At 41.5% G+C, this 71,831-nt stretch overlaps 4 protein-coding genes across 7 annotated transcripts in view; 2 read left to right on the plus strand and 2 right to left on the minus strand.

Moving 5' to 3' along the window:
- Positions 1-14,912: 14,912 nt before the first annotated feature.
- si:ch211-218c6.8 (apoptosis facilitator Bcl-2-like protein 14) lies at positions 14,913-18,147 on the plus strand. Its single transcript, XM_060923792.1, has 6 exons — positions 14,913-15,130; positions 15,350-15,572; positions 15,663-15,746; positions 15,848-15,912; positions 16,024-16,305; positions 17,713-18,147. The coding sequence occupies exons 2-6, from the start codon at positions 15,377-15,379 to the stop codon at positions 17,752-17,754; spliced, it is 669 nt and encodes a 222-aa protein (XP_060779775.1). The 5' UTR covers positions 14,913-15,130; positions 15,350-15,376; the 3' UTR covers positions 17,755-18,147.
- Positions 18,148-19,569: 1,422 nt separating this feature from the next.
- Positions 19,570-24,850, minus strand: tph2 (tryptophan hydroxylase 2 (tryptophan 5-monooxygenase)). Of its 2 annotated transcripts, none has more exons than XM_060923794.1 (11): positions 24,560-24,850; positions 23,638-23,772; positions 23,321-23,504; positions 23,006-23,106; positions 22,837-22,904; positions 22,555-22,751; positions 20,811-20,946; positions 20,553-20,679; positions 20,055-20,150; positions 19,845-19,978; positions 19,570-19,744 (listed from the first exon to the last, which is right to left on the minus strand). In XM_060923794.1, the coding sequence occupies exons 1-11, from the start codon at positions 24,848-24,850 to the stop codon at positions 19,570-19,572; spliced, it is 1,644 nt and encodes a 547-aa protein (XP_060779777.1). The 2 variants fall into 2 exon arrangements, with proteins under 2 accessions (XP_060779777.1, XP_060779776.1); XM_060923793.1 differs by having other exon boundaries at positions 23,006-23,145.
- Positions 24,851-26,050: 1,200 nt separating this feature from the next.
- Positions 26,051-56,400, minus strand: tbc1d15 (TBC1 domain family, member 15). 3 transcript variants are annotated; one of them, XM_060923790.1, is made up of 17 exons: positions 56,316-56,400; positions 53,491-53,589; positions 53,036-53,110; positions 51,182-51,311; positions 42,261-42,465; positions 41,147-41,249; positions 40,838-41,035; positions 37,861-37,989; positions 37,331-37,434; positions 36,264-36,358; positions 35,738-35,854; positions 35,401-35,501; positions 35,096-35,195; positions 29,807-29,904; positions 29,306-29,422; positions 28,802-28,888; positions 26,051-28,594 (listed from the first exon to the last, which is right to left on the minus strand). In XM_060923790.1, exons 1-17 carry the CDS (start codon positions 56,337-56,339, stop codon positions 28,391-28,393), a joined length of 1,986 nt encoding a protein of 661 aa, XP_060779773.1. In that variant the 5' UTR covers positions 56,340-56,400; the 3' UTR covers positions 26,051-28,390. The 3 variants fall into 3 exon arrangements, with proteins under 3 accessions (XP_060779773.1, XP_060779774.1, XP_060779772.1); XM_060923791.1 differs by having other exon boundaries at positions 56,266-56,349; XM_060923789.1 differs by having other exon boundaries at positions 40,838-41,249.
- Positions 56,401-61,591: 5,191 nt separating this feature from the next.
- The window catches only part of chtf8 (CTF8, chromosome transmission fidelity factor 8 homolog (S. cerevisiae)), a 13,497-nt gene continuing 3,257 nt past the window's right edge, over positions 61,592-71,831 (plus strand). Inside the window, exons 1-2 of the mRNA XM_060922945.1 lie at positions 61,592-61,804; positions 70,026-70,143. Coding sequence (XP_060778928.1) covers positions 61,782-61,804; positions 70,026-70,143 — 141 coding nt within the window. The 5' untranslated portion in view covers positions 61,592-61,781. The remainder of the gene's footprint in view (positions 61,805-70,025; positions 70,144-71,831) is intronic.

Consider the following 71,831-nt stretch of genomic DNA (forward strand, 5'->3'; position numbering starts at 1 on the left):
TGTGAGGTGACAGTGCTAACCACTACACCACCGTGCCGCCCTCCATCTGTAGTCACATTTTCAAAAACAACTTTATTCATCACATGCTTGTGAAATTCCTCTCTGCATTTAACCTATCTGAAGCAGTGAACACGTGTGCGCACACACGTGAGCAATGAGCACACATACCCAGAGCAGTGGACAACCATGCTAACAGCACCCAGGGAGCAGTTAGGTGCCTCGCTCAAGGGTACCTCAGCCCAAGGCCGTCCCATATTAACCTAACCGCATGTCTTTTGAACTGTGGGGGAAACCGGAGCACCTGGAGGAAACCCATGCAAACTCCACACAGAAAGGCCCATGCTGGGCTTGAACCCAGAACCTTCTTGATGTGAGGCAACCATGCTAACCACTTACACCACCATGTCACCCAAAACCCACCACAATTAGCATAACATCCCTTTGTTTTGGACCATACCATTAACCCAATTCATGTTTTCACAGAATCTGCAAAGTTTCTAAAATGCTTACATTTTCTTTAAATGCAAGCTTAACTAGTACTAAAATAATGGATCTTGTCTTATTTACAAATGCTTGCATACAGCATGCCAGAAATTAAAAGCTAATTTTCAAACCCTATTTATATCATATAAAGCCTCTATTTATGCAACAAGTGCAGCTCCTATCGAATCAGCTATACTGAAAGGGCTGAGAAGCATTTTTGAATGAACAGATCATTGAAACATTAAGAAGCAGCTGATTTACAGTAAGTTGTGTAAAATAGCTAGACCAACAGCTGATATCAATCTCAATTGGATGCATAGCCAGGTGTTGAAATTCTTTTAAATAGACATAATTAAAAATGGGAACATTTGGGATTTTGTTCAATGAGGATACAGAGCTACAGAGAGGGAGGGGGGGATGTCTGGACAAGGGAGGGGAAGAGAACCAGGCAGAGGAGTAGCTGTCCCAGGACAAGGGAGGAGGCGAGGCAGGGGAAGAGAAATAAGAATGCATGGTGTTCAAAGGAGTAAGAGCTGTCGTCATTGAAGATGTGTTGAACAGGCCTGTGCATGGGTTTGGTTTTTTAACCCCCCACCTCCCCACCCCCTTCTATTTGGTTCTTTTTTCTGTATATATCTTATCTTACACATTTGGAACCAAAAGCCATGTATGTTGGATATTTTCATTACTGGCAGCAATTTCATGTTGCTAATAAAACATTTACTACAGCATTTTTTAAAATTTTGTATATGCTATTTATCCCCGAGGGGCAATTAGGATTCTCTGCATTTGACCCATCTAAGGGGGTGCACACACAGCAATGGGCAGCACAGCAATGGCCAGGGAGCAGTTGGGGGTTAGGTGCCTTGCTCAAGGGCACTTCAGCCATAGATGTAGAGGGGAAAGTGCTGTTCGTTCACTCCTCCACCCACACATTTTTCGTGCTAGTCCAGGGAAACACGCAAGTCTGCTTCTCTAACCTTTAGGCCATGGCTGACTTTTTTATACTTTACATTCTATAAAGTAAAGATGACTGTAGCCGCGAGGGTGTGGTCAAGCATAGGCTGGGGGGGGGGGGGGGGGGGGGGGGGAGCCAGCAGGACACGTGATGAGTTACACCTGTTTAATTACTGGCTGTCTAATGTGTCTGTCTTTCACATGGCCAGTCGTGAGTGAGGCCAGAGTTCCACAACACCTGTGGTGTCAGTGTGTCACTAATCACTGAAAAGTGCAAAATAGAAGAAATAATAAAATGTACATGTATTTTGAAGTCTGCCTCCCAATTCCTCATTTACCCCAGCATAGAAAGTGTCACAATGATTTTATTCACTTGTAGATAGTATGTTGCCAAAAATGCACAGTGGTTTATACTAAAAGGAAACTGAATTATAAAACAGATTTCATACTGTCTGTATGCAGGTACCTGTAGAACTGAAGCATGAAAAGTAAGTTTTTGCAATGTCATCAACTGTTAGTATTTTAAAAGTTGTGCTGTGACATATGTTCCTCTTGGATAGAAAACATGCAAATTGTAAAAGCATGATTTAATATTGAGTAAGGTTTGCTGTGTCTTAAGAGGTACAGTATGTCAAAGGTATTTTGCATTTTGAAATGTAGGTTGGTATTTAATGAACAAAATATAGCTTTGAGCAGAAAATTAACTATAGCTAATTGTGTGATGTAGATGTGTTGCTGTGTTCAGAATTTAGAAAATGTACCTTAATATAGCAAACACTTGTTAGCAATTGTAGGGGAAAAAAAACTATCCCTTATTTCCTACACCATTATCATCTATCATTCTGAAATATCCCAAAAATATGAACACTTTATATGAAAATTAGTTCAATATATTGTAGAAAGACTCAGTATGAAGAGATTTAATGAGAATTTATTTTAAATAATGGGCCTGTGAACATGGCATTTGAGACTATGGAATACAATCAAATTGCACTTTTTGCCTAATTCCTACACCATTATCTCATTATTATAATACATTACACTTCATGATCACACTTCTCAGCCTCCCTGGGAAAACCTATGCTGGGGTGCTGGAGAGGAGAGTCCGGTCCATAGTCGAACCTCGGATTCGGGAGGAACAATGCAGTTTTCGTCCTGGTACTGAAGGGTGCATGGGAGTTTGCCCAATCGGCCTACATGTGTTTTGTGGACCTGGAGAAGGCTTACGACTGTGTCCCTCGTAATGCCCTGTGGGGGGTGCTTTGGGAGTATGGGGTTCAGGGCCCACTACTGTAGGCCATTCGGTCCCTGTATGACCGGAGCAGGAGTTTGGATCGCATTGCCAGCAGTAAGTCGGACTCGTTCCCGGTGCATGTTGGACTCCGCCAGGGCTGTCCTTTGTCACCGGTTCTGTTCATAACTTTTATGGACAGAATTTCTAGGCACAGCCAAGGGGCAGAGGGTGTCTGGTTTGGTGGCATCAGGATCACGTCTGCTTTTTGCAGATGATGTGGTCCTGTTGGCTTCATCAATCTGTGACTTACAGCATGTGCTGGGACAGTTTGCAGCTGAGTGCAGAGCGGCTGGGACGAGGATCAGCACCTCCAAGTCTGTGGCCATGGCGCTCAGCCAGAAACAGGTGGAGTGCCTACTCCAGGCCAGGGGGGAGTGCTACCTACAGTGGAGGAGTTTAAGTATCTCGGGTTTTTGTTCATGAGTGAGGGTAAGGGGGAGTGGGAGTTGGACAGAAGGATCGGGGCAGCGTCAGCAGTGATGCGGATGCTAAACTGGTCTGTTGTGGTAAAGAGAGAGCTGAGCCAAAAGGCAAAGCTCTCAATTTACTGGTCCATCTACGTTCCCACTCTCACCCATGGTCACGAGCTATGGGTAGTGACCAAAAATATGAGATTGCGGATACAAGCGGTAGAAATGAGTTTTCTCCGCAGGGTGGCTGGGCTCTCCCTTAGAGTCAGGGTGAGAAGCTTGGTCATTCAGGAGAGACTCGGAGTAGAACCGCTGCTCCTCCACATCGAAAGGAGAAAGTTGAGATGGTTTGGGCACCTTGTTAGGATGCCCCCTGGACGCCTCCCAAGGGAGGTTTTCTGGGCATGTCCCACCGGAAGGAGACCCTGGGGCAGACCCAGGACATGCTGGAGAGATTACATTTCTCGGCTGGCCTGGGAATGCCTTGGTATTCCCCCGGAAGAGCTGGTGGAGGTGGCCAGGGAGAGGGAAGTCTGGGCTGCTCTGCTTAGGCTGCTACCCCTGCGACCCGGATCTGGATAAGCGGTAGAAGATGGATGGATGGATTACACTTCATATGAAATGGTCTTAAATGCCAGGTTTATAGGGCCCATCCATCCATTATCTGTAGCCGCTTATCCTGTCCTACAGGGTCGCAGGCAAGCTGGAGCCTATCCCAGCTGATGCTGGGTGAGAGGCGGGGTACACTCTGGACAAGTTGCCAGGTCATCGCAGGGCTGACACATGGGCGCCGCCAGGGGGTGAAAGGTTAGAACAATTCTAGGGGCCCAGCACTGCCATGGGGCCCTTTAAGGGGCTGATAATATGCTTTTAATGATTTTAATAAGACTTTTGAAATAACAACAATGCAATATTCCATCTGGTAAAATGAACTAATTGAACAAGGTTGTCTATTTCTTGAGTTCTTCAACATATTGTCATTTAACCCTCCCCCTTTTACGAAATGGTATGGTACAGTTCTGGTAGAAGCGCGATGCATTAAATCTGTGTGCTGATCAGTGCAATGCTACTTGCTGCTGTGTCGCCGTGCAGCAGCCAGCCAGCCAGCAGTGGAGTGCGTACAGTCTATGATCGCTAAATATGAAGAGTGGCTGTCAAAAACGTAAAGAAAGGCAGCTGAAAGCTGAGAGGGACCGGAGAGGCAGGCAACTGGTCACTCAGTTTTTCCCAAAGAAAGGTAGCTATCGCTCACATGTGTGTTCAAAATATTAGCGAATGGTAAATGAACAGTATGAACGTGGTTGGATTAGCCTGTCAAGAGAACACTTTTACAGTTTGTACAGTGACATTTTTTCCATTTTAATAACTGAACTGAATAGTGCAATTGTGACGAGGGTGGGCAAAGTTGGGGGGCCCAAAATTCTAATCTTTCATGGGGCCCAAAATTTCTGGCAGCGCCCCTGGGCTGACATGTAGACAGACAACCATTCACATTCACACGTACGGTCAATTTAGAGCCACCAGTTAGCCTAACCTGCATGCCTTTGGACTGGGGGGAAACCGGAGCACCCAGGGGAAACTGGAGCACCCGGAGAAAACCCACACGGACACGGGGAAAGCATGCAAACTCCACACAGAAAGGCCCTCGTTGGCCGCTGGGCTCATACCTAGGACCTTCTTGCTGTGAGGCGACAGTGCTAACCACTACACCACTGTGGGTTTAATGGGCCATTATTTTTTTTTAAAATCCAATGGAAATATGTTCCTCTTGAGCTTTATTGAAAGTGTTTTGTTTCATGCAGAAATGTCAGATCTTTTTTGAGGTAATTTCATAAAGCAATAATGGTGTAGGATTTGGGCAGAAAGTGGAAACAGTCACAATAAGAAGCTGGTGAATAAAAAGCTAGCTTCAGCTGTGTCAGCTACAAATGGTCAAAAAATACATTTTCATTACATATTTTATAGTCTGTTACACTGTTTGTTAATGTGAAATGAGAAGGTACTCTGACTTGGGCCTGCGTGTAGAGGGCATGAAATACGTCCATTGTTATGAAATAGCCTTGATTTCCATCACTTCAATAAGTCTAGATTTAGTTTGTACCAGGCTGGACAGAGAACTGTTTAAGATGAGGAGAGGTAAAAGCTTTCGTATATTAACAGACAGAACGCACAGTACACAGGCAAGAGGTATGTGCTTCAACTGGAGATAGGAAGGAAAGTTGAGATTTCTTCGGTCAACTTGATCTGTTGTGGTCTCAGCGGTCTTGGTTGCTTCAGATGAGCTGGAAGACAAATGGGTGATTTCATGGGAGAGGGAGACGTCTAGTGGCAGTAATGAGAATTAAAGTGAGTAAAATAAATTAGGGGAGGCAAATATCTCCCATCCTTGGGTTTGTTTGTTTGTTTGTTTGTTTGTTTGTTTGTTTGTTTGTTTGTTTGTTTGTTTTAAAAATAAACAGGGGGTGTACTGAAGCCCCAGATATTAAAAAAAATTTAATTTCTTTTTTAAATAGCCAGCCCCGATCCTGTCCTGCTGGCTGTAGGTTATGTAGCATTTTGTCTGCCCTATTTTGTTGACCTTATTTGGTCATTTCCACCTGATTTCTGTGCTGCTCTGCATGGCTTGTGACAAAAATAGATTATCCAATAATTCAGCTGGAAACACAAAACAACCGAAGAATTTATTACTTGTATCTGCAATAAACTGATTACATTTTGATCATTCATATTTTGCTTGTGGATTTTATTTAAGTCCATCCACGAAGCAGGGTATTCCAGGCATCCCTCTCCCCAGCAATGCTTTCCAGTTATTACTAGGGGATCCCAAGGCGCTCCCAGGCCAGATTATATATATAAAATCTCTCCAACGTGTTCTGGGTCTACCCCAAGGTCTCCTGCCAGTTGGACATGCCCAGAAAACCTCCAAAGGAAGGCGCCCAGGAGGCATCCTAATCAGATGCCCGAACCACCTCAACTGACCCTTTCTGACATGAAGGAGCAGCAGCTCTACTCCGAGATCCCTCTGGATGTCTGAACTCCTCACCCTATCTCGAAGGGTAAACCCAGCCACCCTACACAGAAAGCTTGTTTCAGCCGCTTGTATCCATGATCTCATCCTTTTGGTCACTACTCAAAGCTCATGATCATAGGTGAGGGTTGGAATGTAGATTGACTGACTGGTAAATCGAAAGCTTTGCCTTCCAGCTCAGCTCCCTCTTCACCACGATGGTTCGGTACAACGCCCACATTACTGCTGATCCGCCTGTCCATCTCACGCTCCATTTTACCATCACTTGTGAACAAGACCCCGAGATACTTGAACTCCTTCACTTGGGGCAGCAACTCACTCCCAACCCAGACGGAGCACTCTACCATTTTCCGGCAGAGAGGCATGGCCTCAGACTTGAAGGTGCTGATTCTCATCCCAGCTGCTTCACTCTCGGCAGCAAACCATCCTAGTGCGTGCTGAAGGTTGTGCTCTGAAGAAGCCAACAGAACCACATCTTCAGAGATACAATTCTGAGGTTCCCAAACCAGACACCCTCCTCACCCCAGCTGCGCCTTGAGACCCCATCTATGAATATCACAAACGGGATCGGCAGCAAAGGGCAGCCTTGGTGGAGTCCAGCACCCACTGGAAACATGTTTGACTTTGCGCCAAGAATACAGACACAGCTCACACTTTGGTTGTACAAGGACCAGATGGCTCGTAGCAATGACCCCGATACCGCATACTCCCACAGTGCCCCCCACAAGAGCCCCCAGGGGATACAGTCGTAAGCCTTTTCCAAATCTACAAAACACATGTAGACTAGCTGGTCATACTCCCATGAACCTCTCAGCAACCCTGCCAGGGTAAAGAGCTGGTCCACCATTCCATGACCAGGACAGAATCTGCATTGCTCCTTCTGAATCTGAGGTTTGGCGATTTGGCTGGAGCCTCCTTTCCAGCACCCTGGAATAAACTTTCCTGGGGAGGGTGAGCAGTGTGATACCCCTATAATTGGAGCACACTCTCCAGTCCCCCTTTTTAAAAAGAGGAAACACCACCCTGGTCTACCACTCTACAGGCACTGTCCCCAACCTCCATGTGACATTGAAGAGGCATGTCAGCCAAGACAGCCCAACAATGTCCAGAGCCTTCAGCATCTCAGGGCGAATCTCATCCACCCCTGGCACCTTGACATTGAGGAGCTTCTTGACGACCTCAATGACCTCTGCCAGAGATATGGGTGAAGCTTCCTCTGAGTCCTCAGACCCCACCTCCTCCATGGAGGACATGCAGGATGAGTTCAGGAGTTCTTCAAAGTGCTCCTTCCACCACCCAACAATATCCCCAGTTTGGGTCAGCAGTTCTCCTCCCCGGCTGAGCACGGCCTGAGGCAAGCCCTGCTGCCTGAGTCACCGAACAGTTTGCCAGAACTTCCTTGAGGCCAACCGAAAGTCCTTCTCCATGGCCTCCCTAAAACTCCTCCCACACCCGGGTTTTTGCTTCAACAACTGCCGAAGCTGCAGCCCTTCTGGCCTCCCGGTACCTGCCTGCTACCTCAAGGGGCCCCTGGGCCCACCAAGCCTGAAAGGCCTCTTTTTTTCAGTTTGACAGCTTCCTTCACCACCGGTGTTCACTAACAGGTTCTTAGGTTACTACCATGACAGGCACCAACAACCTTTCAGCCATAGCTCCTACCAGCTGCCCCTACAATGGAGGCTTTGAACACGGTCCATTCAAATTCCATGTCCCCAACTTTCCCCAGGATGCACGAAAAGCTCTTCCAGAGGTGGGAATTGAAGACCCCATGAACAGAGGACTCTGCCAGACATTCCCAGTTCACCCTCATACACGTTGGGTTTGCCAGGTCTGTCCAGCAGCCTCACCCCACCATCTGATCCAACTCGCCACCAGGTGGTGATCAGTTGACAGATCTGCTCCTCTCTTCACCCAAATGTCCAAGACATGTGGCCGCAGATCTGATGATACAGTGGTGCTTGAAAGTTTGTGAGCCCTTTAGAATTTTCTGTATTTCTGCATAAATATGACCGAAAACATAATCAGATTTTTACACAAGTCCTAAAAGTAGATAAAGAGAACCCAGTTAAACAAATGAGACAAAAATATTATACTTGGTCATTTATTTATTGAGGAAAATGATCCAATATTACATATCTGTGAGTGGCAAAAGTATGTGAACCTTTGCTTTAAGTATCTGGTGTGACCCCCTTGTGCAGCAATAACTGCAACTAAACATTTCGGGTAACTGTTGATCAGTCCTGCACACCAGCTTGGAGGAATTTTAGCCCATTCCTCTGTACAGAACAGCTTCAACTCTGGGATGTGGGTGGGTTTCCTCACATGAACTGCTCGCTTCAGGTCCTTCCACAACATTTTGATTGGATTAAGGTCAGGACTTTGACTTGGCCATTCCAAAACATTAACTTTATTCTTCTTTAACCATTCTTTGGTAGAATGACTTGTGTGCTTAGGGTCAGTGTCTTGCTGCATAACCCACCTTCTCTTGAGATTCAGTTCATGGACAGATGTCCTGACATTTTCCTTTAGAATTCACTGGTATAATTCAGAATTCATTGTTCCATCAATGATGGCAAGCCGTCCTGGCCCAGATGCAGCAAAACAGGCCCAAACCATGATACTACCACCACCATGTTTCACAGATGGGATAAGGTTCTTATGCTGGAACGCAGTGTTTTCCTTTCTCCAAACATGATGCTTCTCATTTAAACCAAAAAGTTCTATTTTTGTCTCATCCATCCACAAAACATTTTTCCAATAGCCTTCTGGCTTGTCCACGTGATCTTTAGCAAACTGCAGACAAGCAGTAATGTTCTTTTTGGAGAGCAGTGGCTTTCTCCTTGCAACCTTACCATGCACACCATTGTTGTTCAGTGTTCTCCTGATGGTGGACTCATGAACATTAACATTAGCCAATGTGAGAGAGGCCTTCAGTTGCTTAGAAGTTACCCTGAGGTCCTTTGTGACCTCGCTGACTATTATGTGCCTTGCTCTTGGAGTGATCTTTGTTGGTCGACCACTCCTGGGGAGGGTAACAATGGTCTTGAATTTCCTCCATTTGCACACAGTCTGTCTGACTGTGGATTGGTGGAGTCCAAACTCTTTAGAGACGGTTTTGTAACCTTTTCCAGCCTGATGAGCATCAACAACGCTTTTTCTGAGGTCCTCAGGAATCTCCTTTGTTCATGCCATGATACACTTCCACAAACGTGTTGTGAAGATCAGACTTTGATAGATCCCTGTTCTTTGAATAAAACAGGGTGCCCACTCACACCTGATTGTCATCCCATTGATTGAAAACACCTGACTCTAATTTCACCTTCAAATTAACTGCTAATCCTAAGAGGTTCACATACTTTTGCCATTCACAGATATGTAATATTGGATCATTTTCCTCAATAAATAAATGACCAAGTATAATATTTTTGTCTCATTTGTTTAACTAGGTTCTCTTTATCTACTTTTATGACTTGTGTGAAAATCTGATGATGTTTTAGGTCATATTTATGCAGAAATATAGAAAATTCTAAAGGATTCACAAACTTTCAAGCACCACTGTATGACCACAGAGTCAGTCATTGATCTTTGGCCTAAGGTGTTCTGGTACCAGATACACTTATGAACCAGCTTATGCTCAAACATGGAGTTTATGGCCAATCCATGACAAGCACAGAAGTCCAACAACAAAACACCACTCGGGTTTAGATCAGGCAGGCCGTTTCTCCATCATTGCCCACGTGAGCGTTGAAGTCCCCCAGGAAAACTATGGAGTCTCCAGGCGGCACCCCTTCCAGGACACCACCCAGCGACTCCAAGAAAGCCGAATACTCTGCACTGCTGTTTGGTGCATAAGTACAGAGTTTTCCTCTCAGCGACTTGCAATCACATAGAGGTGACCCTCTTATTCTCCGGGGAGAACTCCAACATGGCAGCGCTCAGCTGGGGGCTCATGGGTATCCCAACACCCACCTGGTGCCTCTCACCATGGGCAACTCTGGAAAAGGAGAGTCCAACCCCTCTCCAGGAGTTTGGTTCCAGAACCGGTGCTATGTGTGGCGGCAAGCCTAAATATATCTAGTTGGTACCACTCCACCTCTCGCACCAGTTCTGATTCCTTGCCTGCCAGAGAGGTGATGTTCCACGTCCCAAGAACTAGTCTACACTGCCGTGGATTAGCATGCCCAGGCCCCTGCCTTTGCCTGCCACTCGGCTTACAATGCACCCGATCCCAGTGCCTGTGCTTGAGGGTGGTGAGCCCAGCAGCTCCATGTAACTTCTTCAGGCTGTGCCTGGCCACCAGATGCTTGCCAGCGAGCTGCCCTCCCAGGTCTGGATCCAGGAGGAGGCCCCAGTTTCCTGCTCCTGGGCAAGGTGCTACAGCTCCTACTTAGCCATTTCATCAGGGTCCATGAATCACTTTTAGTCTGGACCCTCCCCTGGAACCATTTTGTCTTGGGAGACCCTACCAGGGGCTAATGTCCCTGACAATACATCTCCCAGGATCACCGGGACACACAAACCCTCCACGTTAAGGTGGCAATTCTTCAGAGGAGTTATTTAAAAACTTTGGCACAAAATTTACTTCATAAGTGCACAATTTTAAATCATACACTGCAAGATTTTACCACTACAGTCAGGGTGCAGGAAGGGGGTTAGAGGGAAGAGAGAAGTCTGAGGTGGTAACCAGCCATCACCAGCCTGTGGGGTGCGCACTCACACTGACCTATAAAGGGGAAAAAGAGTAATGAAAAAATGACTCCCCCTGCCAATCACCTGCAGCTAACTGAATACCAATAAATTTACAGATAATTAATAAAACAGCCAATATACTTCATATCAATTGCTCATCCAAATAAGAAACATACACAAGTAATACAGATTTTAAAAAAAAACAAGAAAAGAAATGATAGCTGACTAGTAGCTGGAAACATGCTAAACAGTAAGTAAGCTAATAAACTAAATCTAATAGACTACAACATACTCAATAGCAAAGCACGAATTAAAGCAGATATGGATGCGAAACTGCTAATAAGCAAAGCATGCTGCTAAATCAAACATGTAAGTAAGCAAAACAGCAGTGATTGTCATGAAAGGGTGTATTTTTGAGACGCCATCTCAGTGATGTTCAGTGACAACATTCCATATTGGAACCACCTGATGCCAAACACTGGTGGCGGAAAACACATCGGTATGCACTCATGTCGTCTGAGGGAGTTTTTCCTTGCCACCGTCGCCACAGGCTTGCTCATTGGGGATAGATTAGGGATAAAATTAGCTCATGTTGTAAGTCATTCAAATTCTGTAAACCTGCTTTGCGACAATGTTTATTGTTAAAAGCGCTATAGAAATAAACTTGACTTGACTTAGAAAGGGTTTCTTAAAATGAAACCACAAGAAAGACAGCTTAAATGCATATCATACTGCTTAGTTAGTCTGACTCTCAGTTAGTCTGACCTCAAAAGTTCAGAAGGCTAAATGGATTTATATTTTAATCATAAAGTAATAAAATGTTTTTTAAATGATTAAAAAGCCTTTCTCTTTCGGATGTCTCCTGGATATCGATATCCGAAGAACACCCTGGGGAGGTGTTCCAGGCATGTCCCCCTGGGAGGAGGCCCCGGGGAAGACCCAGGACACGCTGGAGGGACTATGTCTCTTGGCTGGCCTGGGAACGCCTCGGTGTTCTTCCCGAGGAGCTGGCCGAGGTGTCTGGGGAGAGGGAAGTTTGGGCTTCCATGCTCAGACTGCTGCCTCTGCGACCCGGCCCCGGATAAGTGGAAGAAGACGAGATGAGACGAGACAAGAAAAAGCCTTGTGACATATCACCTGCGTTTATAAATGTATTAGTTTGACAATGGGCAGCACAGTGGTGTAGTGGTTAGCACTGTCCCCTCACAGTAAGAAGGTTCTGGGTTCGTGGCCGACGGGGGCCTTTCTGTGTGGAGTTTGCATGTTCTTTCCGTGTCTGTGTGAGTTTCCTCCAAGTCCTCTGGTTTCCCCTACAGTCCAAAGACATGCAGGTTAGGTTAACATGATGGCTCTAAATTGACCGTAGGTGTGAGTATGAATGGTTGCTTGTATCTATAAGTCAGCCCTGCAATGATTTGGCGACTTGTCCAGGGTGTACCCCGCCTCTCGCCCATAGTCAGCTGGGATAGGCTCCAGTTTGTCCGCGACCCTGCACAAGATAAGCAGTTATGGTTGGATGGATGGATGGATGGATGGATGGATGGATGGATGGATGGATGGATGGATAGTTTGACACAAATGCATCATCAGTGCAAGTGTAAAATACATCTTTTGAATAAACTCACATGAAAGAATTGTGTATGAATATGTCGAATATATCAAATATTGAATATAAAATTGCCAGATTGTATATACCAGTGGTTCTCAACCTTTTTGGGGTCCTGGACCCCCTGCATATTTTTGATCGACCCTGAGGACCCCTCCCACCCGATCTGGAGGCTAGGGTGCAATTTGATAGAAACAGCAGAAACTGCATTTTAAATTGCATTATGGCATTTATTCACAACACAACAGCATAGTTTCCAGAAATATGTAACAAAACAGGATATTTATGGCATAAATATCCTATCTGCATAAATTTTATGCAGCATGTTCTGAACATTATGTAACAAAACAGAACTTTTATATAGTAGCTTTCAGAAATATGAATGTAATGAAACAGATTTCATCTTCTGAACATTATATAACAAAACAGAACTTTTAGATAGTAGCTTTAAGAAATATGAATGTAATGAAACAGATTTTTTATGCACTCTTCAAGAACAAAAACAAACATAAGTATGAAATCTTAATGAATATAATATATAATTAAGCAATAATATAATATAATAATTATGTAACTAAGTCTTGGTTTTATCTGTAGAGGCAGATGGTGTGTGTGTTATCAAAGCAAAGCATCCTCGCTTCTGTTTTTGTGTCACTTGGGTGTGGTGTAGTGAGGTTTGTAACATTAGCTTAATTTTGAGCGCCAACCGGAACCTTGCAAGTTAATGAGTTTTGCCACATCAGCTTCCTGAAAATATTTTTATATATCTTATATTTTATATATTATACAACTCTGTAGTTTAGCTAGATAAAGGTCTCAGTCACATTTGAACAAATTTTTTTTTTTTTTAAGATATTTTATTTTCACGGACCCCTTGCAATTACACCACGGACCACTAGGGGTCCGCGGACCCCCGGTTGAGAATCACTGGTATATACTGTATATGAGCTGTAGAGTTATAGTGAACATTTATGGTGATTTGGAAAAGGACAACTTGATCTGGAGGGGGAAAAAAACCTTGACACCCACTACAGGGGGGTAGCTAGGATTTTCGGGGGGGGGGGGGGGGGGGGGGGGGGGGTCACATACTGATTGGCAGCCTGAGTACATACCCACAAGTTTGTAAATGAAAAAATACATTGAATGCATTTGAGAAAATAACGCGGTCTTTGCATCATTCTTTCATCTCATGTTGCAAGCTGTTGAGATGTCAGACAATGATTAGGCCAAATCAGCTTTATCCGGCAGTGTATGGATAGCGGCTCGATATCTTACCCTAGTCAACCGATACAGATCTCTCTATTCTTGTTGTCTTACTGCTCATCGGCCAAAATGTTTCTAAAAGGCGTCATGGATGACGAATGGCAAAGATGTCAACGTTATTGTCAATGTCGGTCACTCTGCCATCGTGTATTCTTCCACGTTTTCTTGATGTTGTGTTTTTGAAACGGCACACTAAAACTTAGCTTCGAAGCCACAAAATGCAACTTTGATGGAAAAAAATATATAATAAATTGCTTACCTCTCTTCACGTCAAAAGAAGGAGGAAAGTTTCGCTTGTTTTGACATGGTGAATTATTAACACGAGGAAATACTCATAATTCACAACTAAAAAGACTGCAGCTACACTGGCAGCTTGACCATGCTTTCTAGTGCTTGTGCAGAACTGGGTTTTCGCGCCCAAACCACAGAAAGTCCATACAAGGTTATAGAAAGCCTACTGAGGCTGAGGTGACAATCTAATCTTTTAAAAAATGTTAGAAAAATTACAGTGGCTGCTTTTCTAATATTCTTATTCGGCTATTGAAAAAATGTATGGTCCGACAAAGGGGAGGTCATGGGCACCCCAGGACCACCCCACCCCACCCCAAGCTACACCCCTGCACTAAAAGAAACAGTATTGTGGTTGCTTTTCCATTTTCTGTCGTTGCATTGTTTTGTTTTGAAAAATGCCTCGTACTGAAAAAAGTAGGGGGTGGGGGAAGAAAAACGGACCTGTCGCTTTATGTTGCCTTAGGTCATCAAAATGAGCCTTTGCTGCACGGCTCACCAGGAAGTTGCCCCAATCTGGTTCATTTAGGCTGCATGGTTTGGTTCAGTTCTACTTCCGCCCAAAACCAACTCTGTTATAACGTGAAACATTACATGTTATAACCATGTTATCACGTTTTAACATGAAACGTTTCACATCATAACAATATAAATAGTAATAATATTATTATTACAAGAAAAGTATGTCATATGTGAAAATATATTGTTATAACGTGAAAATCATCTCGTTATCACAAACTTTTCACGTTATAACGGGATACTGATCCGTTTTTCTTTTTCTGGCGTGGCAGCAGTACAAAAAAAAAAGTTTCTCCAAAGTGCACTTTTCATCCCTAATATATTTATTTATAACTCAGTGACATCATCAGTCAGTCGACGGAGTTCACGCCCATTGGTATCCGCCCACTTCGGCTCACCGGCGGCTATTTCTCCTCCTGTTAGCACTGCAAGCTGCTGAATTTCATTCTATTCTATTCTATTCTATTCTATTGTCTCTGTTCGCCATATCACTGCTATTCTCCACCTGTGTGTGAGTCGTTGTGAAGGAGGCGATGAAAAATTATCTGAAGCAAATGTGAAAGTGAAACTATATTCAAGTTCAACAGTGAGAGGTACAGAATTCAAAAAATGTCTCTTAAACAAACCTGCTTAAACTCCAGCTGTAAGGCACAGGACTTTTTTCTTTCAAATTAGTTAAAAATGTTTATATTCAACATAATGAACCATTTAAATGTCGTGATGGTTGTGAATTCACTTGTAGAAAGTTTAGGCTGAATAATTCAAACTGTCTGTCTAAATTGTGCAGCCTTGAAAATATATGTATGTTTTAGAGAACTTCAGGGTTTCCTGTCAACAAGATGGAGACCATGTCAGCTGATGAGCAGTTCTTCATGGAGTATCGGCTTCTGGAGATTTATCATAAAAGGAAGTCAAGATCAAGCACAAAGTCCAAATACACAATCGTCAGTCCAGGTCCAGCCCTGCAGTCAAGACAACCCTTTAGGGCAGCTAAAATCAATGATGGCCATCCAGTCCTGTTTTCTGCAAAGACTGGTAAGGCAGCTGGCCAATCACTGATTACTAAGCTTATCTGAGATGATCTCTGCTTAAATCCTATTTTAATGTTCTGTCTTAACCAAACAGATGCATTTGATCAAGTGGCTGCTAAGCTGACTGACATTGTAGACAGTGTACCTCCTACTCAGGATCAAGTTGAAACAGACAGTGGTAGGTTTGTTTAACTGCAGGTCTTCTCATAGTTTTCATACTTCTGAGTATGTAACACTGTATGTAAATAGACTGTTCTTTTATTTATGCCTATCTTCTAGGATCAGGCGTCATCCAGCGGCTTGTAGAGTTATTGAAAGAATATGGGGACCAAGTGAACGAAAAGGTCAGCAACTGGTGCAAAATAAAGTCTGCGCAGAGTACACACAATTCAAGTAGTAATAAAAAATCCTCCGCACATTAAAATGTTCTACTCTTTAACTTTTTCTTGACTTAGATTCAGAATGATGAACAACTTTTAAGACATCTCCAAGGCTCCTTCTCCTACAACCTGTTTGAAAAACTGGCCTCAGCCTTCATTCAAAGCATAGTGCCCCAAGGCAAGGCAGAAGAAAGGCAGAGAGAAGAGGTTGATCAGAAAATAAAAATCGCTTGGACCTTTGAGATGACCAGCAGGCTGAGTACTTTGGACCTGCAGCCTATGAACAGAGCAATGGGATTTGGAGCCAAGTATGTGCACCAACATTTTGCACCATGGATTCAGCAACATGGTGGCTGGGTAAGGGCTGAATCATGCATAGTAACTTATGGCCCTTTTCCACTACCCTTTTTCAGCTCACTTCAGCTCGCTTCAGCCCGACACGGCTCGCGTTTCGACTACCAAAAACCAGCACGACTCAGCTCGTTTCAGCCCTGCTTAGCCCCTAAAACTCGCACCGTTTTGGAGTGGGGCTGAAGCGAGCCAAGCCGTGCCGAGTGAGGTTGGGGGCGTGAGCAGACACTCCCCTGTGCACTGATTGGTGAGGAGGAGTGTCCTCACACGCCCCGCGAGCGCGCTGGGATCTGTAAACACCGCAAACCCGGAAGAAGAATAATTACGAATTACGAGAATTTCTGAAGCCTTATGCGCCTCGCCTCATCTATACGCTCTTGCCAGTATCTGTCCGCGTTGTCGGTGACAACAAGCCACAGCACCAAGACCAGCAACACTAACGACTCCATGTCCTCCATGTTTATTGTTTACTCTCCGGGTCGTGAGACTACCGCTTAAAAGATCACTGAATCAGTGACATACAGAGCATCGTGCACGAGTTCGCGGAGCGCAAGGCTCGTCGTATGCCCTTCAAATAATGCGCGCAGTAGGCTATTGATGTTTTATTATGAGCCATGTACAGTATGTCGCCTAATGTTTTTTTGTTTCTGAGTTACATGTTCGTTTGAAGGACTTAATGTACAAAATAACATAGTTGCACCCCGTAGTGTTGAAATTGGTAAACACAGTGCATTCAGTGAGGTTTGCACCGCCCTCCTTTTATTTCTGAATCTTCCTGTCACCGTTGCAACCTCTGAGCGCTCATTCGTATGCCCTTCAAATAATGTGCGCAGTATAGGCTATTGATGTTTTATTATGAGCCATGTACAGTATCCTAATGTTTTTTGTTTCTGAGTTACATGTTCGTTTGAAGGACTTGATGTACTAAATAACATAGTTGCACCCGGTAGTGTTGAAATTGGTAAACACCGCAGTTGCGGACATTTTGTAGCCTAAAATGATGTTATGATAAGCTTTAATAAAGGGCCCGGTCATTTGCCCTGCCCCCGGCCCGGCTCTGACTTGTTCCGCCACTGTCACTGATGTCACTGTTTGCGCTGCTTAACGACATCACGTGACGTCCACCCACTTTCGCTAACTCCACCCAATGTGTCCACCCACTTCCAGCCAGCACGGTTCAGCGCGGTTGTAGTCGAAATGCAACTCCAACAGCCCCACTCAGCTCGACTCAGCTCGACTCGGCACGGCACGGCTCAGCCGCGTTTGTAGTGGAAAAGCGGCATTAGAGTTATGATATAGAGCACAGAAATCCGATTAAATATAGTACATAATTTCAGTGCATCATTGGAATGTTGTTACACTATATAATTATGAATGGTATTGCAAATCAGTCTCTTTCCATTCCCACTACAGGAGAATGCTTTTAAAATTCATGATGATGATGAGGTGCAGTGAAAAGACACTGGCTCCTTTTTCCAACAAAGAAGTATCAGTTCGCCCACACCCATCCCCTGAATAAACAACTTTGTGATATCCAAATGAAAGATCCCTGGGGGTTTTTCTGACAACCTTTGAATTTCACAGAAATATAAGAATGGTTTGCCTTACTTTTGTTTGTATGTCTCATCTCATCTCATCTCATCATCTCTAGCTGCTTTATCCTTCTACAGGGTCGCAGGCAAGCTGGAGCCTATCCCAGCTGACTACGGGCGAAAGGCAGGGTACACCCTCAACAAGTCGCCAGGTCATCACAGGGCCGACACATAGACACAGACAACCATTCACACTCACATTCACACCTACGGTCAATTTAGAGTCACCAGTTAACCTAACCTGCATGTCTTTGGACTGTGGGGGAAACCAGAGCACCCGGAGGAAACCCACGCGGACACGGGGAGAACATGCAAACTCCACACAGAAAGGCCCTCGCCGGCCCCGGGGCTCGAACCCAGGACCTTCTTGCTGTGAGGCGACAGCGCTAACCACTACACCACCGTGCCGCCCCTTGTTTGTATGTATGAAATAATTACTCATGCATCATATCATATGCATAATATTCATCTTTAGCAAGTGTTTATCCTGGTCGGGGCCATTGTGGCATGAAGCAGGAATACACCCTGGATGGGAAGAAAGTCCAGCACAGGGCACCATGCACATTCGCATATTTGTTTACACCTAGGGGCAATATAAAGTCAGCAATCTATATACCAGCATGTTTTTGCAAAGTGGGATGCAAAAAAAAAAACCAGAGAGAATCCATGTCTTTCATAATATCTGTCTTAACTTTAATTACATTAGTTTTGTATTCTCCAACACTTTGACAATCGGGAACTGCCAAAGTTGTTAGGAATATATTCAAAGATTAAAAAAAAAGAATACAAAACTAAGACCAACAACTAAAGAACATAAAATATATACTTTATTAAACAAGCACCTGATACATTTACTTTATCAGCTGCAAATATAACCAGTACTACTAAGCACTATCCAGACATGGGGATTGTAGTATTCACTCCAACATTTTTAGCAATTTCATCCATGAATATTCTATACAGATTGTATATTTTTTAGATTTGAGGCACAATACTGTTGACATTCGTTTTAGCCTGAGTGCTGCAAATTAATATGCAAATAAAATACACATCGATGTATGATTATCTCAACTCTCAGGCTTACATGGAGGCATAGAGAGGTAACACATCTAATACTAGACTCTTTATGTTAATATATTGGATAGATTATTTTCATTGCCCAGTGATTTTCTTTAGTCTAAAGCAACAAAACAGTTCCATATAATTCAATGATAATGTACCAGTGTTCATTGCATATCATTCATGATATGACTTTAGACTGTTCGAGGGTCTGTGAAGCAGACTGTGCTCCTAATTGACTCGAACAAAGTGGGGTATATTTCTGCCTTAGCATCTGGAATCATCCATCTCAAACTTCCTGCTTGCTCTCATAATGAAGTTGGACCTAGTCAGGAACTTGGGCAATTGGATTACAGAATACTATGATTAGCAAATTACAATCAGCAACCACAAACGGATGCATCCTGCTGCCTCTGTAATAAATAAACTGACTATGAAAGCTGGCAAATACATGAAGACACCAGACAGGAAGACCAAGCTCTGCTTGACTTTAGATTCAGGATATACGTTAAAGAACACCATTAGCCACTAAGTAATCTAATTGCAGTTTTTGGTTGTTGTTGTTTTTTTTTTTTTTTTGCTCAAAGCAGAAAAAGTATGGCTAAAACAAATTTGTGTCCTAGATGCCAAGGTACTTGTTCATTTTCCCCAGTGCATCACAGACTGTGGTAAGATCACTGCGGAGGTCCTGCACCACATTCTCAATGCTCCTGGTGTCCTTCAGGAGGTCAATGCTCTGGGTGTATGGGTTATAGTAGACAGAGAAGGGCCTCTTGATTGTTTTGGCAAATTCCCTGTGGAGAGGATAGAAAAAACAGTTGATACTTCCTAATTCATTACATCTCCTAATAACTGTATGAACTTGTAAATTAGATGTTTCATGAATGACTTTACCTCATCTTTTCTTTGGCCTCCTCGAAACTCTCTGAGACAAAGTAAGCATCTTGGAAAGTTGTGATGAGGCACTCCTGGTAGCATGTGGTTTTGGGATCAAACTGCTTCACTACAGCTTTGTCTGACAATGCATGCTATGAATTCATGGAGGCAAGTTAAGTAAAGTCCTTCCTATCTCATTGTATTGTAAAAATAAAGAAAGGTCTGTACCCTTAGCTCTCCAATTGATGAAAGCAGTCCTGCTCCATAAGCTCTCAACTGACCATCTTGTTTGCACAGGCCAAACTCAATGGTGAAGAAATAGCACTAATAAAAAGATTTTAAAATAATATGTATTTTGTATTTATATGCACATGTAACACCACAATAAATTATACATGAGAAGAATGTATTGCTAATATGAACCTGTTACAGCATAACATAATGCTGAAGAAGAGAGTTTCTTACTCGCTGTACTTTAATATTCCAAGCTAAACTTCCCACACTCTGAATAAAGCCCTGCCAATTCAATTCAGTTCAATGCAAATGTGCCACCATAGGTCAGATATGAAAGTGAAATGATGGTTAAATACCACCACCAGTCCCTGTGACCTTCTTGTGCTGGTATAAACCTTGCATTATACAGAGATCCTGTCAATCAACTTGGCAGTGTGACATTTAAAGACACACCTACACTGTGAAATGAAAGTTGGTTTCAGTCCCACTTACTGTAGCCAACTTCTGCACATCTTCATCTGAAGCTCCAAGAGAGGCGAGGCCAATTTCCTGTGAGAATTGAGCAAACTTGGGATCCGCTAAGAGTGGGACATGACCTAGGAGCTCATGGCAAGTGTCTCTGAGAATTAATGTTAATGACATCATTAGGAGTTAAAAATTTTGTACTGAAATAAAGCAGCTGCTGATGCATTTAGATGTACAATGTAATGTATGACATGGGAGACAACCAAGTGACAAGGCAGTACTCACGGCTCTGGTGTGTAGAGTGGGTCAGTGCTGTGGCGTACATACTGAGTGCAGTTAAACACTCGATATGCCAGACCAGCCAGGAAGTCTCTAGGTGACAGATAACCTGCCACAGGTCGCACTGTGAACCCTGACCTCTCTACAAATAGCAAGACCAAATATCTGTAATTGATAAAATATCACCCTGCTTTCCATAACGTCCATCACAAGGAGAAGATACACTTTAAAAATAGGTGGGTTAAAAATAACCCAATTTGTCTCAATTTGGAATCTCAGCATTGGGTCTAATATGGACTAACCCAGGACATTAGGTTGAGTTCTAACCCAACTTGAGTGTAAAATGACTACATTGCTGAGCTGTAGACACCCATGTTGGTAGGTTACAGTGTGTGCTTTGCATAAGCAACTTTGTTTTTCTCATCAGCACAAAATAATCTTTCAGGTGACGTTTTTGCTCTACAAAACGTCTAGTATGAAAGCAGCCTCTCTCAACTACAACATGATAATGTTATACATGTGTATAATTTGAAAAAAGAGTGAATGAGTGAATATCAAATGCAGGATTTAGAATTAACTTGACTCCAGTGCTAGCTGATAATCCAAGATAACATTATAGGAAAAAAATGCAAGCTCTTTTTTTTACTAGCTAGAAGTAAGTAAAAGTATTATGAAAATTATGTTGCAACCCAAAACTTAATATTAATTCATTACATGCCAACTTTTCCTCTCAAATAATGTTAGCTAGCATAGTTTCTGTCAGTAAGCTAACACTAGCTATCAAGCTAAATTATGTGTTAAAAACATTATAGCCTACATAGTGTCTACAGAAATCTAAAGATGAAAGGTTCAGCTAAATTATTTGTTAACTTAAATGTGAACAAAATTACATTTCTTGCAGTGGCAACACATTTTAATTTTACTTCAATTTTTTTCTAGCTGCTGCTGTGAAGGCACAATGGAAAATTCCACAAAATTCATCTTGACATAACATGCCTTTTGGGGGGTCTGAATCCCTAACCCAGTTTCCAATTATCAACCCAATTTGGGTCACATCAGCCCAACTACCTGATCCAATAAGCTAACCTCAAAAACTAAGCTGTAGAAATAAACCAGCATTGTGCATAATGACTGATAAAAATATTTGTCTGGCATGCCTAAGACTGGTACAGGCTGGTCTGATTGCTACTTGTTCTTGAAACTGGTACAGTACAGGCAGTCCTGATTGCTACTTCTTTTGATTAAGTTAAAAATCCTTGAGATTTATCTTCGCTCGCACATTCTGCTCCCTGCTTAATGAAGGTGATGTTGACCAGTAATGTCTTTCTTCTTTTCATAAGACTATGAACCTGATGGGTGATGTAATGGTACATAATATTGCTCTTCTTTCATACAGTAGTGTAGTCTAAACCAGTGATATCTAATGCTTCATCACCCATTTACGTTATACATAGATAACTTAGCTTCGTCAATTAAATTATCATCATCATCATCATCATCCAATCACATAGCTACACTCTTGAATGTGAATATATACTCATGTTTGTCCTGCAATAAGCTGAGAAACATCTCTGAACAGCTGTATTTGTGTCAGCGACTGTTTGCTCCCGGACCTATCGGTGGGGCAGGATCTTCTAGGTGGCAAAGATCTACATTCCTAGATCATACTTTGTCAATTCTTTCAGTACAGACAGATCAAAACCTAAAAATGACACAAATCAGGGGAAATTATAGGCATGACTCTATTTACCTCTTAGGAAGATAGAGACATCCTCCAACTGGGGTATATTGTCCTCACGGTATCCACAATGTTTTGTGAGCAATGGGAAGTTTTTCATGTACTCGCGGCAGGCATGGGTGGGATAAAGTTTAGTGAGCTCCCGAAATACCACTCCCCAAGTCTTCACCTCCTCTAGTGTGTACTCAATGCGTGGAATAGGCTGGCCACTGTAAAATGAATTCACAGAAAACATTCATATTCATGTAAATTATATATGAACCAGTTTGAGAACTTTTACTAACAGTTACTCACAATTTGTAGTTCATTGCAACTTCGACAAAGTACTTCCTCCTCTGCCTATAGATGTTGTCTTTAAATCCCTGAAAAATACATCAAATAGATTTGTTTTTTATTAAAAGGGCTTCGTTATTGAATCAAAACATGACTTCTTTCATACATGTCTTAAACTCAGTTCACTTACCGGATGATCAGCATCCAGCTCTGAGCCATACATGAGCACTCGGTGGGAGCACTGGTCCAATTCAGAGATCTTCTGAGGAAACCAAGGGACTCCTTCTACATCTGGCAAGCCACCCAAAACACACACACAGTCCAAATAGTCTAAAATAAAGAACCAGGAGAAGCAGCAGCACTATCACTATGAATATGCATTGTAGCCATGTCAAATTTTCTCTACTCACTGCCAGTTAAGGGTGAATGAATAACACAGTCTTGTATTTCTTGGATCTTTGTATTTTTACCTCAAATAAATACTTGCTGCATGTAACAGACTCACCAGATTCTACAGACCACACGTTTTGAGGTGTGTTATATGAGATAATGTTGACATGGTCTTTAAGGTGCTGCACCAGCTCGTTGAATTCCTTTTTCGTGCAGTTACACTCTGCATATATCTCCACCTCTGTAGTAACTCGCTTTGATTTGCGTGATTCAATGTGGGCCAAATTGACATGCTTCTCCTACAGAACCCACAGAATGTGTTCACATGAGAAGTAAAACCATATGGAAATGTTTCACTTGTATTACTTTGATTAACTTCTTTGACACATTTCTATTTTTATTTCTCATTCACCAGCTGAAGTGGTTGCTAACCTGAAAGAGCCGAAGAGCCTTCAGCAGACATCCCACCTCGTTCTTCAGAGAGAAAATCACTGCTGTTTTGCTGCTTTCGTAAGCTGAGTCTGTGTCTGGTTTCTCATCTATGCGACTAAAGGATGTCCTACGAAGCTGCATAAAAGTGTTGGAAAACCAAAAAATTATTAATATTTTATTGAGTATATAAAATTAGGTGTAAAAAGTGTTCAAGTCATGATCTGTTTTGATTATTTTATTCACTGGCCGGCGGCACGGTGGTGTAGTGGTTAGCGCTGTCGCCTCACAGCAAGAAGGTCCTGGGTTCGAGCCCCGGGGCCGGCGAGGGCCTTTCTGTGTGGAGTTTGCATGTTCTCCCCGTGTCCGCGTGGGTTTCCTCCGGGTGCTCCGGTTTCCCCCACAGTCCAAAGACATGCAGGTTAGGTTAACTGGTGACTCTAAATTGACCGTAGGTGTGAGTGTGAATGGTTGTCTGTGTCTATGTGTCAGCCCTGTGATGACCTGGCGACTTGTCCAGGGTGTACCCCGCCTTTCGCCCGTAGTCAGCTGGGATAGGCTCCAGCTTGCCTGCGACCCTGTAGAAGGATAAAGCGGCTAGAGATAATGAGATGAGATGAGATTCACTGGCCCAAAGTTTTTGAGTGCTAACCAAAGTGAAGGCTATTCAATTTTTTACAGTATTTATTTGGACAGAAATTTGACAGATGATGCTTCAGATGTTGTTCGAAGTTTGTGTTGTCCGACTTCTGAAAAGATTTAGATCATACTTTTAATTAATAGGCCATAAAATTCAAGTTTACCATCCACAATTTCAATATCAGGCAGTACTACACACAAAACCTTGTAGATACTTGTACAAACTGTAGCCTGAGCAATTACAGCTTCCAGTGTCTGCTGAGTCTATCATTAGTCTTATACTTACCATATTATTTCCTAGGTGCTGCTGATCAAGCATAGCTGAATCCAGAGATAATCCACGACGTGCCCAGTACTTGCTGGAGAACATCATCATTGACGGTTGCATCTTTGGGATTGCTTCCTTACCTCTCTTCCTCAGTAATCCCACCGGTGACTTGGGGATCTCTGGACCCTTTTTCTGATTCTGGGGATCAGACAGCGAAGACATCGTTTCTTGAGGTTTGGATTTGCCTTGCACTTCAGAATGCACAGGGACTCCTTCGGATCCCTTCTTCTTTTGTACCTGTGAAGCCATTGAAAGCTGAGTGCGCTGCTCTACCCTGCGCTCCACCTTCCCAAGCACTGTCAGAGCCCTGTTTATATAGCGTGACGAAAGATGCTGATAAGGACTTCTCTCTCCTGCTGTCTTGCGTATATTGGTTTCTGGGAGGCTGATGTATTGTTCATTTAAAAAAAGTTATGTTACGTCAATATCTTACTGATCATGTAACACCAGTGTTAATCTACTCAAGATCTGACGTAGACCAAAGCTCTGCACAGATCAGTTTATTTTGATCTATCTCAAGAACAATCAACCAATCAATCAATCAATCCACAAAGACTTTGAAACATTAAAATACAAAATGCAAAAAAATGAACAATTATATTAGCTGTCCCATTAATTGTAATATAATTTAAAATTTAAGTATATCTGTGTTAAATAAAACAGGAAAAAAACAAAATAGATGCTATAACATTCTACAGAGGATGCGATATTTATAGTAAGGGAAAATTAAGGAACTGAAGCAACATAAAGTTTCCTACAGGCTTTAATATCCATTTTGTGAATTAATAAAATAAACAGTAGTGAAAAGCACACTTAGTCATCCTGTGTGTGTGTGTGTGTGGGGGGGGGGGGGGGGATGCACATTGTTTGTAGTCCACATTGAATGAGTAGTGTTTGCAACAGCACATAATCCAGCCACTTCTTTAATGAAAGTGAGCTGAAGGTGAGATAAAATTACAGCTCTAAGGAAAGGCTATCAGTCGCCTGAGGCAATTTCCTGTTTAACAGGAAATGAAAGAGCTGGGGAGCTGGAAGGCAATCCTGGGTGTCTTTGTTTTGAACATTTGGTTCTGTTATGAGCTGATAAAAGATACCTCAGTTCTCTGTCAAGATTTTCCACCCACTCCTCCCCATCACATCCTGAAATGTCACAGACTCAAAAAAACGCAACCGAAAGTCTAATAAAGAAGCAAAATGCCACATGGATTGCTATTTGTATTTTGAATTCAAAATGCACAGCCAAGAGTATTATCTCAAGTAGAACATCTTGTGCATACCTTGTGATGTGTTTCATTGTGTCACATGACAATTTATGTACATAATTCTCCAGAATTAATGGCACTCTTCATAAAAATGAGCCAAAATTATTGTGTATTTAAAAAAAACCCACCCACCCCAAACACCATAAAATAAACACTACACACATTAGTTCCCAATTTTCACTCAAACTGTAAGAGAATTTATCTTTATTATAAGAAACAAAATCATAGTCATTGTTCATACACACGGTGTATGTGCTAAAGTGGTTTTGGCTCCCCAAAATATTTTAAATAAATGTAAAAGAATTATTATAGCCCAGTAACTTAGTAACTAACCAAGTAAGAAATTATAAAGCACATTTAAAAGAATAAAATTTGTACAAAGTGCTGTACCATTAAGATAATATAAAACATGGTTAAGCTTATAAAATTCATCAAGCTTTTAAAACTTTAAACTGGATCCTGTATTGGACAGAGAGCCAGTGCAAAGTTCAGGAACACCTGTTATTGCCTTTAAACATGCCCTGTTCCCCTGAGGTATAAATAGGAGGTTCCACACATCAAACCCCTTATGTATTATCATGAGTAGAACCAAAGACCGGTCAACACAAAATGTGATTGTTGATTTGTTCAGGACCAGGACTTTTCAGTCTAAATCCCAGCTGCGTCTGCTTTATCTTCAGACTCATCCATAGATAAAGCTTTCAGCAAAATAATGAGAATTATCTCATCATCTCTAGCCGCTTTATCCTGTTCTACAGGGTCGCAGGCAAGCTGGAGCCTATCCCAGCTGACTACGGGCGAAACCGGAGCACCCGGAGGAAACCCACGCGGACACGGGGAGAACATGCAAACTCCGCACAGAAAGGCCCTCGCCAGCCACGGGGCTCGAACCCGGACCTTCTTGCTGTGAGGCGACAGCGCTAACCACTACACCACCGTGCCGCCCATGAGAATCATATTTCCAATAAAACATAGACATTGTTAACTAAACAAAAAATTTGTATTTTGCAAATAATCATCTGGCTGTCTGGGTTTGAACACCACTGAGAACCTGTGGTCTGAATTGAAGAGGGAAATGTCCACATACACAAATCTAACACTATAAATGGGTTCTGCTTGGAGAATTGAGTCAGGATCACTCAATGGGTGTTTCCAACTTTAGTAAACATTACAGGTATAGACTCAAAGAGAACACCAGTGTTTTTTTTTTAAACTTTACACTTTTTAAAATAAATTATACAGTACTCCTGTATGACTGAACTCAAATATCACTTCTTACATGTCATACTTTATCAATTAATTTTCATGAAGGATGCCACCATTTCTGTACTGGATGTGCAAGCATACAGATAGCATGTTATGGCAGCGGAGACGTGGCCAAGCGGCGGGTTGTGAATGGAGGGCGGGACCAGGGAAGGTGAGTGGCAAAGTCAGTACACCTGTTGTAAATTAACGTGTGTTTTGCAATGAAGGATAGAAAAGGAGGGAGAGAGCGAAGACAGGGGATCTCTCCCGACCAAAACACATACCGTAGGGGTGTGTGTGTGTGAGAGAGAGAGAGAATATGAGTGAAATTAGTAAAGCTGAAACACAAGCAAGAAGATAAAAAAAAGTCAGTGTTAACATCATTTCTTGCCTCAGTATTTCAGGTCATCCCACAGATCTGCATCATTACAAATGGTTTACTTGATATTTTAATAAAGCAAAAAAAAAAAAGAAAGCACAACTTTATTCATCACACACACTTGTGAAATTTCCTCTCTGCATTTAACCTATCTGAAGCAGTGAACACACACACACGAGCAATGAGCAGTCATGCTAACAGCGCCCGGGGAACAGTTGGGAGTTAGGTGCCTCGCTCAAGGGCACCTCAGCCCAAGGCCATCCCATATTAACCTAACCGCATGCCTTTAGACCATGGAGGAAACCGGAGCACCCCGAGGAAACCCACGCAGACACAGGGAGAACATGCAAACTCCACACAGAAAGGCCCTCGCCGGCCGCTGGGTTTGAACCCCGAACCTTCTTGCTGTGAGGCGACCATGCTAACCATTACACCACCGTACTGCCCAAATAAAGCATGTACCAGGTAATTCATATGAAATGAAAAATGGTAACACCCCATTCCTAGGTTACATTAATCTTACTTTTATCTGGTTGTTTTTTTTTTTTTTTTAAAAACAACAACCCCAAAGCCACCACCATGAGGCGACCAGATTTTAATTCATTTAATTGCATGATTCAAGAAAAGAAAATGGGGGGAATAAATCAGCATTTAAAATCAACAATGGAAACTCCATCTTTACATTTTGAAAACTTTATACAGTGAGAAGGAATGGTTATTTCCATGAAAGACAATATGGTACAAGAAAATTACAAAAATAATAGCTTTAAGATCACATTAGATCCCAATTTTACATTCATACATATTCTTTTCTATGTAATATCTGGTAGCAAATATCTACATGATACCAAAACACGGTTTATCTTACTGATATACAGGTGCTAAGAAAACCTATGACATGTCCTATGAAATAAATCCAACTTTACATGTGTTGTGTGGTGTTTCTTGTAAGAGTCCATGGCCATTGGAATAGGCCTGGTCTTGTTTGTGTGCAGATCTTGGTGAGGTCTGAGGTGATTCAAGCACACTGTATTCACTGGTTTCTAAGGTAGAGCTCTCTGTGACTGTGTTTAAGCCCAGAATCTCACTCACTGAATGGGGCAAATCCTAAACATGAGAAGGGAAAAAAAAAAAGTTCAGTGAACAAGACCCTCAATACAGCAGGTGTACAAGTAACAAAAAAAGGGCCTCCATTACATGGAAACAGCTATATAACAGTTATATACTTGTTTACACCAGTGTTAAATTCCAGAGACATTAAGCCTGTGAATCGAGACCAGTCGTCTATCTTCTACTGTTTGCTTTTAAACATACCTTGCAATTTTTTAACTGCATGTATATAGCCTCTGATTTAATAAGGATTTCCTCAATGTCCAGTTTCATGGAGAGTTCATTTATGTGCTGTTTAAATTCAGGAAAGGAAAAACATTACACAATGCAACATTCCACAAAACCCCACACATGAGTAAGAAATAGAAGAACGTTGATTATTTTCCAATAATGGTACATTATTATTCCTCTTATTATTTGAAGAGTCCACCATACAAGTCCTGGTTTCATCGTTACTATATAAACTGAACCAATACATCATTATATATCTGTGATTTAAATTACAGCTGCCACTCTTGTCAGGGGTGCTCCATTATAGAAAATTAATCAAAACCTTTGCGAATTTAACAGTGCTATTGTATATAAACAAACCACTGGAACACTTTCACGTTAGTACTTAAATTCAATAAAATCAAAATCATATGGGTTTCCCCCCCCTTATTGTTTTTGCAAGACATGCCAAACATCTGCAAGTATTCGTCAGCTTACCTTGAGTATTTCATTAAATCCATAATGTCTGTCCATTATTTTCTGTTTTTCTGAATCCAAAATGGCACAGCATACCAGAAGGTGAAAATTCTGGCACGGGAGGCCTGTCCACATCACCTGACCAAAAAAATTAAATTTAAGAAAAATAACCCAGAATCAGTAGCACAAGTATATAAACCTGGGGCAATAAAATCTAAACTGTCCATCCAACATTTAGGACAAAAATAGAATGCAATGCACATTTGGAAATGTCAAATCTGTCAACTTGTAAACTTGTTTTCCATCACTGAAAGATTACACTGGTCAGTTTAATGCCAATTCCAAATGATTTTTAAAATTTTGTTCGAGCATTACCAATTAACACAAGTCATTCCCAAGTGAAAATTTCACAGGACATTTATAAAGGAGTAGAAACATCTATAAAATTAAAGTAATGCATCCTAAAATATATTATTGTAAATGTGACCCAGTGCATTGCTTATATGGATTGATGCAGCAGACCTCCCAGAGGCGAAGCACATCCTGAAAGTAGAGTTCCCTCTTGAAGCGGATCAGTAACCACCGAAAACAGAAATACAGATACCCAGAATCCTGAGCCTCTGTCGAAAGGAAAAAAAAAAAAACCTGAAGTTAATGCAAGAGACTTCACATACACCCCCTGACCACTTTATTAGGAACACCCATACATTCACACAGTTCTCTAAAATCAGCCAAACGTGGCAGCAGCACAATGCATAAAAACCATGCAAATCTACCAGTCAAGAGCTTCAGTTAACATTCACAAATCAACTATCAGAATGGGGGGGGGGAATGATCATTATGATTTTAAGTATGGCATAATTGTTGGTGCCAGAAGGGCTGGTTTGAGTATTTCAGATACTGCCAATTTCCTGGGAATTGGCTGAAACACCTTGTTGATGAAGGATCAGAGGAGAACGACCACACTGGTTTAAGCTGGTAGGAAGTCAACAGTAACGCAAACATTTACAACTGTGGGGAGTTGAAAAGCATCTCAGAACACACAACATATTAAACCTTCAGGTGAAGGTGCTATAACGGAATACGACCACATCAGGTTCCACTCCTGTCAACCAAGGACAGGAATCTGAGGCCATCATGGGCACAGACTCACTGAAACAGACAGCTGAAGACCAGAAAAATGATCAGGTTTCCCCCCCTCAACTGTCCAGTTTGCAGAAGTCTGTGCCACCTCAGACTCCTATTCTTGGCTGACAGGACTGGACCTTGATGTGATCTTCTGCTGTTGTAGCCCAGCTACCTCAAGGTTTGATGTGTGCATGCAGAGATGCTTTTATGCTTCCTACAGTTGTAAAGAGTAACTGAGGTACTATATTCTCCCTGGCAGCTCAAACCAATCAGACATTTCCTCCATTCACATCACAGAATGGTCACTTGATGGTTTTCTCACCATTCTGTGTAAACTCTACAGACTTATGGGTGAAAATTCCAGGAGATCAGCAGGTTAATATATAATTATATAGGCACTGCTGAAAAGCAGAGCTCCAGAGGAGCATAAAATGTTTTTGTAAGTGGCAGCCAGAGCTGTCACTCATTCAGGTAATGGGCAGAGCTGTCCACCCAGGAAGGCAAGGCAAGTTTATTTATATAGCACATTTCATACACACTGGCAGTTCAATGTGCTTTACAGAAGTAAAAGCAAAACAGTAAACAATAGAAAATAAAATTACATAAAATAAATGGGGAAGAAAATTAATAAGAATTAAACAATAGTAGAAATAAAATAAAATAGAATAAAAGTAAAATTTAAAACATGGAGAGACTGTAAAGAGTTTAAAACATGTAGAGATGGCAATATTAATAATTTAACAGAAAGCATCTGAAAACAGCTTGGTCTTTAGTCTAGATTTGAAGCTGCCAACAGCAGGAGCATTTCTGATGCCCTCTGGCAGTTGGTTCCATAGCTGCACTGCATAGTAGCTAAAAGCTGCTTCACCACACTTTGTTTTAACAACAGGTTTTAACAGTAAATTTTTCTGCTGCGATCTGGTAGATCTGATTGGGTTAGGCCACTGCAACATATCAGAGAGGTAATTGGGCCCTGTACCATTTAGAGATTTGTACACCAGCAGCAATGCTTTAAAGTCAATTCTGTAGCTTACTGGAAGCCAGTGAAGGGACCTTAGAATTGGAGTAATGTGCTCTGTTCTTTTTGTTCGTGTGAGAACCCTAGCCGCTGCATTTTGAATCACCTGAAGTCGTTTGATGGTCTTTTTTGGCAGGCCTGTGAAAAGGCCATTGCAGTAATCAACCCTACTAGAGATGAAGGCATGTATAAGTTTTTCCAGATCATTTTTTGACATAAGTCCTCTTAGTTTGGAAATGTTTTTTAGGTGATAAAATGCCGTTTTAGTGATTGCTTTCATGTGCCTCTCAAAGTTTAGCTCGCTGTCAATGAAAACACCAATTTTAACCATTTCTTTTGTTTTAATCCCCTTTGTGTCAAGAATACTGGTAATCCTGAGTCTTTCATCTTTTTTTCCAAATAGAATTACTTCTGTTTTATCTGTGTTCAGCAGAAGAAAATTTTGTGACATCCATTTGTTGATTTGATCGATACACTGGTAGAGACATTCAAGGGGGGCATAATCATTAGGTGACAGAGCAAGATAAATTTGGGTATCATCTGCATAGCAGTGATATAAAATTGAATTGTTCTTGATAATTTGCCCAAGTGGGAGCATATAAAGGTGGAATAGTAATGGTCCAAGAATCAACCCCTGGGGGACACCACAGGTCAAGGACATTGACGCTGAGGTACAATTTCCCATGCTAACAAAGAAGCTTCTATCTTTTAAGTATGATTTTAACCAATTGATAACTTTACCAGTCAATCCAACCCAATCTTCAAGTCAATATAGCAGTATGTTGTGATCAACAGTATCAAAAGCTGCACTGAGGTCCAGTAATACCAGGACCGATGTTTTGCCTGCATCAGTATTAAGACGCATGTTATTTATAACTTTAATCAGCACTGTTTCAGTGCCATGATTGGCACGAAATCCTGATTGAAAGTTATCAAAACAGCTGTTTGATATCAAGAAGGCAGTTAATTGATTGAAGACAATTTTTTCAAGGATTTTCCCTATGAATGGTAGATTTGATATTGGCCTGTAGTTATTTAATACTGAAGCATCCAGATTATTCTTTTTAAGTAGGGGCTTTACAACGGCTTTTTTCAAGGACACAGGAACAATGCCAGTCTCTAGGGATGTATTTATGATTTGAAGCACATCTGTAATTATAAGATGTAGAACAGACTTAAAAAAAGTTGGTGGGCAGAATGTCCAATTCAGATGTTGAGGAACTGAGATTTTGTACAGTTTTTTCAAGAGTCTCAATCAATTAAACAAAATTCTGACATTGTGTTGAAGTTATCTGTCTGTGTCACTGGTGATTGCAGTTTTTCAATTATTTGCAACTGAGATATATTATGAGCAATATTATGTCGTATTTTATCAATTTTACCTTTAAAGAAGGATGCAAACTCATTGCATTTATTAACTGAGAGAAGTTCAGGTGCTAATTGTGGTGGGGGATTTGTTAGCTTCTCTACTGTTAAATAGCACACAGGCATTGTTCATATTCCTGTTGATGATGTTGGAGAAGAAAGACTGTCTTGCTTTACGAATTTCATAATTATATTTACAAAGCATCTCTTTATGGATTTGATAATGGATGTGAAGTTTAGTTTTGCGCCATTTTCTTTCAGTCTTTCTACATTCTCTCTAACAGTTTAACAGCTGGGTACTGCTTCCATGGTGCTTTCTGCTTATCATTGACTCTTTTGATTTTGAATGGAGCAATATCATCCATAATTTGGGTCATATTTAAATTAAAAAATTTCCAGTAAATCATCTACAGAGTCTGACATTTTGGTTGAGATCCGAGAGAGAGCTTGCTCAAAGAGAACACGTGTTGTCGTTTATGACTCTCCTACCCATAGTCATTGAGCTGTTCTGAATGTGAGGAGACATAGAAACATCAGAGAAAACACAAAAATGATCAGATAAGGCCAGGTCAACAACAGTAGTAGAAACAGTAAGACCCTTTGTGATGACGAGGTCAAGGGTATGACCACGAGAGTGGGTCGGCCCCTGTACATGTTGTACAAGGTTGAAGTTGTCAATAAGTGCAAGTAGTTCATTGGCATAGGTGTTTTCAGGATTATCTACATGCAAGTTAAAATCCCCAGATATAATAAGACAGTCAAACTCTAAGCAAATGACTGACAACAGTTCACCAAACTCTTCCAGAAAAACTTTGGCTGAATGTCTCGGAGGCCTGTAAATAGTTAATAATAATATGTTAGGAGAGCATGTAACAAGTGCACATAAGTATTCAAAGGATGTAAAATCACCAAGTGAGGATTGTTTACATTGAAAAGAGAATTTGAATATATTTGCGATCCCTCCACCTTTCCCCTGTCGGGTAACATTCATAAAATTAAAATTTGGGGGAGTTGCTTCAATAAAGGGTGGTAGCACTATTTGCTTGATCCAGCCAAGTTTCAGTTAGAAGCAAAAAATCAAGATTATGTTTGCAGATAAGATCATTAATTAAAAATGACTTGTTCGAAAGTGATCTAACGTTCAGAAGAGCTAGCTTTACAGAAAGTCTAGAAGTAATATCCGCTGTATTTGTATTTACAGGAAGCTGTATTTGTTATGCTATAGACACTCACTGCTGTGTCTATGGTCACCATGTGCCTGTGTCAGAGGTTTAGCACGGTATGTTATAAAGCTTTGCTGTCTGTCATCCGGATGTGTCATTCATGTACAATGTAAATGAGGCCCCCCCCCAGTGCATTGGTTGAACTATGGTTTAGCACGAGACTGAGCACAGAGGATAATGGTGCATGTTTAACTTGTAGAGGTTTGCACACTTGGATGAGCAGAGCAAGGTGTGCAACCTTTAGAGCATAGTCTGTAAACATTACTCTGCAAAATTGTGTATTTGTTTACAGCCATGTGACTATTTCTGTTTTGTTTTCTTTAGTTTTCATGGTGCTTGGTGTACAGTGTTTGATGTCTGGTCTTCAGTGCTATACTCCTGTTCAAGAGGAATCAAACATGTATGCACCCATCAGAGACTCTCTGCTGTTGTTCTTAACGCCAAGGGCTGCTACAGTGTTAGTAAATAATCCCACATTATTTTTTAAAAAGCAAATTAAAAATAAGCGCTGGATAAAAACCCATCCCTTATATAAAAGATACAAATTTTGTTGTCTGGTGGTCAAGTGTTTGAGATACGTTGCCTTGCACTTACAATCGGGTTCCCTGTGGTAGTACATGGACGTTGTTCATACATACGGACGTTGTACGGTCGCAAAGGCCATCAAAAGTCAGGTTGAGGCATTACCATATTCTCTTAAGCATGGAGCTCTGCTCCACACACTTTGTGCAAAGGAGCTCTGCTATGAAATACTCAAACCAGCCCTTCCAATACCAAAATTCATGCCACGGTCAAAGTCACCGATCACACTTTCTTCAGTCTGTTGTTTGATATGAACATTAACTGAAGTTCATGACCTGTATCTGCATGATTTTATGCATTGTGCTGCTGTCACAAAGAACTCCATGGATGTTAAGGTACTCAAAGTGGATGGCGAGTGTCTCTCTACAGAGACATGCTTATTAAGTCTCAACATTGACATTTTCTAAAGACAGTACACCATAAAAGAAGCTTTTCAGTAATGCATGTAGCAAGTCAAACCAGGTTATGTCAAATTAGTAAGCAAGAGTCATTTACCCAGATAATTCCAGAAGGCTAAATCTAGGAGCCGTAGCAACGTGCTAAGCTGGATCAGCTGAGTCTTCATGCCCTGCATCTGTTCTTCAAAGTTCTCATGCTGAATGTCCCCCCCAAAAAAAAAATAAAAAAAGCCCCACACACAGAGATGCCACTTTACTCAAATCCCTGCATGACTGCATTAGCCTAGATGCTCATTTTTATACTCTTATTATAAACAAGTATTAAATACCTCAAGCAATGAATGTAAAAAATTCATATAACTGGATGTAATGTGAAAGTGCGAGATCTGAAAATGACTGTACCATCTGATCCATGAAGGAGACAAAGCACCAAAAGGCATCCACTTCATTCTCCATAACAAAGAGGATGGGAGAGAGCAGATCACTCATGCCTTGTACATAGCCTGTACCAAAGCACATCAAATTAGGTTGAGTATACACAGAAGCCTATTGCAAACTTTAAATCAAGCACAATTTCCAGTTTTCATTAAAAAGCACTAAGTGATTAAGCAAATTATGTGAATAAATTATACAGACTGCAAGTTTCTCCCAACAGACACACAATGTGAAATATACAATGATAACTTTTTTCCAGCAAATATTTGCTCACTTTTTAATTCTCCATTCCTTCACCACTTACCCAAATCAAAGTCATACATGCAGTATGTCATTAGGATGTCATGCAGCAATATCAGCCCGGGGTTGTCCAGGCCCTCATAGAACTTGTTGTTGCGGTCAGTCCTGTTTACATCTTTCTCTGTAGTTAGAGAGAGATTTAAAAAAATAAATAAGAGGAAAAAAAATATCCAAATATGCTTTTTTTAAAAAAAAATATGCCAGTTTACTGAAAGTAGTAGTTGGGTTTTTTTGATATTCTATTTATTAAATCTTCAGTAACCTTCTGAGTCAGGGTGGATCCGGAGCCAATCCCGGAAACACTGGGCAAAAGGGAGGAGAATTCACCCCAGTAGGTGAACTCTGGGCAATCACAGCATCAGGTGCACATATATTCACACACTCATTCACACCTATGGACAATCTAGTGCAATCAGGTATTTTAATAATTAATAAAAGTACTTCTTGTAGTGTTGGCTTTTCTGTACAATAAGTTGCCGGTAGTTTTCTTCTTATCGGAAGAAAAATGAAACATTTGTTTGGACACATACCGATAAGGCTTTTATAATCTCGTAACCTGGTATTTCTCTTCTCCTGCTCCTCGCTGACTGATTTCCACTGCAGCTTCATTCTGAAGTACTCGTCCCTTCAGTCCACAGAGACACAGGGAAACAAAAACAAGCTTTGCTATATTAATATAGCCTGTGCCTTAGGGTGTTTCCAAAAACATTTTTTGAAGATGTACTCTCTCACCCTCTTAAAATTACTCCATTTAATACCAAAATTAAAAAAAATAATTTTTATTAGAACACCGAAAAGGTGGCTCAAGAAGATCAAAGTTTGCCAGATATAACATTCAGATGTATTACAGTTTATGCTGAATGTTCAAGAACAATGATGCATATTAAGAATATTTACAACAAAAGTTCATTTTTTAAATATTGGTGAATAATTTCCTGTTGTTTCACTCCCTAGAAGTATAAATTGCATTTTATCATCTAGTATTACTTGTTTGTGTTTAGCACCAGTTTATATATTTGCATGTACTTACTTTTGTGCATTTTTCCAGAAGTGTTCTGTTTTGTTAGACCATTTACAATCATATTTTTACCATTACTGATCTGTGATACCCATGATAAATTATCTGTAATTACCCGTGATAAAATTTTAATCACACAAGTATCATGTTTGATGCAATTATTAGCATGAGTTTTAGTTTTATACATTTACATATCACTCTCCTGGCCATAGGGTATAATTTCATGACCCTGAATGGCTCTCTTGGCATTTTACAAGGGTGTATTTCATATATTTCCTATTTTAACAAATGTACATTTTGTTTTTCTATCCTGTTGGTTTGCAGACTATGCTCTTAGTATTTGATGCAATTTAAAGAAATAAGGTCGCAATACATATTAACCTGTTTGAGGCACCTCTAAATACACGTTAATTTCAATAAAACTCTGCATGAAGCATTCTTATACATGTATATCGGCATAAAATGAATGGGAGAGTATGAAAATGCAAGGCTCAAAATTTTACATATCTGAAAACCCTATTGTGCCTAAAACCATTTCAGAAATAGGAAAAAAAACTCAGACTTGCACACTATACTTACGTTTTCCTTTTCTGCAGATTTTTCCTTTCTTCATGTGTACTATCCCAGGGATAATAGCCCAGCAAAAACTTCCAAGCTTCTTTTCTCACAGCATGGTACAAGCCCTTAAGTACACAAACAATTACTTGAACAAATGATCAGTCAAATTAACCAAATCAATCAATAAGAACATCTCAGTTTGGAAACATCAGACATCCTAACCAGTGAAAGATCAAATCCTATCTATAGGATATATACATTACATACAAAAAATAAATTATATATATCCCACCCCTCCCATGCACAATGCCCCCCACAGTAATGGTTAGCGGCGAATCCTAACAAAAATTAAAACCAGGATGATGTTGTGAGTGCGTTCTGAAAATGTTCATGTTAAAACGTTTGAGAAACAGGTTTCAATCAACTCAGTGGAAATGAGTATCAAATTAAGATGCCCAATAATACAAGACCAAAGATGGTATACATTAACTGTAAAGTAACCGTAAGAAACATTTTAGTTTACATATTAGATAAAACATTTCACATTTTACCCCTTTGAAAATAAGATGCTTTAAGTGAGGCACACTGGACACTCTTCCCTCAGAGTCTTGGTGCTTTGCCCAGTCCTCCATCGTTACTGGCTCTCTCCTCTGTACCTCTGGCCTTGTGCCCAAATCAATCTGCAACAAAAGCATACATCCAGATACATACAATCAGCGCAGGTCTTACTGTTATCACTTTATAAAAGCACGGCTGTACAAATCCCTAGCTCAGGCAGATTACATGCCCCCACCATGCCGGGATGTGGAAACAGTGCCCGAATTGAACAAAAGTACAGAACACAGCAGCACAACTTTCATCTCATCTCATTATCTCTAGCCGCTTTATCCTTCTACAGGGTCGCAGGCAAGCTGGAGCCTATCCCAGCTGACTACGGGCGAAAGGCGGGGTACACCCTGGACAAGTCGCCAGGTCATCACAGGGCTGACACATAGACACAGACAACCATTCACACCTACGGAGTCACCAGTTAACCTAATCTGCATGTCTTTGGACTGTGGGGGAAACCAGAGCACCCAGAGGAAACCCACGCGGACACGGGGAGAACATGCAAACTCTGCACAGAAAGGCCCTCGCCGGCCACGGGGCTCGAACCTGGACCTTCTTGCTGTGAGGCGACAGCGCTAACCACTACACCACCATGCTGCCCACAACTTTCATATTTTAAAAATAAATTAGTTAATTTAAATTTTTTTTTTAATTTAAAAACCCACCCCACACAACCCCAACCTTTTATTACAAACTTTATATACACAAGTTGTAATAAAAATTTATTTCAAAGTTTTTATTTATTTATTTATTTTTAAAAAAGTCACTCTCCCCCCCCCCAAAGATATTGAATCTCCACAGATTTAGGTGTTTTGCTGGGAAACACGCCACTCGTATTTTTTCATACAAACTACATCTGGGACATTGAATAACATTTTCCAATATCCTCACTCGCAAGGAAATCAATGAATTGTTTTGATTAACTTGCATAGTTTGTGGATGTGTCTATAGGATAAAAAGAAAATTACACATTAGCTTGAAGATATGAAGTTTATCTTCTCATTTGAAAAACTCATTTTTCATACGAAATACATCCTGGACCTGAGGGACATATTTTCCAGTATCTTCACTTGTGAGGCTTTTGATGTCATCAGTTCTAATGTTTTCCCACTGACTTGATGCATATTGTCAAAATGGCAAACCAGTTCAAAATAAATTTTAATTAACTTGCGTATTTTTTTGTGGACGTCTCTATACAATAAAAAGATTATACAGTGGCACGAAGATATAAAGTTTATCTTCTCATGTTGAAAAATCACTCATGAAATATGTTCACGACTCAAAGATGAAGTTTCTCTCTTCGCACCACCATGTAACGTACAGTGCTGCTTGAAAGTTTGTGAACCCTTTAGAATTTTCTATATTTCTGCATAAATATGACCTAAAACATCATCAGATTTTCACACAAGTCCTAAAAGTAGATAAAGAGAACCCAGTTAAACAAACGAGAAAAAATATTATATTTGGTCATTTTATTTATTGAGGAAAATGATCAATATTACATATCTGTGAGTGGCAAAAGTATGTGAACCTCTAGGATTAGCAGTTAATCTGAAGGTGAAATTAGAGTCAGGTGTTTTCAATCAATGGGATGACAATCAGGTGTGAGTGGGCACCCTGTTTTATTTAAAGAACAGGGATCTATCAAAGTCTGATCTTCACAACACATGTTTGTGGAAGTGTATCATGGCACAAACAAAGGAGATTTCTGAGGACCTCAGAAAAAGCCTTGTTGATGCTCATCAGGCTGGAAAAGGTTACAAAACCATCTCTAAAGAGTTTGGACTCCACCAATCCACAGTCAGACAGATTGTGTACAAATGGAGTTGGGTTGCAAGGAGAAAGCCACTGCTCTCCAAAAAGAACATTGCTGCTCGTCTGCAGTTTGCTAAAGATCACGTAGACAAGCCAGAAGGCTATTGGAAAAATGTTTTGTGGACGGAGGAGACTAAAATAGAACTTTTTGGTTTAAATGAGAAGCGTTATGTTTGGAGAAAGGAAAACACTGCATTCCAGCATAAGAACCTTATCCCATCTGTGAAACATGGTGGTGGTAGTATCATGGTTTGGGTCTGTTTTGCTGCATCTGAGCCAGGACGGCTTGCCATCATTGATGGAACAATGAATTCTGAATTATACCAGTGAATTCTAAAGGAAAATATCAGGACTGAACTGAATCTCAAGAGAAGGTGGGTCATGCAGCAAGACAACGACCCTAAGCACACAAGTCGTTCTACCAAAGAATGGTTAAAGAAGAATAAAGTTAATGTTTTGGAATGGCCAAGTCAAAGTCCTGACCTTAATCCAATCAAAATGTTGTGGAAGGACCTGAAGCGAGCAGTTCATGTGAGGAAACCCACCAACATCCCAGAGTTGAAGCTGTTCTGTACGGAGGAACGGGCTAAAATTCCTCCAAGCCAGTGTGCAGGACTGATACAGTTACCGGAAACGTTTAGTTGCAGTTATTGCTGCACAAGGGGGTCACACCAAATACTGAAAGCAAAGGTTCACATACTTTTGCCACTCACAGATATGTAATATTGGATCATTTTCCTCAATAAATGACCAAGTATAATATTTTTGTCTCACTTCTTTGTGCTTGTAATTGACACAAGCACAACTGTATTATAAAGGACAAGTTTAGCAAAATAAAACCTTTGCCATCACCACCCATAGCAGACCACAATGCCAAAATCAGTGAAGAGCCCAATCCCAAAGCAGACTTCAACATTTATTTGGCATCAAGTCAGACCAAACAGTAAAAGCAGCCTGAATCATTTACCTGTATAATCAAACTATTACCTGAAGGGAAATATTATTTCCAATAGCTTTTGCAGTAACTTCCTTTTGTTTAGATTTTGTGAATCTTTACCAGGCCATGTTATAAGACAGGAACCAAACTGATGTACAGCTACTCACTCTAGTGATGACCTCAAAGCCAGGCTCTTCCTGCTGGTTGATTTCCAACCCAGGGATGAGTTCCCCCAGAATGTCTGCCACTTCCTCAGCAGGGCGCTGCTGGCATTCAGACTCGGACGGTCGAAATGCATCAAAGATGTAGTTTGTGACTTTAGAGAAACCACCCAAAGTTGTTGTGTAGGGATCCTTTTTCAATTTCTGTTGACAAGAATGGAGTTTGAGCAGTGCACTGACAGCTTTGTGTGCGCCAATTTTTAAATTAAGCACATCAATATAATTTCCCCTCATCCCAATATGAAATTCTCGTACCTGAACAAGGCCATAATTGGAGTCATCGAGAAGATTCTCAAAGGACTGTGAAATTGCTTTGTTATATGTGGCAACTTCCAGAACGTTTTTATCATCAGGACTCCTTCCAAAAAAAAAAAAAAAAGGGACTTACTGATGCCTTTAAATTGGTTACAAGCCAAAGTAAACAAAAACACTAACCACAATGACAATAAAAATAGTACCAAAATCTGTAAAGAACAGTTAAGCAAGTGACATAGGTCATATCTCTCTCCTGTATGACTGGCGTGAAAAGCAAATGCAACAAAGCTGAGACCATATTTCATTATGAGAGCGAAGATAAGAACTTTAATAACAGCTATCTATTCAGCAGCACTGCCTTGAACATGCTTGCAGCTCAAGTTATTCTGTTGTGATATTTAATGCAGGGTAGGAAAAGCGCTCATCCAATTCTATCACGAAGCCTTAAAACTAAATGTACAGCTGCAGTCCACTTGACATGAGCCAAACCCATGCCCTTTCATTCTCACTGCAAGACGCATGCCATTTAGCAGGGTCTCGGAGAGGAACTGATATTCCCCAGCAAAAGTCCCCACATTACCATAAAAATAGTGTTGCATTCAGTCGCTGCGTGTTTTAGAGAACTAATCTTCAAGGTGAAATAGAGAAGAAAACCCTGTTTAATCCAAAAGGGGGAAGATGTAAATGGTAAACAATTAACTTTGAGGGCCTTAACAAAAACATGAAGAAAAACAAGTACAGTTTTTGTCATGGAATAAAAGCAGCAAGAGAAAATGACTGGTTATATAGTTTAATTAAAACTGGTCCGAGTTTTCTCTAAATTTGAGTACATTCGTGCACAGCGCAAAACATCAAAAACCGGAGCTGCACTGCACTCTGTTGGACACATGTTATAACAACAAAAATCACTAAAAGCTGAATGCTAAAAGGAAACAGTTTAACCTGTACAGGACGACCTATTGAACAACTTAAACAAAATAACCTCAGGTCATGTCTGCTTCCATTGTAAATTCTAGACAGTTTTACTAACGAGAGTAAATCAACCCTTTTCGAATTCTACTGAATTTTTATTTACCTTCATCAACTCATGATGACACTTTTACCAACTACTTACTCGCTGAGATGCACGGATTTCCTCAAGCCATCCAGAAACCCTTGGCTGCCTCCTTGATGGAAGTGAATGGCAGGCAATGTTGCATCATCCCTCAAGCAGAAAATTAGGTATGACCAGCCTTCGTGTTTAACTGTGACAGTTCTGAGTTCACTGACATTAAAGGAGAAGGCCCACTTGTTGCGCTCATTAAAATGGTTTGAACCCCCTAAAAGAAAAGATGAATATTGTTTAAAATGCACCATTTCAAATTGTTGACAGTCTTCATCATAAGATACTTAAGAATTAAGCTTTATAGACCCCTTTCACTGATATCACCCGAAACCGGAAGTAAACAGACCCTGCACCATTTTGGAAGACCAACAAACTCATGATTAGGGGAAAATAACGGCAGCGCTATGTGAACCCACGAGAATAAAGTGGAGTGGCAAACGACTTAAACAAATCTGAGCTGTTTTATTTATGATTTATTGGCCCAACAGTAGACTTGAAAGAAACCTGTGTGAGACTTGGCAAAAAACTGTGGATATAATGGATAAGTCTGTGCATGATCTGTGGACACTTTGACGTAAGCAAACGCAAGAAATTCAGATTTAAAACATGCTAAATTGGCCTCAAGTTGATAACTGGATGAGGAGCAAGCCTCCCAGACTTCTACAATTTAATAATAATAATAATAATAATAATAATAAAGGATGGTTTGGGGCTTGCTCTCCCTCCTATTATATAAATAAAACATAGTTGTTGTGTAGGCATAGATCATAAATACATATGTATAATTTGGATAAATTAACCTAAATTATGGATACCTTAATAGTAACAAAAAGTATTAATTTTTCAACTGAAAAGATATATTATTAAAAGATAAATATCAACAAGATTACCTTGGCCATAACTATGTGTAGGTTATTCTTAATAACAGCTGTAATATCACGAACCAAGCCACTAACAACATAATTGTAAGCCTGTAGCCCTTTGTAGGCTTTCAAGTCATCAGCAGTGTAGGCACTGGGTGTAAACAACAAATAGTTTACAATGTCTGGGTAGCAAACAGATGGCAGAATTGGTGTCCGGTCCTCCTTATGTATCTGACACGGAGAAATAATATAAATCGTGCTGCCTACCAGATTACAGTCGTCTGTTTTATTGTATCAGTACTAGTATCACTTACTATACTCATCAGTCATAGATTAGTCCAGTACAACATGACCAGCTTGCTTTTTTTCCCATTTGACTGTCGCAAGTTTTTTCAGGCTGGTACAGTCAAAAATTGAAAAAGTTTTGGCCTACTAAACTAGTCATCGATTCTACTAGTGTATTAATTGGAGTCGACATGAAAGCGTTAGGTAAAAACTTTAAACCAGTACAATCTCTTCTTCAAAGTTTCACCAAATGGTTTTATTTATGCAATTTAAAGCTCATAATACTGTATAACTTTGGTCGAGTAAAAACACGGAGCAAAAACATGGCTGAATCCTGAATGACTCCTATTTGTTTAAATAGGGGACTACATAGGCGGCAGAATGTAGTTTCTTTTTCCCTGCCATGGAAGCGCACTTGTATATCGAGGAGGAAAGCAATTTGCATTACAGCCGTGAGGCGGCTCGGCTCGGTTTTCCCTTTCGGGCGCTCTCGTTTTCTGTTAGAATTTGGTAAAGAAAAAAAAATTAAATATTATTTACCAGCTTACCGGGTCCATTAACATAAATCTGACAGCTGACAAGGTCGGGATATAAACGAACTTTTGCATTAAACTGTGTGCTTGGATTCACATAATTTTTTCTGAGTCTTATCATATGGGTCAAACCCATCAATCACAGCCAGTTTCTCCACATACCATGCCCTTTCTGCAACTGGTAATGTACTCACATAACCCGAATTATCATCCATTGTGTCACTTTACTCTCGCTCGTACTTTTGTTTTATATTGTGAGTGCATGTACTTGGTCTTCCAATATGGCGCCTAACAAAATCTCGCGGCGCGGTGACGTCATGTGAAAGGGGTCTATTGTATTAAATGTATTGTTTGTATTGGTTAAATGTTTATCTAGACTTGTAGTAAATCACACAATTTCAAGGATACCATTATTGGCAAAAATACCATCTAATGAATCTTGCTGGACTCTTCATTTAAGGTTACATTTTTCCGATCTGGGATTTAGCTCCGTACCAACTGCAACTGAGCGCTGTCCGGTAGTTTTTAACAGAGCAATTGGGAAGGCTTATCAGTGTATTCAATTGCAACTTGCCTTACAGGTAGCCAGAGGTGGACAGTAATTAAGTACATTTACTTGAGTACTGTACTTAAGTACACTGAGTATCTGTACTTTACTTGAGTATTTTTTTTGGCAACTTATGACTAACTTCACTACATTTGAAAGGCAAATTGTATTTTTTACTCTACTACATTTCTATCAAGGCCCTCATTACTACAACCCTGATTCCAAAAAAGTTGGGACAAAGTACAAATTGTAAATAAAAACGGAATGCAATGATGTGGAAGTTTCAAAATTCCATATTTTATTCAGAATAGAACATAGATGACATATCAAATGTTTAAACTGAGAAAATGTATCATTTAAAGAGAAAAATTAGGTGATTTTAAATTTCATGACAACAACACATCTCAAAAAAGTTGGGACAAGGCCATGTTTACCACTGTGAGACATCCCCTTTTCTCTTTACAACAGTCTGTAAACGTCTGGGGACTGAGGAGACAAGTTGCTCAAGTTTAGGGATAGGAATGTTAACCCATTCTTGTCTAATGTAGGATTCTAGTTGCTCAACTGTCTTAGGTCTTTTTTGTCGTATCTTCCGTTTTATGATGCATCAAATGTTTTCTATGGCTGAAAGATCTGGACTGCAGGCTGGCCAGTTCAGTACCCGGACCCTTCTTCTACGCAGCCATGATGCTGTAATTGATGCAGTATGTGGTTTGGCATTGTCATGTTGGAAAATGCAAGGTCTTCCCTGAAAAAGAGACGTCGTCTGGATGGGAGCATATGTTGCTCTAGAACCTGGATATACCTTTCAGCATTGATGGTGTCTTTCCAGATGTGTAAGCTGCCCATGCCACACGCACTAATGTAACCCCATACCATCAGAGATGCAGGCTTCTGAACTGAGCGCTGATAACTTGGGTCGTCCTTCTCCTCTTTAGTCCGAATGACACGGCGTCCCTGATTTCCATAAAGAACTTCAAATTTTGATTCGTCTGACCACAGAACAGTTTTCCACTTTGCCACAGTCCATTTTAAATGAGCCTTGGCCCAGAGAAGACGTCTGCGCTTCTGGATCACGTTTAGATACAACTACTTCTTTGAACTATAGAGTTTTAGCTGGCAACGGCGGATGGCACGGTGAATTGTGTTCACAGATAATGTTCTCTGGAAATATTCCTGAGCCCATTTTGTGATTTCCAATACAGAAGCATGCCTGTATGTGATGCAGTGCCGTCTAAGGGCCCGAAGATCACGGGCACCCAGTATGGTTTTCCGGCCTTGACCCTTACGCACAGAGATTCTTCCAGATTCTCTGAATCTTTTGATGATATTATGCACTGTAGATGATGATGATGATGATGATGATATGTTCAAACTCTTTGCAATTTTACACTGTCGAACTCCTTTCTGATATTGCTCCACTATTTGTCGGTGCAGAATTAGGGGGATTGGTGATCCTCTTCCCATCTTTACTTCTGAGAGCCGCTGCCACTCCAAGATGCTCTTTTTATACCCAGTCATGTTAATGACCTATTGATGGCAACTTTTTTGAGATGTGTTGCTGTCATGAAATTTCAAATGAGCCAATATTTGGCATGAAATTTCAAAATGTCTCACTTTCGACATTTGATATGTTGTCCATGTTCTATTGTGAATACAATATCAGTTTTTGAGATTTGTAAATTATTGCATTCCGTTTTTATTTACAATTTGTACTTTGTCCCAACTTTTTTGGAATCTGGGTTGTATGAAGTGGCTTTGACAATGGATGTTTTTTTTCCTTTTCTTTTTGAAAACGTGATTGTTTTTTTGTTTTTTTTTGCAGGCGACATGGAAAAAGCTCCTCAGTAATCACTAGGGTCACATCTCGTCCATAGAGTGGATAAAGTCAAGTTCAATGATCTCTCCGCAGCATTATTTAACATGACCAGTTGAATGGAAGGAGGTGGTTCTTCTGGGGAATAATACACGCACCCATGGCCATACAGAGAACCCATGTTTCAGTTTTCTGAAAGGATTAAAGATTCATTTCTTTTTAATTGCTTGCCTAAAACGGAGCACATCACAACGTACAAAAACTTGCCGTCTGACCTGTGTAAGGATATTGAGATGTGTAAACGTTTTATTCCAAGAGAAAGCTTGCAATGAAGTTGTCTGTGCTTTTAGAGCTAGCGATAATGTTTCAATAGCTATGCAGTCTGGTTAGTCAAATGACTTTCTATGGATTTGCCTGCCAAGTTGCCAGAGCCTTGTCTACGACTAACGATAACATAGCTAGTTAACTGGGACACTTAGTTGGCATGTAAAAATGGAGCTACACTAGCATGAATAACGTTATCTGAAGTGTTTTGGCATAATCTTGCCAAATAAACACAATATAGAAATCTTTCTTTTCTAGTAACATTAGCTACCCAGTATGATTGAGTTTAAAAAGCTTTTGCTAGCATGTCAGGTGGAGCTTCACTGACTAACTAGCTTAACGTTAAACCACCATGATTCCACAGGCAGATTCATATGTGCATGAATAAATACACTTGCACGCCTGCGCGCTCACACGCGAGACCTGTGAGATGGACAGTATTGTATTAGTCAGTCACAACAAATTGTAGGCATTTTTTGTTTTGATGTCAGATGATGGTCTTGCATATTTTTGTCTTGCTTAAAGCAGTGTTGCTGTTAGTTATTTGGCTCGAGGTGTGGACCTGGGTTTTAAGCAGGTTGGATTGTCATTTTTATTTTTTGAGCAAGCTGCATTTACGGCTATTCCACAGTCTTCCTGATTAACATACACATGCATGTGTGCACACTGCCAGAGCTGTCAGAACCCTACCATGCTGCTTTGTGGGGATGGGGAGGAGTGAGACAACTTAAAAAAAAAAAAAGACAAGACAATGGCTCTTTTTCAGTTCAGTTGTGTTTCATTTTGTAACATTCTACCAGGTGTTTATTCTACAGGTTCTACAAGTTAGTCAGTAAATTCAGTCAGTTGCTTCAGAGGCATTAGGTTTTGTAAGAATTGTGGCAATAACACAATGCGTTGACAGAAAATGTACTTTTAATACTTAAGTCTTTTTAAAAGCAAGTACTTCAATACTTTAAGTAAAAATTTGACTGTACAACTTTCACTTGTACTGGAGTAACATTTAACCAGTGGGATCTGTACTTTGACTTAAGTAACGAAGTCTGGTACATTGTCCACCTCTGCAGGTACCCGAGGGAAAGTTAAAAGTAAACTTGCACCTAGAATTATCTCTGCTCTAAAGGAGGGGAAATGCAACCCAATGTTACAGTGGTGCTTGAAAGAGTGTGAACCCTTTAGAATTTTCTATATTTCTGTTTCTGCATAAATATGACCTAAAACAATCAGATTTTCACACAAGTCCTAAAAGTAGATAAAGAGAACCCAGTTAAACAAGTGAGACAAAAATATTATTACTTGGTCATTTATTTATTGAGGAAAATGATCCAATATTACATATCTGTGAGTGGCAAAAGTACAACCCCGATTCCAAAAAAGTTGGGACAAAGTACAGATTGTAAATAAAAACGGAATGCAATAATTTACAAATCTCAAAAACTGATATTGTATTCACAATAGAACATAGACAACATATTTCAAAATGTCCCACTTTCGACATTTGATTTCATGCCAAATATTGGTTCATTTGAAATTTCATGACAGCAACACATCTCAAAAAAGTTGGGACAGGGGCAATAAGAGGCTGGAAAAGTTAAAGGTACAAAAAAAGGAACAGCTGGAGGACCAAATTGCAACTCATTAGGTCAATTGGCAATAGGTCATTAACATGACTGGGTATAAAAAGAGCATCTTGGAGTGGCAGCAGCTCTCAGAAGTAAAGATGGGAAGAGGATCACCAATCCCCCTAATTCTGCGCCGACAAATAGTGGAGCAATATCAGAAAGGAGTTCGACAGTGTAAAATTGCAAAGAGTTTGAACATATCATCATCATCATCATCTACAGTGCATAATATCATCAAAAGATTCAGAGAATCTGGAAGAATCTCTGTGCGTAAGGGTCAAGTTATCAGCGCTCAGTTCAGAAGCCTGCATCTCTGATGGTATGGGGTTGCATTATTGCGTGTGGCATGGGCAGCTTACACATCTGGAAAGACACCATCAATGCTGAAAGGTATATCCAGGTTCTACAGCAACATATGCTCCCATCCAGACGACGTCTCTTTCAGGGAAGACCTTGCATTTTCCAACATGACAATGCCAAACCACATACTGCATCAATTACAGCATCATGGCTGCGTAGAAGAAGGGTCCGGGTACTGAACTAGCCAGCCTGCAGTCCAGATCTTTCACCCATAGAAAACATTTGGCGCATCATAAAACGGAAGATACGACAAAAAAGACCTAAGACAGTTGAGCAACTAGAATCCTACATTAGACAAGAATGGGTTAACATTCCTATCCCTAAACTTGAGCAACTTGTCTCCTCAGTCCCCAGACGTTTACAGACTGTTGTAAAGAGAAAAGGGGATGTCTCACAGTGGGGAAACATGGCCTTGTCCCAACTTCTTTGAGATGCGTTGTCATGAAATTTAAAAATCACCTAATTTTTCTCTTTAAATGATACATTTTCTCAGTTTAAACATTTGATATGTCATCTATGTTCTATTCTAAATAAAATATGGAATTTTGAAACTTCCACATCATTGCATTCCGTTTTTATTTACAATTTGTACTTTGTCCCAACTTTTTTTGGAATCGGGGTTGTATGTGAACCTTTGCTTTCAGTATCTGGTGTGACCCCCTTTTGCAGCAATAACTGCAGCTAAATGTTTCTGGTAACTGTATCAGTCCTGCACACTGGCTTGGAGGAATTTTAGCCCATTCCTCCGTACAGAACAGCTTCAACTCTGGGATGTTGGTGGGTTTCCTCACATGAACTGCTCGCTTCAGGTCCTTCCACAACATTTTGATTGGATTAAGGTCAGGACTTTGACTTGGCCATTCCAAAACATTAACTTTATTCTTCTTTAACCATTCTTTGGTAGAACGACTTGTGTGCTTAGGGTCGTTGTCTTGCTGCATGACCCACCTTCTCTTGAGATTCAGTTCATGGACAGATGTCCTGATATTTTCCTTTAGAATTTGCTGGTATAATTCAGAATTCATCGTTCCATCAATGATGGCAAGCTGTCCTGGCCCAGATGCAGCAAAACAGGCCCAAACCATGATACTACCACCACGTTTCACAGATGGGATAAGGTTCTTATGCTGAAATGCAGTGCTTTCCTTTCTCCAAACATAACGCTTCTCATCTAAACCAAGAAGTTCTATTTTGGTCTCATCTATCCACAAACCATTTTTCCAATAGCCTTCTGGCTATCCCGTGATCTTTAGCAAACTGCAGACGAGCAGCAATGTTCTTTTTGGAGAGCAGTGGCTTTCTCCTTGCAACCCTGCCATGCACACCATTGTTGTTCAGTGTTCTCCTGATGGTGGACTCATGAACGTTAACATTAGCCAATGTGAGAGAGGCCTTCAGTTGCTTAGAAGTTACCGTGGGGCCCTTTGTGACCTCGCCGACTATTACACGCCCTGCCCTTGGAGTGATCTTTGTTGGTTGACCACTCCTGGGGAGGGTAATACTGGTCTTGAATTTCCTCCATTTGTACACAATCTGTCTGACTGTGGATTGGTGGAGTCCAAACTCTTTAGATGGTTTTGTAACCTTTTCCAGCCTGATGAGCATCAACAACGCTTTTTCAGAGGTCCTCAGAAATCTCTTTTGTTCGTGCCATGATACACTTCTACAAACATGTGTTGTGAAGATCAGACTTTAGATCCGTTCTTTAAATAAAACAGGGTGCCCACTCACACCTGATTGTCATCCCATTGATTGAAAACACCTGACTAATTTCACCTTCAAATTAACTGCTAATCCTAGAGGTTCACTTACTTTTGCCACTCACAGATATGTAATATTGATCATTTTCCTCAATAAATAAATGTCCAAGTATAATATTTTTGTCTCATTTGTTTAACTGGGTTCCCTTTATCTACTTTTAGGACTTGTGTGAAAATCTGATGATGTTTTAGGTCACATTTATGCAGAAATATAGAAAATTCTAAAGGGCTCACAAACTTTCAAGCACCACTGTACTATGTAAACTTTTTCTGGCTGAAGAATGAAATCTTCCTAGACTCAACAATACTGCTACAGAGAGGGCAGCAGGAATATAGGCAGTTCACGGTTTAAAAATACAAACGAGGCAGTTTGTAACTTTCAACATGCCGGCTATATTACACAAGTCCTGCCCCTCACTGGAAACAGCCAGAAGCAAATTCATTTTTTGTAACATTACATCTTCGCTAAATCAGGTTAATGGATTTTTTTTTTTTTTTAAACCAGGCAAATATTTTTATTCTGTGAGCACTACTGGCTCATAAAGAAACATAGTTCAGCAAATCAGCATTTTCCCGATGTACAGCACCACAGAGTCACACAATGCACTGTTGACATTCGGGAGGTGTGCATGTAGTTATCGCTTCGCTATCTGACCCACACCACCGGTCAGAATCACTTTAGACATACAAGATTATACCACGACATAGTACAAATCAGCACTGAGGGTAATGCAGTGGCATTCCTCGTAAGATTCAAACTGCTTCCAACTTGTATTTACATTGACGTCAGGTCTTAAAGATACACACAGAAATGCCTTACCTTCACCATTGGTATGGACCTTCTTCTTAAAGGAGACGGTGTTAACCATGTCCCACTCAGTCTCATAGCTTAACTGCTGATCCATCGGGCGATGAGGCCTCTGTGTCCACTCCATCACAGAGCTGGAGTCCTTCACATTGAAAAAAGAAACTGATGTTCAATAACCAATTCATCTGCTCAATTCCAAAGACATAATTATACACTATATTTTCAAAGGTTTGTGGACATCTGACCATCAGCATCATGTGCGCTTTTTGAACTTCCCATTCCAGATTTAGTCCCCCTTTGCCATTTTATTAACCTCCACTCTTCTGAGAAGACTTCCCAGTAGATTTTTGAGCATGGCTGTAGGGATTTGGCCATTCAGTCACAAGAGTATTAGTGAGGTCAGGCAAGAAGGCTTGGGGTGCAATCTGTCAGCACAAACTAATACAAATGTGTCCTTCCAACTTTGCAGCAACAATTTGGGGAAAGCACATTATGGGCATGATGGTCAGGTGTCCACAACATTTTGACCATAGTGTATGTGTGTGGCAAGAACATATTTGGACCTAAAGACGTGATAAACTGAGGGAAAACAGAAAACAAACTGTTAAAGGAACAGTCCACCGTACTTCCATAATGAAATATGCTCTTATCTGAATTGAAACGAGCTGCTCCGTACCTCTCTGAGCTTTGCGCTACCTCCCAGTCAGTCAGACGCAGTCAGACGCGTTGTCACTCCTGTTAGCAATGTAGCTAGGCTCAGTATGGCCAATGGTATTTTTTGGGGCTGTAGTTAGATGCGACCAAACTCTTCCACGTTTTTCCTGTTTACATAGGTTTATATGACCAGTGATATGAAACAAGTTCAGTTACACAAATTGAAACGTAGCGATTTTCTATGCTATGGAAAGTCCGCACTATAATGACAGGCGTACTAACACCTTCTGCGCGCTTCGACAGCGCATTGATACGGAGCTCAGATATCAATGCGCTGTCGAAGCGCGCAGAAGGTGTTAGTACGCCTGTCATTATAGTGCAGACTTTCCATAGCATAGAAAATCGCTACGTTTCAATTTGTGTAACTGAACTTGTTTCATATCACTGGTCATATAAACCTATGTAAACAGGAAAAACGTGGAAGAGTTTGGTCGCATCTAACTACAGCCCCAAAAAATACCATTGGCCATACTGAGCCTAGCTACATTGCTAACAGGAGTGACAGCGCGTCTGACTGCGTCTGACTGACTGGGAGGTCGCGCACAGCTCGGAGAGGTACGGAGCAGCTCGTCTCAATTCAGATAAGAGCATATTTCATTATGGAAGTACGGTGGACTGTTCCTTTAAGTAGTCAGGCCACTACATTCCACCAGAATTGCTTCAAAGTAACCTTGATACAGACAATTAATCTCTGAAACTGTACTGGAAGGATGAACACCATTCTTCAAAAGATATATTGCCTCAGGTGGTGTTTTGAGAATAGTGGAAGAGATCACTGTAGAACAAGTCACAAGTCACTCAAAAAAAAAAAAAACTCCCGTAAGTGTATACGGTATACAGTATACAATTTCCATAATTTCTACACTCATCAAATCTTTTAAGCTAATCCTTGTGCCCTGTGGATAGGACAGAATCATCTCAAAAGAGACCACTACCATCAGGACAGAAATAATTCATGATAGAAAAACAGTGATCAGTGAGAATAACCTTGTATTGATTTGCAGTGACCACCCCCTCTAAAGGAGGCAAGCAGAGCTAACCCATGCCTGTACAACATTACAGAGCCACTACCTTTGTTGTCCTTAATTTGTAAGTCTGTACATTTGACATTGACTGCAAAACAGTAAAATGAACAAAAAAAAAAAAGCAAACCTTGCAGGCACAAAGCATATTTGAAAGATCCACTGTATCCTCCAAAGGTTTATATTCCACAAATGTTTCACCATCCTAAAGAGAAAAAAAAGAGAGTATGATTTTTCTTGCACCTTGTTCATGTGGTCCTCATTTCTTAAAATGTTACACATGTATTTAACAAGTTTTAATGCCTCAATGCATGACATTTAACAATGTTACATGAGTCTCATCTTTCAAATTATTGTATACCATCAACACGAAGTGATATTACAAAGAAGCAAAACCTGCGAAAACGATTCAACTCATGTGTACGATGCAGTGAAGCATACGTTTGTTCTATTTATGTGTTGTTTTTATGTAGCTACTGCAGGTCTGTGATGTAGTGACTGGAGCTCAAGATGAAGTTCCTCTTTGGGGACAATAAAGTATACTTTATCTTATTCTGCTTCCGGTCATCAACAGGCCATTAGTACCTTATCAATGATCTGGAGAAAGCCTGATATTAGTGAATCCTGATCCGCCGAATCGTCTGTGCTTGAATGGATGAAAACCCCTTCGTGTTCAAATATCACCTGCAAACATCAACACACAGCAGAACAATATTATTATGTTCGAGATCCTAAGACAGTCCTGATCTATTGCAACATTCTACCTAGACAGACAAGCCTGTGGAATTAAAGCTCCATGTTTGCAGAGACACCCCTAAAGCAAATTAATTACTCATTTAAGTTGAGTACAAAGCGTGCAGCAGATATTCATATAAATCCAGGACTATTACTTCCCAATGGATTATTATGTGTACAATTTTATATAAAAGATACACCCACATTAGAGTGCATCAGTTGCCCCCTAAAAATGAAAAGTTCCTCCGATCATGATGCATTTTTGTTTTTATGTTCCTTTTGGTAAGAAAACACACTGGGTGAAATATTTTGACAAAATTCAAAAGTGGGGCGGCACGGTGATGTAGTGGTTAGCGCTGTCGCCTCACAGCAAGAAGGTCCGGGTTCGAGCCCCGTGGCCGGCGAGGGCCTTTCTGTGTGGAGTTTGCATGTTCTCCCCGTGGGTTTCCTCCGGGTGCTCCGGTTTCCCCCACAGTCCAAAGACATGCAGGTTAGGTTAACTGGTGGCTCTAAATTGACCGTAGGTGTGAATGTGAATGGTTGTCTGTGTCTATGTGTCAGCCCTGTGATGACCTGGTGACTTGTCCAGGGTGTACCCTGCCTTTCACCCGTAGTCAGCTGGGATAGGCCCCAGCTTGCCTGCGACCCTGTAGAACAGGATAAAGCGGCTAGAGATAATGAGATGAGATATTCAAAAGTTTAATGGTGGCACCAGGAGCTCAAAGTTATGGAAAAAGCTGCTATTTTAAGACTTTTATGACAAAATTTCAATCACTTTTCATGAAACATTATGGCACCTTATAAAGTATACCAAATATCTAACACTACGTTCACACTGCAAGGCTTAATGCTCAATTCCAATTTTTTTGTGAGGTCGTTCACATTAACAAATATATGCAACTTGTATGTGATCCTCAGTATGAACGAAAAGCGACCTAAAAGTGTTCCGCATGCGCATTGCAGGATACGACGTCACACGCAGTGAGCATGGCCAGTGTTTACGGAAGTAACCTAAAGTTTCCTGTGTATGACAGTAGCCAGCATGGAGTACCTGGCGATGATGCAGTTGTTGTTGCGACGGAGCCAGAACATGCACAATAGCCTGATGTTAAGGAGGAGGTTGAGCAGGAAGAGGGCAAGGGTTTTGGCTCAGGCGTTCTGCGGGGTAGTGACTGCAACCTCCGTTCAAAGGAACATCAAAGCCATGTTGTTGTAACTTTTTTTGAGAGACCCGCCGCCTACTTCAGCGCAGAATAGTGACGTTTGTGGCTTGTTGATGACGTGCAAGTCGGATGAATGCGACCTGGCGGTTCAGACTGAAGTCACATATGAAAAGATCAGATAGGAACCGGAATTAGGACCACATATCCAAACGGCCTGGGTCGGATTTGAAAAAATCGGATTTGTGTCGTTCATATTGTCAATAAAAGATCGGATACAGGTCACACATGGGCGAAAAAATCGGATTTGAGTCACTTCAGCCTGCAGTGTGAACGTAGTGTTAGATACACATTTTTAGTACATATTCTAAATATATTATCAAGCACAGTTTGAGTTTTAGCTGTTCATTGGATCATTGTTCAACTACTTTTAAACAATACAAACATATTATGAATCACATTAATGCTTCTCAATCCCTTGCAAAGGTTCTTAACATGATCTCTGGCTCACAAGAAATCAATAAATGGAGTCCAACATTGTGATTCAAACTTTACGCATAAACATAAAATAAGCATTTTTTGGCAAAAAATGAACCTCATGGTGCCACCATTAGACTTTTGAATATGGTCAAAAAATTTTACAGGATGCCTTTATTGGTGAAAAGGAACACCCAAACAAAAATGCATCAGATTTTATGAAAGTGAGGGCAACTCATGCACCCTAACCCACATCAATTTAATCGCCAGGAAACAGTCAGTTCATAACGTCCTAGCATTAACCAGAAAAAAAAAAAAAAGCAGTGTGTAAAGAAGGAACATGTCAATATGCCTTTCTGAGCACTTAAACAAGTGGAACACCTCAGGGTCATGAGTGCTCTGCTCATGTATCAAAGCGTTGCGAAAGTTCTGGCCCTTGCAATAAGAGCCAGATGCTACTGCTAACTTACCAAACAAGTCTGCACTGTATGTAAGAAATTACTGGTTAATTAACTAACATTTCTAGGCAGAAAACCCTCAGTATAACGTATAAGCCTTGAGCAAGTTTTACTCCATCTTGCTAACTTTCCTAATTTAAACAGTACAACTCAAAGTAGGCTAGCTGGCTAGCTTAGCGAGCTACTTAGGCTTTTTTTTAATTAGGCAGTATATGTATATATATTTTTTCTACAGGTAAGGTAAAAGTAAATGGTTACAGTAGCTCAGTGGTTAAATGTGACACGAGAGCACTTCTGTGAAGCTAAGAATGCTAATTTAATTACGGACATGACCGATGTGCCTTCGTGGCATTCCTGGTAGAGCAGTTAGCTAGCTAGCTAAACAACTGTAACTGTATGAGGTGCTCATGCTAACTGGCTAAAAACAGTAGCCGGTTACAGCACTGCGTTATAACCTTTGTTTCTTGCCGACTGGCCACACGGCCTCGCTGCCAAAGTCTACCAGCACGTCCTGACAGAACAGCGCTAACCTTGACTGTTTAATGCTGAGCGGCCATAAAGCGTCCTGTGTTTTCAGTACCTTGGGAGGAGTTGTAGCCGCCATGTTTGCTGCTGTCGATGCTCGCCGTCGCACAGCTCACGTGCCTGTCAGCTTTCCACAACAACACTGACAAATCATCTTCCGCGTGGCCCTGAGTGCGCATGCGCAGAAATAATGGGAAAGCGGAAACCATGTGTCAAACTTTTTTTTTTTTCTTCCCCCAAAATAAAACAATTTCTCGATCAAAAGCAGGATCGTTAGTTATTCCGGTCATCACTGTCCTGATAATTAACGTTTTATTAATAATAAAATTAAAATATCCGGTTTTTTGTCATATGATTGTCAATTTTGTCATGAAGAAGAAGCTTTTATTCGTCACATGCGCACTTCAAGCACAGTGAAATTCATCCTCTGCATTTAACCCATCTGAAGCAGTGAACACACGCACACACACCCAGAGCAGTGGGCAGCCACACCAGAGCGCCCGGGGAGCAGTCAGGGGTTCGGTACCTTGCTCAAGGGCACTTCAGCCCAAGGCCACCCCACGTCAACCTAACTGCATGTCTTTAGATTGTGGGGGAAACCGGAGCACCCCCTCGCCGGCCACTGGGTTTGAACCTGGAACCTTCTTGCTGTGAGGCAACCGTGCTAACCACTACATCAGCATGCCGTGAACATTTCATATCAATCTGAAAATAAGTCAGGGTTTTTTGGTCACCTCACAGGATGGTAGAAGGTTCTGGGTTCGAGCCCAGCGGCCGGCGGGGGCCTTTCTGTGCGGAGTTTGCATGTTCTCCCCGTGTCTGCGTGGGTTTTCTCCGGGTGCTCCGGTTTCCCTCACAGTCCAAAGACATGCAGGTTAGGCTAATTGACCGTGAGTGTGAATGTGAGTGTGAATGGTTGTTTGTCTATGTGTCAGCCCTGCGATAACCTGGCAACTTGTCCAGGGTGTACCCCGCCTCTCGCCCATAGTCAGTTGGGATAGGCTCCAGCTTGCCTGCAACCCTGTAGAATAGGATAAGCGGCTACAAGATAATGGATGGACAGTTCAGTCTGGTGGCACAGTGGTGTAGTGATTAACACTGTCGCCTCACAGCAAGAAGGTTCTGAGTTCGAGCCCAGCAGCCGGTGGGAGCCTTTCTGTGTGGAGTTTGCATGTTCTCCCCGTGTCTGCGTGGGTTTTCTCCGGGTGCTCCGGTTTCCCTCACAGTCCAAAGACATGCAGGTTAGGCTAATTGGTAGCTCTTAATTGACCGTGAGTGTGAATGGTTGTTTGTCTCTGTGTCAGCCCTGCGATAACCTGGCGACTTGTCCAGGGTGTACCCCGCCTCTCGCCCATAGTCAGCTGGGATAGGCTCCAGCTTGCCTGCAACCCTGTAGAATAGGATAAGCGGCTACAAGATAATGGATGGATGGATGGACAGTTCAGTCTGGTGGCACAGTGGTGTAGTGATTAGCACTGTCGCCTCACAGCAAGAAGGTTCTGAGTTCGAGCCCAGCAGCCGGTGGGAGCCTTTCTGTGTGGAGTTTGCATGTTCTCCCCGTGTCTGCGTGGGTTTTCTCCGGGTGCTCCGGTTTCCCTCACAGTCCAAAGACATGCAGGTTAGGCTAATTGGTAGCTCTTAATTGACCGTGAGTGTGAATGGTTGTTTGTCTCTGTGTCAGCCCTGCGATAACCTGGCGACTTGTCCAGGGTGTACCCCGCCTCTCGCCCATAGTCAGCTGGGATAGGCTCCAGCTTGCCTGCAACCCTGTAGAATAGGATAAGCGGCTACAAGATAATGGATGGATGGATGGATGGACAGTTCAGTCTGGTGGCACAGTGGTGTAGTGATTAGCACTGTCGCCTCACAGCAAGAAGGTTCTGAGTTCGAGCCCAGCAGCCGGTGACGGAGGCCTTTCTGTGTGGAGTTTGCATGTTCTCCCCGTGTCTGCGTGGGTTTCCTCCGGGTGCTCCGGTTTCCCCCACAGTCCAAAGACATGCGGTTAGGTTAATATGGGACGGCCTTGGGCTGAGGTGCCCTTGAGCGAGGCACCTAACTCCCAACTGCTCCCCGGGTGCTGTTAGCATGGCTCCCCACTGCTCTGGGTATGTGTGTCTGCTCATTGCTCGTGTGTGTTCACTGCTTCAGATGGGTTAAATGCAGAGAGGAATTTCACAAGTGTGTGATGAATAAAGTTGTGCTTTCTTTTTACTTTTACAGAATACTTTCCAGAATATTTTGGACCGTGTCCAAATTTTTTGGATACAGATATATGAATTAAATCAGGTCTCTCTGATCGCTCTTGTCTTTTTTTTTAAGAAAATAATATTAGCTCTAGTACCTACTTTATTGTGCAACTTCATATGTATAACAAAAATGAATAAACAAACTAAAACTTTCCACATTTTATTCATGATTTTAATCAAGATGACAAATTTAAAAAAGTTTTATAGTAATTAGAATAATTAAGTCATTTATTACTTTTGTATAAAATGAACTGAGTAAATTAGCCTCAGGAGCCTAAATGAAAGAAGGACCATAGCCTCAGGCAGAAATGGCAGTGAGGGATGCAAATTAAAAGAGAGATGTTATATTGTTCTAGTTTGGTCAGTAGTTATTTTCATTTACCTAAGGCTAAGCACAACTGACAATGTATAATAATAAAAAACAAATAAAAGAAACTGAAAAATTAAAAAATAGAAAGGAAGAAAAATATGAAAGAGAAAGATACACTGTATAAGAGAAAAACTTAAATAATCTCCGTAAAAAATAATTATAGTAGTAAAAGAGCCATTCCCAAAAAAAAAATCAGAGACTGAACTATGCATCTATTATATATAACTGCTTATCCTGTGCGGAGAGGCGGGGTACACCCTGGACAAGTCTCCAGATCATCGCAGGGCTGACACCTAGAGACAAACAACCATTCACACTCACACCTATGGTCAATTTAGAGCCACCAATTAGCCTAACCTGCATCTCTTTGAATTCTGGGGGAAACCAGAGCACCCAGAGGAAACCCACGCAGACACGGGGAGAACATGCAAACTCCACACAGAAAGGCCTCTGTCAGCTGCTGGGCTCGAACCCAGAACCTTCTTGCTGTGAGGTGACAGTGCTAACCACTACACCACCGTGCCACCAGACTGAACTATCCATCCATCCATCCATTATCTGTAGCCGCTTATCCTGTTCTACAGGGTCGCAGGCAAGCTGGAACCTATCCCAACTGACTATGGGTGAGAGGCGGGGTACACCCTGGACAAGTCGCCGGGTTATCGCAGGGCTGACACAGAGACAAACAACCATTCACACTCACATTCACACCTACGGTCAATTTAGAGCCACCAATTAGCCTAACCTGCATGTCTTTGGACTGTGGGGGAGACCGGAGCACCCGGAGGAAACCCACGCGGACACGGGGAGAACATGCAAACTCCACACAGAAAGGCCTCCGTCAGCTGCTGGGCTTGAACCCAGAACCTTCTTGCTGTGAGGTGACAGTGCTACTCACTACACCACCATGCCACCACGGTGAACTAGAAAAGGGGAAACAATAACAGTGAAGGGGAGCGCTATAAAAATCTCATCTCATCTCATTATCTCTAGCCGCTTTCTCCTGTTCTACAGGGTCGCAGGCAAGCTGGAGCCTATCCCAGCTGACTACGGGCGAAAGGCGGGGTACACCCTGGACAAGTCGCCAGGTCATCACAGGGCCGACACATAGACACAGACAACCATTCACACTCACATTCACACCTACGGTCAATTTAGAGTCACCAGTTAACCTAACCTGCATGTCTTTGGACTGTGGGGGAAACCGGAGCACCTGGAGGAAACCCACGCGGACACGGGGAGAACATGCAAACTCCGCACAGAAAGGCCCTCGCCGGCCACGCGGCTCAAACCCGGACCTTCTTGCTGTGAGGCGACAGCGCTAACCACTACACCACCGTGCCGCCTGCTATACAAATATGTAAGGAATATGGGTAAAGTTGAGAAAATAAGAAGAGGTAATGGAAGGGAAAAAAAGTCAGGAGATACTTTTCTTGGGGCAAATTTGATCGGATACGATAAGCCAAATACATGCGATGTGAGTGGTAAGATGGCAGCCAGATGGCTTCACTAGTCTCTACAGCAGGGAATAGGCTCTGAGCTCTCCAGATTTTATGATATTGAGGTATTTCACCTGACGTCACAGGGTCACGTGACGCCCCGGTGTCCGCCATTTTGGACGGCAAGCTAGCTAATGTCAACAACAGTAGCTAGTATGTTACTGTAGCAATGTTTACGTTCAGTCATTTGGATGACTGTTAAAACCTTTCAGTCTCAAGTTTTTCCTTTACTGGATTTACTAGTTTACTGAGCCAGCCGGCCGGCCCCGGAGCGCTAGCTAGCCGGCCAGCCAGCCCCAGAGTGCTAGCTAGCCGGCCAGCGAGCCCCGGAGCGCTAGCTAGCCGGCGCCAGCCAGCCCCGGAGCGCGCTCAGTCAACTAGTAAATACAGTAAAGGAAAAACTTATAACGGGCCATGTCTCAACAGACTAAGAAGTTATTTCAATGACATTTAATAACATTTTGTTTATCCTGAGGACCGAAAATAAATGAAAATGTGAACAAATCTTAGCTGTCAGTGAACAATCCTGGTGGAAGCAGGTAAATGTCATTCTCTAAGTCTGCTAACCTCAATTTTTGCAAATACCTCTCCCTCTGCTCGCCCTGTAAATGCCCTACGTCGCTGGATAGTGAAGGTGTTTTCTGCATCTCGCTCCTTTTTCTTTTATGTTTTTCGTTTGTCGCCTTCCTCGCATTCAAACTGATTCGAGCCGTGACGTCCAAAATGGCAGCATCACATGACTTGGTCACGTGAGTGAAATACCTCAATAGAGCTCAGCAATCGCAGGCGGCACGGTGGTGTAGTGGTTAGCACTGTCGCCTCACAGCAAGAAGGTTCTGGGTTCGAGCCGAGTGGCCGGCGAGGGCCTTTCTGTGTGGAGTTTGCATGTTCTCCACGTGTCTGTGTGGGTTTCCTCCGGGTGCTCCGGTTTCCCCCACAGTCCAAAGACATGCAGGTTAGGTTAATTGGTGGCTCTAAATTGACCATGAATGTGAATGGTTGTTTGTCTCTATGTCAGCGATAACCTGGCGACTTGTCCAGTCAGAACAGGATAAGCGGCTACAGATAAGGGAGGGATGGATGGATGGAGCTCAGTGATCTACAATGTCCAAAGCCCCCGTCTTGTGGGAGCAGAACAGCTCGGTGTTTCACTCTCGTGGTGAAAATAGTGTACTGATGACTTTTATTTTGAAATTACAGGAAGCCCTGCAGAAGGAGGATCCGGCTGGCGGGAAACCTGAGGGAAATGAATAGTTTATATTGACAATGTTGATGCTGGCGGGTTTATTTTAGCTTTATGGAGTGACTGTCGGGCTTTTCTTATTATTATTAAACACAAGAGAGCTACAGCTGAAGCTCAGCTCATATCTTTATGATCCCCAGCTGTTTAATAAACCGGTTCTAACATGGTTCAGATAGTCATCTCAAGGTAGGTTTAAACCGGTTTATAACACTTCAGAAGGAATACAAGTTGAACTGAGTGTAAAAGGGGATAAAAATGACGAAGACGATGTCTTTCTGAATGTGTAATAAAGTGTATCTCTAATAAATTTGCTTCTTCGAGTTGTAATAATCCATCTCTGGCTCTTTGAGGTTGCCAAAAGTATTGTGGAAAAGTCTGAGACACATACAAACAAATATGCCTGGAAAAAAAAATAATGGAACTAAATGTTTCTACATTAAAAAAAAATAGTTTCAGGTAAAATGAGTGCAGTTTTATAAGGAGGTTTTACTGAGGAGCTTCCAGAACCATCCTCAGTTCTGGACACTTTGTCACACTTGCTTTTTATTTTATTCAGCAGCAGCCTTCATTGTTTGAAAAGTTCTCTCTTCGAGAATATGCTGCTTTCTTTACTGACATGCAAACATTTTAATTTTGTGCTGGAAAACTAATGTTTGGAAATCTAAAACGTTTTTGTCCTGACTATGTAATGCAATATCATAATGTGAGTGTCATACACAGCCTTTCACATCAGATTAAGACTTTAAACATCTGGGGTTTTGTTTAGTTGCTTTGTTTCACTTTTAACATTGATTGATCTTTTGTTTTAGATTCAAGATTCAAAGATTTTTGTCAGTTCACTATATATCCAGGGAATATAGGAGACTCGAAATGCCGTTTCTCTCTCTCTCACCTTACTTGTAAAAATCAGATGTAAAAAAATTATATTATGAAAAACTAATTTTATATATTAGGTAAAAATACACTCAAGTCAAACAATACAAAATAGCAGTAGTGCAAGTGCAGTATAATATCTGTAATGGAGAAGGCGCTTAGAAGAGTAGCTTATGGTGCAAATGAGCAATATGCTGTTTACTAGGCAGCACGGTGCAGTGGTTAGCACTGTCTCACATCAAGAAGGTTCTGGGTTCGAGCCCAGCGGCCGGCGAGGGCCTTTCTGTGTGGAGTTTGCATGTTCTCCCCGTGTCTGCATGGGTTTCCTCCGGGTGCTCTGGTTTCGTCCACAGTCCAAAGACATGCAGTTAGGTTAACGTGGGCTGAGGTGCCCTTGAGCAAGGTACCGAACCCCTGACTGCTCCCTGGGCGCTCTAGTGTGGCTGCCCACTGCTCTGAGTGTGTGCGTGTTCACTGCTTCAGATGGGTTAAATGCAGAGGATGAATTTCACTTTGCTTGAAGTGTGCATGTGACAAAGGCTTCTTGTTTATTTTTTCTTAGACTACGTTCAGACTGCACCCTGAAACGACCCATATCCGACTTTTTTGCCCATATGCGACCTGTATCCGATTTCTTATTGACAATCTGAACGACACAGATCCGATTTTTTTCACATGCGACCCAGGCCGCTTGGATATGTGGTCCTAATTCCGATGCATATCCGTTATTTTCACATGCGACTGCAGTCTGACCGGACAGGTCGCATTCATGCGACCTACACGTCATCAACAAGAGACAAACGTCACTATTCTGCATTGGCTAATCCCGCCTCTTTGGTGGAAACTTGAAGAGTGTGCTTTTGTTTGTTTACGTATTACATAGATGTGCTTATTATGTGTCAATTTGCGCATGCGGGACACTTTTGGGTCATTTTCCGTTCATATTGGAGATCGCATACAAGTCTCATATAATTGGTAATGTGAACGGCCTAACAAAAAAATCGGATTTCACAACAAATCGGATATGGGTCGTTTCAGGTTGCAGTCTGAACGTAGTGTTTGTTACCGACTTATCAGAGTGAACTTAATACAGGTTTATACCAACCAAACTGGCACAATTTAAATATTTGTACAGATACAGCTCGGCCTCTCCATTACAGATAAAGTTTAGGATCCACTCCAGCCTCTCATAAGAAAGACTTGATTTTGGGCAGCCTGTGCACCATCAAGCTAAAATAAACCTCTTTAGTTTGAGTTTGCATACATGTCATTTACCGTGTCGTGAAATACCGTGACTGAGGTCAGTATTCAAGGCCGAGGTCACGGTATTTCACCATACGGACCGACCTTAAGCTAGTAAATAATATATATTTTTTTCTTTACCAAATAATAACAGAGAACGAGAGCACCCGAAAGGGAAAACCGAGCCAAGCCGCCATGCAAATGGCTTCCTCCTCGGTATACAAGTGCACTTCCATGGCAGGAAAAAAAACAACTACATTTTGCCGCCTATGTAGTTCCCTATTTATACAAATAGGAGTCATTCAAGATTCAGCCATGTTTTTGCTCGACCAAAGTTACACAGTATTATGACCTTTTATATTGCATAAATAAAGCCATTTGGTGAAATTTTGAAGAAGAGATTGTACTGGTTTAAAGTTTTTACCGAACGTAATGAGATCAAACTGTTAGCAAGTTAGAGGTTTTTAGCTTTCTCCTGAAATGTTTTAATTTTGTCTTCCTCGGGGTAGTAAAACTCGCTTTCGCTGTGAACACTGTCGTTATCACTATTCATGCTGTAAAATTAATGCTATTCTCCTGAGAAATAATTTTTTTTTTCTTTACCAAATTCTAACAGAAAACGAGAGCGCCCGAAAGGGAAAACCGAGCCGAGCCGCCATTTTGAATCCTCATTCACGGCTGTAATGCAAATTGCTTTCCCCTCGGTATACAAGTGCACTTCCATGGCAGGAAAAAAACTACATTTTGCCGCCTATGTAGTGCCCTATTTATACACATAGGGGTCATTCAGGATTCAGCCATGTTTTTGCTCGGCGTTAGCAACAGTTAGAGGTTTTTAGCTTTCTCCTGCAATGTTTTCTTTTATTTCTTCTTCCTCAGGGCGGTAAAACTCGCTTTCGCTGTGAACACTGTCGTTATCGCTATCCATGCTGTAAGATTAGTGCTATTCTCCTGAGAAATGCTGACAAAAATTTATAAGATTTTTGATAATCTTATAAAAAAAGATAAATGTTGACAAAAAATGCTACTATGTTTGTTGTTGCGAACGAGCGAATCGCCAGAGGTCCGTCACGCTCGCCAGCCAATCAGAGCGCAGGATTTGGACCGCGGGGGGGAAAAAAATGTAAGGTTATTTCAGCATGGCATTATTCAGAAGAGGTATTCGGACTCCCCTTACCGTTTTACTTCAACACACAACTTGATTCACAGTTGAACAGAGTCAGGAAGAGTCTTGGGTCAGCCAACAGTGAAGGAATTCGATTTTCCGGTCGGTTTACGAACCGAACACAGAATGACATCGCGTTTTTCGCTGTGCGTTCGCCACGGGGACTCGACCTGACACCACACAGGGTGGACACATTTCCCGAGTCTGAAACCGGGACACTTTGCGCGTGACCGTGATACTCGTGCACGCACACGCGTTTTGATGTAAACATGCGCCGGCTCAAACCATGGCTCAGACACAGGGTGACCATTTCCAGAACACCAAAAAGGAGGACATTATTTGGACGGGGGGTCTGGGGGCCCTCCCCCAGAACATTTTGTATTTCTTAGATGCAATTTCCTGCATTCTAATCAATTTTAGGCTGAATAATCAGGCAAATCCCGTCTGATTCATAGCCCTCAAATTTTTATGTAAACCACAGTGGCAAGATTGAGAATGGATTATTTTTATGCAAGTCACTCAAGTTTGGTGAAATCAACATCGCAATTTTGTAGGGTTAAAGATTATGATTGTGGGGGAAAAAAGAGTAAGGTCAAAGCATTCATAGTATTTATTATAATTCATGTATTAGCTCTTAATTGGCTAGAACACACAGTATTTATATGTATTAAAAACATTGTGGAGTTAACAAACCACTGAAATTAAACTTAAGGTGCTGAGTACCAAAAAGCACAACATTTCTAGATTCTCAAAGAACAAATAGGCAACATAACCAGCAACATTATAAAACGTTTTAAAGCATTCATAGTCTCATCTCATCTCATTATCTCTAGCCGCTTTATCCTTCTACAGGGTCGCAGGCAAGCTGGAGCCTATCCCAGCTGACTACGGGCGAAAGGCGGGGTACACCCTGGACAAGTCGCCAGGTCATCACAGGGCTGACACATAGACACAGACAACCATTCACACTCACATTCACACCTACGCTCAATTTAGAGTCACCAGTTAACCTAACCTGCATGTCTTTGGACTGTGGGGGAAACCGGAGCACCCGGAGGAAACCCATGCGGACAACATGCAAACTCCGCACAGAAAGGCCCTCGCTGGCCATGGGGCTCGAACCCAGGACCTTCTTGCTGTGAGGCGACAGCGCTAACCACTACACCACCGTGCCGCCCAGCATTCATAGTATTTATTATAATTAATGTATTAGCTCTTAATTGGCTAGAACACCATATTTGTATTTATTAAAAACATTGTGGAGTAACAAACCACTGAAATTAAACTTAAGGTAGATATAGTAGATGTGCATTTGCACTGTCATCCATATCCTAACAAGTTAAGTTGTGAGCAGCTGGTCTACCGGACAGACTCGTGTTTCCAAGTCCCAGCCAGGGCCAGGGGGGCAGGGCACTAGGCACGCGCCAGGAAGATCATCAAAGGATAGAGCGCAACGCGTTCTAGAACGCAACGCCTCGCGGTGCGGAGTTCGCATTGCATGCCAAAAAACATCGAGCCATAGACTCTTTATTGTAGATTACTAGTGTGCAGCACAGATCTGCAGTTTCCCTACAAAACGTTATTCTAGAACTCTGCTCTTCCAGTCTGGCAAGTCAATGTTATATAATTCCGCTCATCGTCTCTAAAAGGAGGACAAATGTGCGTCCGGCTTGATGCTGCGCCAGATGCCGGACAAGACGTTGAAAAGACGGACGGTCTGGCCTAAAGCCGGAAGTCTGACCACCCTACTCAGACACGTGCTTTTATCATTCTGTAGAAGCTCACTTTTATCAACATTTCAGACAACAATCAAGTATTTTCTTATCTACATGTACTTCTATCACAATTCAGTTAAAGTAAGAAAATCAGACAACAGATGTGATGATGGGGAATAGGCCAACAGCCTACATTTCAACTGATTTATTTCACCTTTGTGAAAACGCCAAGAAAATGCATTGCTTCTATATTAACATCAACATTTTATGCGATGAGCTTTTTTTTTTTTTTTAAACAATAGGCTATGCATTGTAACAGGAACGAGCGCATGAGCCTAATCGTTGTCACCTCCGAACCTTTACCCAAAATGCCTCTGTTTAATCTTAACCAGTGTAGGCCATTAACTATTTTGAAAACGTGAACCCTGAGTTGACAACAGCATCAAACAAGTCAAGACAATCTGTGATACAGATTAAAGACACATGAAACAGATGAAAGACAACAAAAAAATGTTTCAGAAACACAGCCACCCAACCCTAAAGAAGATGCCATTTTATTGCATATATTTACATGATGAGTGAATTTGCTCCAGTAGCGCTTTATTAAAAGCCCGAGAGCCTGCTGGGAAACTGCCAGCAAGTATCGTCGAAATTGGCTCAGGTAATGAGCAAGGCTTTGAGAGTAGGCACGGTCATGCGATTCCTCTCGTCAGTCCAGGTGTTGCTCATGAGTGAAAATATTCGCTCAGCTGGAGCGTTGGTGCCAGGTAGGCACATGGCAAAGCTGGCTGACATTGCTGTAAGGAATCTCCCTACTCTTGAAGTGCGCGAACATCTCCGCCCAGCGCTTATCCGTGCGGCATTGTCGCGCAGTAGTTGACAGCCGCTAGCGAAAAACCCGCTATATTGCAACATTGTACAAATAGATACATTGTCAGGTTGACTGCGCACACACGCACATTGATGCTGAATTGCTAGAAGCTTTATTGAAATCTCATTGGCTATGTATGATCGCTGTAACCGGGACAGTTTTGTTTGGTGTAAAACGGGACATTTCAGCGTCCCGACGGACCTTTATCAGGACTGCGGACACGCAACTCAAAATCAGGACTGTCCCGGTCAAACCGGGACGTCTGGTCACGTTACCTGAGACGCCCCCGAAACATAACTCCCTTCTGCCGGCTGACAGCACTTTCACTTTTGCGTGGGGTTATTTATTTATTCATTAATTTTTCTTTTTAACCGACTCCTGTATTACTGACACTGTCCCATGTGCTCGGGGACGGTTGGGGCTCTGAGCCTGCCTCCCTCATGGCTGTTCCGGCCCTTATATGTGGCTTCAGTGCTTGAAGAAGCCCACCCAAAACCTTTGTCAGCTTAGACTGCACTATTGTTTGGTTCACGTGGAAATAATTACACCCCACACCAGGCCAATTAAAACTCATTGCGATTGGTCAAAAGTTTGGCACCCATTTGGTCATTATGTTTAGTGGATTTTTATTGATCACAAGCATGTGCTCATTGTTTGTTTGTTTTTTTATTTCTTTTTTATTGAGCTTTAGTATAATCTGCATGGCAAAATAACTGCACTTGTAAATTATACATTAGGTGTATGAAATAACATTAAGAACAATGAGACAGAGTGCAAAACAAACATATGATAGAACACAGAAGAAAAAAAGAAAATACTAGCATAATATGACCAAGTTATTTCACAAGTCAACCAGATCAAATGAACAGTGTAGTCCACATTCTAAGGTTGCTTACACTGTCAAAGTACAGTGTGACCTCGCCCCCATACACCAAGAATAGATATGAGAGTGGCAATTAAAATATATATATATAAAAATATAGGGGCAGCAAGGTGGTGTAGTGATTAGCACTGTCGCCTCACAGCAAGAAGGTCTGGGTTCGAGCCCCATGGCCGGCGAGGCCCTTTCTGTGCGGAGTTTGCATGTTCTCCCCGTGTCCGCGTGGGTTTCCTCCGGGTGCTCCGGTTTCCCCCACAGTCCAAAGACATGCAGGTTAGGTTAACTGGTGACTCTAAATTGACCGTAGGTGTGAATGGTTGTTTGTGTCTCTGTGTCAGCCCTACGATGACCTGGTGACTTGTCCAGGGTGTACCCCGCCTCTCACCGGCTACAGATTTTATTTGTATATATATAGGTAGGTAGGTACCTTATGGGTACATGTGGCTACTGCTTATAAATCAAGGTGTTTTCCGATCCCATGTCCATCCAGTAAATCTAGCATATATACATGTTATCAGTTCTACTCACCTCATCTCTTGCAAGCCTCACCAAGCTGTGAGCAGCATCAGGGCTTGTAGTATTTTGGTTACCAATTTTGTTTACTGTGTTTTGTTCAAAATACAGTGCTGTGAACTCCATTTTCAAAATAGTAAGAAAGCACTTGTTCATGAATCGTCTTAGAAGCATTATTTAGTTCTAATGAGCACATTTTGTTTCACAAGTGTAAAGACTCTAAAATAACATTTAAAGCAAATATCAGAAGTTTGATATGGGCTTTTCAATATATCTGCCAAAAAAACTTACTAAATCTTTCATTTGACCTTTCAGAAGGACCAAACAAAAGCTGTGATAATCAAAAGGTAAATTTTCTTAAAATAAACGCCACTTACTTGATATCGAATCAGTAGCCTTGGCGAACCATGAGGTGAATTTGGTTTATCTTTTTACATGCCAATTATCTTCAGAAGCTACGAAGTTATAAAAAGGTTTCTCTTATTTCGTTTCTGGTTCTGATTGGTTCCGAAGTTTATCAAGAAGTAGAATGGGTGATCAAACTCGATCAGGATAAGTGCTGATTGGTTATGAAGTTTAGCTATTGTTACACTCATTCTTGCAACACAATGACATAGTGGCTTTGCCGCTCGTTCTTGTGTACCTTTGATAACATGGGATCACAAATCGCCGTTCTGGTGATTGTAATGCTTATGTGTATGCGCAGTGTGCTATTGTTACACTCATTCTTATATTCTTACAACACGATGACATAGTGGCTACTGCCTCGCTTCACCTCTATGAGGCAGTAGCCACAAAAAACATAATTAACTTGGAATTGCAGGGAAATCCAGTCACTAGGGGTCCAGCACGTGCTCGTTGTTTACACTTTGGCTTTTCTAGAAAGGGATGTCTAGAAAAGATGACTTATGATAATGAAGACAAATACATTTGTCACTGTGATGACTGCTAGTGATTTTCTCTTCGTCACTGATGGATGATGTTCGTCAGTGACGAGCGTGATGAGTGCCAGTGGGAACCCTGTATTTTTGTGGTAGATTCATGCACTTTCAGTTTACAATTTCCCATTGTGAAACCAAGGAGGATGTAAACTGCACTCTGCTGTACAGCGCATGTTGTGTAGCTAAGCTGTTATTTGTGCATTTCAGTAAAAGTGGCGAGTCTCCTGGTGAGTGGCTACTTGTGGAGTTACAGGGTGAGATGGTATCACGACATGACACTGGACTGGCTGGAAATCTTATGGGGGACCTGCACTATACCAAAGAGGTAAAAACTTCTAACTACATGCCCCATTAACTATGCACAGTTACTGTGTGTATAATGAACATTGCACTACATTTCTGACCGCTAGGTTTCCTATCAACACACAAAAGGACTAACTCCCTTAATACATGTAAAGAACAAAACACAATGTGGCATGCTCTTATAGGAAAACAATGAATGATGGGGCAATGTTATTACCACTCCGACATGAATCATTTTGCAATAACAGCCATCGTGAAACAAACAAAAAGTTTTATTGATTAAAGATGTACTTTTTATCCATTTATAGTTGCATTTAATATTATGGAACATCCATGAAACAAGCAAGTTCTTGTTATCACTTACACTCCAGGTATAGCTATAAACAGTTGTTCTCTCACCAGTAGAGCTGTGCAATATATCGTATTTTTATCGCGATATCGATATTGGTGTCAAACGATATCAAAATTCATAATATCGATATGAAACGATTTTTTGTCATTTGTCGAAAGGGACGTGCACAATATTTCTACAATGGCAATAAAACAACAATAACATTGACGTGACAATAAGGTAAAACGAACCCTTCTGTCCCCTAAGGCACACCGTAGCCTTGCATACGTCATCCATTCTACTCCCGCGATATCTCCGCAACAGTAAAAAATCAATTCTTCTGTTTTCATACGTGTCGGGTGATTTGATATATTGATTTGTTAATATGTTGTTTGATTTGCTTGCTAATAGTTATAATAATACAATTAACATATTTACGTCATATTTTTGGATGTGGGACTGGGTAATGTAAAAATGGCTTCTACGGAAGAAAACAAGCACAACAATATTAGCACATATCCAGCTTGCTAGCTGTGTTAGATGTGTTAAACCGTGTGGATTTAAGTGGAATAATTGCGAGTCGTCCTGTGGTCAAGGCAGCGTTTTAAGGTAAGGCAATTTGGTTATTAATGTTGCCCGCCGCGGCATGTTTACTTGGGTTCATTTGATTTTGACTTGTGCATCTGCAGCTAGCATCATGCTTTGAAGTAGGTTCTGCTAAGGACGGGTTTATTGCGCGATGTAGACGGACTCAGATGTAATTACATTGTTTTTAAAATTCCGTGCGCTTAAAACGGTGTCCCCCTGCTAATCATGTAGCCCTAATCATGTGTTGCTTTTACTTTTCGAGTGAAATATCTCTGCAAATGGTATTTCAATGCTGACATGCCAAAAAGATAGCGGAGTCCACATTTGGAAGATGAAGGAAGAGAAGCCTGATGCTTGAAAATAGATCGCTTAATCCACAACGCATATCTGTATTTGAGACATAACCTGCAACTAGTGGGGATGTTTTGGAATGACTGTGCGTAGGGTGTTTTTGGCCACAGAACACTAACCCACAGTAGCAGGAGGACTACTGGGTTCGTGGATTTTGTCTGTTGACTGAGCGAAGCATGGTGTTTGCCTTGTGCCATTTCACGTAGCATCTAGCCGCAGTGCCACCTACACTTTCAGGGAATGTTTACATGCCGCTGAGCTATTTTCATGTATGTTAATTCTTAAGGACTTGTCTCTATATTGTGCGTGTTCACACGGACTGGCCATCGGGAGTAGCGGGAGTTTTCCCGGTGGTTCAGTGTGGGCCGGCGGAGAAAAAAACAAAACAGTTGCGCGCTGGCCTTTAATATGATAAGCAATGTTAAGTTTCTTTAAGAAAC

Source organism: Neoarius graeffei, chromosome 6 (assembly GCF_027579695.1).
Source record: "Neoarius graeffei isolate fNeoGra1 chromosome 6, fNeoGra1.pri, whole genome shotgun sequence".
In the NCBI taxonomy this organism is placed as follows: Eukaryota; Metazoa; Chordata; class Actinopteri; order Siluriformes; family Ariidae; genus Neoarius; species Neoarius graeffei.

Bases quoted from the DNA above. Each gene is read 5' to 3' on its own strand.
- si:ch211-218c6.8 (XM_060923792.1), top strand. From the start codon at position 15,377: ATGGAGACCATGTCAGCTGATGAGCAGTTCTTCATGGAGTATCGGCTT. The intron at 15,573-15,662 runs GTAAGGCAGCTG...TTAACCAAACAG, and splicing joins CCTGTTTTCTGCAAAGACTG to ATGCATTTGATCAAGTGGCT. The intron at 15,747-15,847 runs GTAGGTTTGTTT...CCTATCTTCTAG, and splicing joins TCAAGTTGAAACAGACAGTG to GATCAGGCGTCATCCAGCGG.
- tph2 (XM_060923793.1), bottom strand. From the start codon at position 24,850: ATGGCTTCACAGGTACAAAAGAAGAAGGGATCCGAAGGAGTCCCTGTG. The intron at 22,905-23,005 runs GTAAGTGAACTG...TGTATTTTTCAG, and splicing joins AGCTGGATGCTGATCATCCG to GGATTTAAAGACAACATCTA. The intron at 20,680-20,810 runs GTGAGTACTGCC...ATTAATTCTCAG, and splicing joins CCACTCTACACACCAGAGCC to AGACACTTGCCATGAGCTCC.
- tbc1d15 (XM_060923789.1), bottom strand. From the start codon at position 56,339: ATGGCGGCTACAACTCCTCCCAAG. The intron at 36,359-37,330 runs GTAAGTATAGTG...TGTGGACTGAAG, and splicing joins AATCTGCAGAAAAGGAAAAC to GGACGAGTACTTCAGAATGA. The intron at 35,855-36,263 runs GTATGTGTCCAA...CTCTAACTACAG, and splicing joins AGATTATAAAAGCCTTATCG to AGAAAGATGTAAACAGGACT.